Source organism: Equus quagga, chromosome 13, assembly GCF_021613505.1.
Source record: "Equus quagga isolate Etosha38 chromosome 13, UCLA_HA_Equagga_1.0, whole genome shotgun sequence".
NCBI classification, from domain to species: domain Eukaryota; kingdom Metazoa; phylum Chordata; class Mammalia; order Perissodactyla; family Equidae; genus Equus; species Equus quagga.
In genome coordinates, this window is record NC_060279.1 from 27,516,139 (window position 1) to 27,588,227 (window position 72,089).

Genomic DNA, 72,089 nt, shown 5'->3' on the forward strand with positions numbered 1-72,089 from the left:
TTGCCTTCTGCGGTACTCAGATCTCCCTCTGTCTGCCTCTTAGGAGGATACTTGTGATTGCTTTAGAGCCCCACCTGAATAATCCAGGATCATCTCTCCATCTAAGATCTCTTCTGTAAAAGATCTTCTGCCATAGAAGGTAAAGTTCACAGGTTCCAGGTATCAGGACTCAGATTTCTCTGGAGGATATTAGACAGCCAAACAACCACCAGCAGGATGTGGAACTAGAAATGCAGAACCCCACCTGAGACCTGCTGGATCAGAACCTGCATTTTAACAAGATCACCACGTGATTCACTTGCACACTATGGGATCCATCCCAAGGAATTCTCTAATTATTGACTCCCATGTCAAATACAAATTAAAGGTGTATTTTCTCTAGGAGCCTTTTTAGGTCACAGTGGATGATTATAGGTGACTGATCCTTTTCTCCAACATTATAAATAAGTGCTCATCCAAATGACAGTGGTCTCCAGAATTCTGAGTGAAGCCCCAAGCCCTAAGCACCAGGCTGTCAGAGCTCCTCTTTCTGATAGTTCAGCACGAGGCTTTCCACTGGGACATACAACACTTCAGTTCTTTAAAAGCTGCATAAGCAAGGTAAATTCTGTAAACCTAGGTGGCTTCTCCTGTTAACATCAGTTTTACCACCCCCATACAGGTTTTCTTGGGCTGGCAAGTCAGGAATATGGGTGGGTAACTCTCAATGTTATCTATGCTGTGGCAATTTGTTCACCTTCTCGTATGTAAGGGACAATAGCTGAAGGAATAGTTGAAGGAAATAGTGGAATAGTTGAAGGAAAAATAGCTTGTTGACCACAGTCTCCGATGTTACACTTCTCTCATATTTAAGCAATAAGAGACAGAGTTTTGCCGTTTTTAAAATGCTAATTTCACAGAAGGAAAGCAGAAAAGAGCTAGTTACTACTAGATCTAAAATGAAATTAAAAATGGCTCTGGGGGGCCAGCCCGATGGCGCAGCGGTTAAGTTCGCACATTCCACTTCTCGGCGGCCCGGGGTTTGCCGGTTCGCATGCCGGGTGTGGACATGGCACTGCTTGGCACACCATGCTGTGGTAGGCGCCCCACATATAAAGCAGAGGAAGATGGGCACGGGTTAGCTCAGGGCCAGGCTTCCTCAGCAAAAAGAGGAGGACTGGCAGTAGTTAGCTCAGGGCTAATCTTCCTCAGGAAAAAAAAAAAAAAGGCTCTGGGAATCAGAGCAATGACAAACTTCTGAATGACTAAGGAAGGGACTGTGAAGTGCCCGAATAGTCCACAGGAGGGCAGCAGAGCTATGTTTATACAGACCATTTTGGTGGAATATTTTCTGAATCAGACTGGAAATGATGAACCCAATGCAGCTTAGGAAAAAAAATCTGTGATCACTCAATTTCACATTGTTTCTGGAAGACAGCAGACTATATCAGATCCTGCTCTTGAGCACAAATATGCAAACTTTTTATATATGCAAAAAAATTCCATGATTACAATGCTGTCAGGCATCGCTAAAGTTTTAGAGTTGCCTATTTTCCTTAAACCTAGAATCTACTTTAACGATGCAAATTCCAATTCCGGCCTATCCCAGGTCTCTTCAACATTCTTTTATTGTTAGTCACCTTAAAAGCTCTCCCTATATATTTTATGCCAATTTAAAAACTATTCTATAGTCTCAAGTTAAGGCCAAATAAAATTTGATAATCTGCTGTATTTTTACTCAACCTTTCATACAGCCTTGATATTAGAAAGATTGCTTCTGTTTTTTAAACGACAGTTAGCCTTGTATGGTTATCCAGGCAACAAGACCTTAATTCAAGTCTTAGACATCTTCCGATTTCTTGAATGGGCTGAAATAGTAAAACTACAATTTTCTTTTGTAAATATAAGCCCTTATATCTGTCTTTATAAGTTTTTATGTAGAAACGGGCTGTGGGGCTAAGCAGAGGTTCTCAGTCTTAGCTGCACATGAGAATCACTTGGGAAACCTTAAAGACACCTTACACCCAGGCCACATCCCACATCAGTTACATGAGAAACCTCTGGGAGGCGGACACAGGCAGTAGTGAAGCTCCTCAGGGGATCCAATTGCAGCCATGCTTCAGAAACTGAGGCCTGGTCTCAGAGGTCTAGCTATTGGATTTAATTCAAGGCTGCAAAGACAACAGGAATTACTTTTTTTGCATGAACAAAAATTTTATTAGTCTGGAAATCAAATTTTATACTTTATTGTTGGGACTTGGATTTTTAATTACTTAGTCACACCCACGCATTAAAGTGATGTGGAAGGTATGTTTTCTACCACATACAAGCATATAGATACTTAAATGTGGTTAACTCAAGGTCAGGTAATAACAGAGGCTATGAGAGCTGGGCAGAAATCAGGAAGAGCTTCCCACAATGGGCCGTATTTGAGCTGAGCCGTGGAGGATGGCCAGGATCTGGATGGGAGCCTGGGCGCTTCAGGCAACAGTGAACTAGGAACACGGCCGAGAGCACAGGGCCGATGGTCTGGCTTGACTGAGAGCAGGTTATTTGAAGAAGTGGAGCAGAGAGAGAAGGCCTGGGAAGAAAAGCTGGGGTTGGATTATAGAAAGCCGTCAAGTATCAGGCTGGTTAACCTGGACTTCCTGCTGTGGGTAATGTGGCGTCACCGAACACCTCTGAGCAGGAGAGGTACCTGCGGGGCTGGAGCAGAGAAGCCCTGATGTACTGAAGGCTCTGAGATGCGAGGGGCAGGAGGGATGACAGTGGGAGTGGAAAGCTTGGTGATGGGCCCCAATTAAAAGCACACTCTGCTTTCAGATAAAACACACTGGAAATAAACGCACCATCACAAATGAAACTTCTCCAAACCTACATTTTATTTTATGCCAGATTTGAAGATCCAATTTTCAAAAAGTGAACAGTAAAGATCACTATACATGGGACTTTTCACTTCAGATACTTTCTTGCAGTTTTAATAAACTTTTCAGTACAAAAAGCTGCTTTCTCTGTCATTTAAACAAACTTTTCTAGAGAAAACTGGTTTCCCTATATATTTAAGTAATCGATAATTTGACAAACAACATAATTTATATTTGCACAAATATATCAATCTCACATATAAATATACCAAGTTGAAAACAGTAAATTTGAAGCAAAAGTATTATAAAAAGTCTATTTTTGGTTGATCTAATCTTTGGTTGAAAAGCGCCTCAGTTTGGCTTTAAAAAAGTAAATAGTACAGCCATGCCTTGCTTCTAAGCAAGTGCTACATTCTTGAAGAGCATGTGAAAATGGGCACAGTAAACCTCCAGCTTTATATTGAATTCAGAATTCCTGTTTCTTCTGCCCAAACTTATCTTCCTGAAGTGCCTCATCAGAGATGACAAAGGGAAGGAACACGTGCAGTGCGTTATTAACATGACTTTAGGAGTGAAACAATGTTCACTCCAGGCCACTGTTGAGTCCCCAACTCATATCCTTCTCGGCAACGTTTCTTCGGCCCAATTTGTGCTACTAAATATAACAGCGTGAAACCAAACTTTAGAAATGTAATCTGAATCAGCGTGGCGTCCCTCCTCTTCTCCCACTGGCTTGCTTGAGAGACGCTGCCAGTGAGGGCTCAGAAGAGGCGGGATCTACTTCACCTCAGTATAACGTGCTGCCTGAGCTGTTTCCTTTTTCAGTGTCTTCCTACAACAGACAGCAAATACACAATTAAGTTTTCTTTCCTGAAATAAACAGCTTCATTTTTACTCTGACTTTTGGCAGATGAGGTGAGATGCACAGAAAGACCAAGATTCTGATACAACTGAAGGTTATCTGATGAATTTATTCCCAATGAAACTGTCTACTTTTAGATGACATATTACAGTAAGACATCTCCTTATTCAAGGAGGGACAGAAAACCACCTATAGCCAGAATTTAGAGCGGATTCTAATTCTCTTAAAGATGGAATTCTCTTTAAGAAAACTACAAGACCGCAGCACTCACTCTGTACCACGAACCTGGTATCCTTGTTATGGGTGTTAGAGCTCCCTAACTTTTTACAGAAGTAGCAACTGATTCTAAATCCTTATCGATTCCCTAGACTGGTTTATTGACATGAAAAAAAGTGAAGGACAAATGCCATCCATAAACTTTATAGTTTCTTTAAATTACCAAGAGGTTAAAATAAGTTTTTAAAATGTGGAATTTTACTCTATGAACTTTAAGAGTATTTTCTGAAACTACTCTTAGGGAGGTCAAACTTGTTCAAAATCCCAATTTTCAGTGTTATTTTTAATGTTTAAGGTCTGAAGTAGTATACACATATTTGTAAAGACTTTTTACAATAAACTATATATAAAATCCATTTTAGCCTTGTTGAAGAGTTGGCATTTATCTTTCAACAAAAAAGATTTCAAAATCACTTTCCTTATGACTGACATGTAATTTCATTTTGAACTATATTTTCCTAACTTTGGAGATTTTATTTAAAAAAATCATTTCCTGGGGCTGGCCCCGTGGCCGAGTGGTTAAGTTCGCGCGCTCCGCTGCAGGCGGCCCAGTGTTTCGTTGGTTCGAATCCTGGGCGCGGACATGGCACTGCTCATCAGACCACGCTGAGGCAGCGTCCCACATGCCACAACTAGAAGGACCCACAACGAAGAATATACAACTATGTACCGGGGGGCTTTGGGGAGAAAAAGGAAAAAAATAAAATCTTTAAAAAAAAAAATCATTTCCTCATCTTCATACTACCAGGGATATTGTTTTGACTTGCTCTATAAATGCAAATGTTGTTTAAGGAAAAACAGGCAAGATGTTCATACCCAAATTCATACATGTTTCAAAGAAGCATCAAAGGATGGTGACTACATTCAAGTCATGTTAAAATGTTGTCATTATTTCTTAACAATTGCATTCGTGAGAGTGAGAGAAACTAGAGAATAACTTTTGTAAATCTTTTCTTCCTGTTTTATTGGTATAACTTTTGTAAATCTTTTCTTCCAGTTTTATTGATATAATTGACATATTCTATGAGTTTAAGCTGTACAGCATAAAGAGTTGGTATAGTTTACAAAATGGCTAATACAGTAAATTTAGTTAACATCCATTACCTCACATAGTTACAAAAATTTTTTTTCTTCCTTGTGATCACAACTTCTAAGATCTACTCTTTTAGCAACTTGCCAATATACAACACAGTCTTACTAATTATAGTCACCCTACTGTACATTACATCCCAGTGCTTGTTTATAACTGGAAGTTTGTACCTTTTGATCATCTTCACCCAATTCATAGTCCCCCCCCTACCCTTCCACTGCCTCTGGCAGCCACAAATCTAATTTCTTTTCCTATGAGTTTGGTTTTTAAAGATTCCACATATAAGTGAGGTCATACAGTATTTGTCTCTCTCTCTATGACTTGTTTCACTTAACATCATGCCCTCAGGATCCATCCATCTTGTCACAAATAGCAGGACTTCCTTCCTTTTTTATGGCTGAATATTTCACTGTGTATATACACACTGTATACACACACATACACACACACACACACAGAGACACACACATACCACATTGTCTTTATCCATTCATCCGTCAATGGACACTCGGGTTCTTTCTATGTCTGGTTACTGTAAATGCTGCTGCAATAAACAGAGAGGTGAAGGTACCTCTTCCACACAGTGATTTAGTTTCTTTTGGATAATACCCAGAAGTGGAATTGCTGGATCATATGGTAGTTCTGTTTTTAAGTTTTTGAGGAACCTTCATACTGTTTTCCATAGTGGCTATAGGAATTCAGTGTAGACCTTAACGTTTTAACAGAATCAAAATGTAAACTGAGGCACTGGTTTGTGGAAACCATTTAGTTCTCCTCTGGTCGCGTGGTTGACTTACTCTGGTAAGTGCTGTATGTAGCGCTAACCTCTGCTTTCCTACAAAGCAAGATAAACAGACACCATCACACACAAACACAATAGGTACAGAAATTCAGTTCCAGAAGTCCACTTAGAAAACAGAATTTTAAAAACCTGTATTTATAGTATCAAGAATTTCTGAACTAGGAAATTAATTCTTTTAAAGTAATTTTAAATATTCAACTTATCTCACTCTAGAAACATTTCTTCTGGCCATGTATTATTATATTTTTGACCCTCTCCAAAACAAGAAACAGAGCAGTCACATATGAAGTACATAGTAAATATTTCCTCATTTTAATTTAGGGCCATTGGGAAAGACTGTTTTCCTAATGTCACAATTTTAAGTTCCACTCTAAGATGAAACTTTTAAAAAGGTAATGATTCCCACAGTGTTCAAGTTCAATGACGCCTCATTTACCCCTGACTGTCAAGGAAATCCTGTGTTCCAGTAAGAGATTTTCCTAAATAACTGAAGTTTCCATCACACTTTTATTGTAACAATATATCTTTCTAAAATCTATTATTCTGGTCCAGTGCTGCCCAGAGAAATATAATGCAAATCACATAGGTAATTTTAAATTTTCTAGAAGCCACATTTAAAAAAGTATTTAAAAAAACAGGAAAAATTAATTTTAACATATGTCACCTAGGCCAGGATGGCCAAAATATTAACATTTTGCCGTTCATTTTACATTTTTTCATACTGTCTTTGAAATCTGGAGTGTATTTTGCACCTCCAGCACACCTTCCTCGGAACCGGCCACTTTTGAAGTCCTCAGTAGCCCCACGTGGCTATTGACTATTGCACTGGAAAATGCGGTTCTGGTCCCTGCCTTAGTAAATTGACTCTAATAGACTAAAACTAAATTTGGACCAGTCAGTTATGCTTGCCACAGCAGACACTTCAGGGATGCCTACCAATGTAAGAGCCAACCAGGTTACTTTCGGGTACTTTGTTTCTCTTTGGGGGGAGCCATCATTATGAACCACCACTGTCACAGCACTATTCTTGCAATATGGTGATTTTTAAGGAATACTGTGGTGAGTGACGTAATAATTAGGCGTATCAGTATTTCTCCAAGACCATATTTTTCTAGTTTTCAAAGTCAATATATTTTTTTTCTGTAGTAGTGGAATCCTTTTCTTTAAAACAGAAACCCAATATATGAGAAAGATAATTAAGCATTAATATAAACTTAAAGAAATATTTGATGAAACGAAGCTACTTGAAGATGGTAAAAATCTGAAACTGAATTACTAATTACAGTTATTTTATATTAACTTCAGCGTTCATTTAACTAACTTCAAATCTTTACAGACACCTTGAAGCTCATGACAGTGTGAAAACAACTTTCCTGTTTGGCTTTAGCCTGAAAGAAATGCAAAGAGCACAGGCAGACGCACAGGGCTGGGTGAGCCCAGACTGCCACTCTAGTTGGTATGTTCTGTCTTTCCCTTTGCTCCTGCGATCAAAGACACCACTTGGCTTTTACCAAGAAACTGCCCTTCCTGTTGGCCTTTGTAGAATCTGCTGTGAAACTCTTGATTGTAACCTGGGTAGCGCCTCACATTGTAAGTGGTGGGATACACATCTCGCTCTCTTCCCAGCTATGTAGACGTGCATTTTGGCACAAGTAGAGGAAGATTTCCAATTCATTTCATTCGAAGACAGAAGGCGGATGGGGTCAAAGGGTTTAGGGCAGTGCAATTCATAATTTTCAAAATCTGAGGATTTTTTTGTTGGTTTCTCTTTCATATGGTAAAAATATTCAGGTCAAGAGAAACAGATAAATGCCTTTACTGAGTTATTTACAAGTTGACATTGAATACATTTACAAAATTAAGTAAAATGTATTTTGGGTTCTGTAAAAGGAAATTTTTTCTCTCTCTACTTAAAATGAACAGATTCTGTGATTATTTCCCATTGGGCTAAAAAATTTCCTCACTTTTGGATTCACAGCTGCTGGAAGGTAGAGGAAGCTAGACAGTCCAATAAAGAGACAAGGGGACATTAATCTACTGGAGGCCTCACAAAAACTGTCAGGACGCTTCATGTTACATTTGGAACAGAAATGGTAGAAGAAAACAGTAACTGAGCAAAGGCACTGGGACTCTAGGTGTCCTCTGATGTTTCCTCCTAACATATTTTAGCTCAGGTGCTTGCTGTCTAAATATTCACTAAATATTTTTCAAAAGAAAGGACATCTCTGAAAAGAAACAGAACAGGAAGCAGATACCTTTCAACAATAAAAGCAAATCTCTCTCATCTCTTCTCAGAGAGAAATAAATTTCCTTCTCTGTGGCTCTCACCAATCAGATTTGTGCTGAACAGAGGAAGGGAAAGGGGCTGAATACAATAGTGACATCAAACCCAAAGGCAGCAAGAGTGGCCTAATAACTGGGGTCAAATCAATGACAGAGGAGAATGGAGGTAAACCCGATCATGAGGTTCATAGATTAAGAGTTCTCTGATTCTCACTTAGGAACTTGAAACAGGAAGTTTGCACAAGAAGCTACGTTAACTTGGGAGTCTTACAGATCATCCAGGAAATGAACAGATTCTCAATTTCTGTGCAATCTGTTTACCTCTGAAACCATTTAGCCTGAAGAGAATAATGTAAACTCTTTCTCACAGAAAACAGACTCTGTGAGGAGAAGGGGTCCTTATTTTGAGGGAATACACGGAGCATATATTAATCCATGTCATATTGTCTTGGACATCATTTTTATGACAAGTCATGTATTCTCAGCTGCATCTGGACTTCTGCAGCGAGTGCAGTTTCTTCCCAGGCACATTTGTTTTCATCCTGAGAAGATCCCTGTAAAACTTAGTATATGACCTCCCATTTCTCTGGGATGGATCCAAATTTGATAAACGTGCAATCCAAAGTAATTACAAAATATTTCTTATTTATTAATTTTCTTTCATATTTTTTGAAGAGTTTGTTGAATGCTCAAGAATCTGAGAGTCAAGTAGAAAAATGTTCAAGTTAATCTGATCCTTCCATTTTTTGCTCATATCATTACACTTGCCACTACCAGAACTGGCCACTAAATATATTAAATCCAGAAAACTTTTGTAACATTCATTTAAGAAGACAGCATAAAAATGACAAAGTTATTGAATTAGTCATTATTAATATAACATTAAAAATAAGTTTGTTATAAAAAATAATAATGTTAACGGAAAAAATAAGACCTATTTAAGTCACAGGTATTAAAATACATAAATTATGCAAATAATTCTAAAGAATTTAGCGAACTCTCACTTATCCAGGGATGATTTAACTGGAGTAAAGAAAATCATGCATTTATGGGGAAAAAAATAACTACGAACAAGTGAAAACATTAATGTAAACTAAAGGCATCTGTTTTCGGAATCACGTGGTCATGACATGCAGAACAGGACTCAAGAAACAGCAAAGGACGGGGAAGCGCTGTGGAGTCTAAGCCTGGAAAGTGTGGGAGAAACATAAGAAAGGACACTGGAAGAAGGGAAAGGAAGGAGCATGTAGATGGGCACGTTTCAGACCAATTGGGATCCTATTCCATTCTTAGCTGAAGAATAAGAAACAGAAAACTATGGCAGACTACTTTAATCTTGTGGCCATTTTTCATCAAGTAATTGAAATATGTTGAATGATCTTAAAAATGAATACTTATACTATTTTGGTACTGTGGTATGAAGGCTGTATCAGGGTAAGTGTGTTCCCAAATCATCATAAGTACAGTTCACATCAGCTCCATTTTGTATCAAATGTTAACAAGAATTTGGGATTATCTGTGCCTGGGACCCTGCTTCCAGAGGTACCCCAGAAATAGAGAAGGAATTGCACATATTCTGTTCTCTTGTAAAGGAGTTTCTCAGGCAACAGCAACCAATTTAGGGAGAAGATTATAGACATTAAATACTGCAAAGAATATAGTAAAAATCTGGACTTTTTTTAAAGAAAAGCAAAATAAAGCTAAGTATTACCCCATAATCTTTTTAAAAAACAGACACATAGATGAAGAGTCTTTAAAAAATCCAATGACCTCAAACAGGAGAAAAATTTGCCAATAAACATGATAGTGTTTCTTCAAATTTCAAGAATGTGGGCACATCAGTAACAGTTGACACCCAGGACACTTCAAGTGTCGTCCAGGCCCAGCAGCAGCAGCACTCGGAGCGCATTAGAAACGGAACCTCGGCTCACGGACGCTGCTGAGCCTTTAATCTGGGCTACAGAGCTCAGATCATTGCTCAGCTTTCAAGGATCCTTTAACTGGGAGCCAGAGAGTCTGATTAATACTTATTAAGGAAACTTTAAGGATTTTAACCCAGTGATGTTTTAAACAAAGAAGGAAAGTGAGGAGCAGAAAGCTATTTTGTTTTACTTTCTTGAGAAGTCATTTCTATGCAAACATTTGGACTTGTAAAAATATTTCACTGATAGTATTTCCTAGTCAGACTGCTGTGCATATGTAATTTTAAAAATATACTACTGATACAGAAATCAAATGTACATATCACAAATATAAGATTTAAATGAAGGCATCATGGGTATTTTAAAAAAACAATCAGGTAATATAAAAGGTTTGAGCTCTTTATGAGTGAGGAATGTACTTTTATTACATAGTCTAAACCCAATGATTAACATCAATGAAAATATACCATAAAACCATGAGTACCAAAGTCTCAACAATCTTAATTTGATTTCAAAGCTATTTCTAAAAGGACAGGAAAAAAATTTCACTAAAAATCTGAAATTCCGAAGCACCTAATCTTGGTCTGTGCTCCAGGATTTATTCTAAGTCTTTGATTAAATTGTAAATTATCTCATTAAAATTTAAGTTTGCTGTTTAAAAACCCTATTCTCCTTACAAGAATTGTATTTGTACATTTTTCTATTCTAAGCCCCTCCCCCCTTTTCAATTTTATAGATAAAAAGACAAAGTTAATGTGCCTTGTAAATCTTACCCCTCTCAGCAACTTTAACTTTAATAAACCCCTTCAGTTTTACTGCAACCTAGTAAATTAAGAGAACATGAGAGGGAAATCAAACAGTGTTGCTTTAACTCCCGTTTCACATGGATAAATAACAACTCTATGTGGAAAGAAATGAAATTGTGTATTTGAACAAGACAACTACAGAGCTCCTTACAACAACCTACGTTACACAGTCAAATGGAACTTTCCTCATGAAAATTCCCATGAATTCAACTCTCCAAGTCTCCACAGTGAGTTATTTTAGATTTAAGCTCGGCCACTACTCCAGTGTAGGAAATAGGCGATACCTAGGGTAGGGAAGGCCCCATAATGGTCCACGTTTTCGCTGTAAAGCTTAACCTCAAATCCCACAGAAATTTTTCTTACACACATAATAGCGGAAGCAACTCTGCACAGGTCACTCTTGTTATAATTATATTAAAAGCAGCTGAAAATATTTTTAGTCAGCAAAAGCAATTCACCCGGCACACTCACGCAGGCACATTTTTAAAAAGATGGCATGCAATACAGAGTACAAACAAAAGTTGCACAAAAGCATGTCAAGAATGAGACGAACCAGTAAGTTAGAAGCAGCATGCTTTAATTTACCGTTTCTTCCTGGTGTGTAGAAATTTGAACAGGCCGGCAGCAACTATTCCAGCACCAACAACTACAGGAAACAAGTGACATGTGAGTAAAAACTAATCACCAAGATTCAAAATCTAGCAGAAGAAAGAAATGTTGGTTACATTTCAGTGGTCAGAAAAGCTTATTGTATTCAAGCACATGAACGTTTCTGTTCCATCTGGACTCTGCACGATCTCAGCCCAGTCCCCTGGAATGACTTAGACCGTCCAGAGTAGGTCGGAGAAGAGCCCCTGCTTAACTGAGAAGGTGACCCAGAGCATATTTGGGAAGCAAACTCGTATGACCGATTATCTTGACAAAACGTGTTATTTAGGGTTTGTTACTAAGTGGACATCTAGAATATGAAAAAATATACAGTGACCAACACAAGGTAGTATATCACATAAAAGCTCACGTTTCTAGACTGGTTCACTTAATTTCAAGCTATAAAAATTATACAAAGTGAAAAACCGTTAAGAAAATAAAGCACTTCTTCACAGTAATATTTTAAGTATTACGAAAGACTGGGACACTTACGTGTAACAATAACAATCACGGCAATAATTCCTCCACCTGAGAAAAAATGAAGACAGTTTGAAGATAAGTGAGCACATCTGGGCCTCCAAATAGCAGGTGCATTTTCATTCTGGTCCCATCATCTAAAAACTACAGCAAAGGAAAAGTCTATCCATCTAGTTTTAGGGTGACTGCTGGAGCATCCAGGTCATTTTGATCACACAACCCTTCTAATCACATTCCAGGTTCAGGTCCAACTTGTGAGACTCGTCACAGGACCCTCACTTTTCGTTGTTTTGTGCTGTAGCCACCACACCAGGTTATTTAGTAAAGGTTACCAGAACAATCAGAATTCACTAGGTTAGAGGAAAATTGTTTTAAAACTATTTGGTCTAGTTCAGTATTCATGCTATCATTTCTTACGATTTTGTTAGAAAGTTAATTTATATTTTTTCCCCAAAAGTGAGTCTGTGGAATAAGTCATATATAAAGTTCCATGAATCGATCACACAGATGCTTTTGGCGCAGTCTTCACAAACAATACTTTATCTTATCATCGACCCCTCCTATTCTCCACCCTGACAAAAAGGTTAAGACATAGTGCAAATTAGCCAGGAAATTCTGAGAATGTAAATGAAACATCAGGCACAAGGATAAAAACTGTGCATAGAAACAAACATGCACTTAAGTGGCCATGTGCTAACTATGCAGAGAGCAATGAATAATACCACAAACCGTAACTCACAGCAATGTTTGTCAGGAGCACCACTGCTTCTCAACTGCCAGTACTTCTATTAAATTTCCATAAGTCAAAGCATAAAATGTCCTGTTTAACTCTGCGCTTTCCATTTCAGAAAACATGGTCAAGTGTTTCACATCTTAAGATGGCACTGGAGTTACTGGCACAATGACAGTTTGACCACAGTGTTCAGAGGGCAAATATAAGATGCCTACGGTGCATTTTATAAAAAGATTAACCTTACTAACCTCGTCTAATGTTAATAACTGTAATAAATATTTTTCTTCATGTACTTATCAAGACATCTTTGTATTTCATTTAACTCACAACTATATTTCATTATTTTCTTTAAAACAAATTGTGTGAACTATGTGAGCCTACAGGATGTGTGCTACACCAGCCTGTTACAGAAAAAAATCTCACCCAACTTATAGTGTTTTAAGGCTTGTGTATATAAGGTATGACTACGAAGAAAATCTATCTAAAATTTGCCATCACAAAATAAGACCATCACATGGAAAGCAAGTTACGTTTTATATATTTTAACCAACATATAACCATAGCATTTAAGAAAGTTATCTTGCCTTACTAGGAATGCTAATTTTAGGCACCTCTTAAGAAATGTATGATCTACGTGTGTCTACACATATAACCGCTTCCATTTGTCATGGTTCCGGCAGTATTAAAATAATTACAAATGTCTGTTATTACCAATTTGTGATACATTGTTTCTTCTCTAACTATAGAAAATCAAAATATGGTATTTCCATGTAGAACTGTAAGGTCTCATAAGGCAGGAGTATTAGTAACCAAAATAATACCTAAAGGTGCCACGTCTTCAGGTGGTTGTGATTCATCAGTGGTACCAGGATGTCCTAGAAAAAAAATGAAAATAAGTTAAATAAAAAGAAAAAAAAATATGAAGGTTAAAGACCACTAAATTTATAGGTTTGATTTTTTTGACTTTGTACAAAAACCCTGATAACCTCATTTTCCCTATATAAATTATATTAATGCTTCTCATTAAAAGTAGTATGACAGAGCATTTCACAAGTTGTTTTGTAATAACTTCTCTTTCACTAGGTCATTTTTATTACATTTAAAAATATTTTTCGAGGACAGTATCAAGATGGCAGTGTAGGAGGACTCTGAACTCACCTCCTCCCATGGACACAACAAATTTACGACTAGTCTTGGAACAATTACCCCTGAGAGAGAACTGAAAACTGGATAAAAAGAACCCCCACAACAAGCGACAGTGCTGACTGAAGTGGAAGAGGCAGAAATTCCCTTCTGGAGAGGAAAAAGCCACCCTCGCAAGCTGCGGCACTTCGTGGCCGGCCAGGAGGAATCTTAGGGTCCGCAGCCTTCCCTGGAGGAGTGTGGGATCTGAGCAGGACAGTGTTATCACTATAAGCAGCTTCCGGCCTCAGCACAACCAAGACAAGTGTCATAGTATCTGGCTTTGTTGGCTACTAACTACAACAGGGAATATCCCCAGAAAAGGTACTGGACATAAGGGGGAAAGAAAGCCTGCTCTTAAAGGGCCCATGCACAAATTCACCCATTTTAGAAAGCAACCTAAACTCACCCGAAAGGTACACAGTCCTCTGGTGAAAAGAGACTCACCTGATAGGCTCTGGGTGCATCTCAGTGAGAGGTGAGACCTCTCCAGGGACTGAGACACTGGCAGCAACCATTACTGTGACCTAGTACAGGTGTGCTGACACAGACTCTGGCAGATGCCAGTGGAGTTCTTCCTCTGGCCTGTTAGCCCAAGGGTCTGCCCCACACACTAGAGAACCATCTTAATCCAGCTCAGCCAGGGCAGGCAGCTCACCCTAGGGACTGGCCCAACCCAACAGCAAGCCCTCAGGCAACTTGTGGGCCCACAAAGGTGGGGTGCCTGGAACCTCTGCAGCTGGGAGAGTGGATCTGCGTGTGTGGGGCAGGGCATGTGTGAGGAGTCGGGCTGCACTGGTGGAGCATATGAGGCTTCTGCAGTGGGGTGACTGGGTTCACTTCAGTGGGTCAGGGTATGTGTACAGGGCAGCACTGTGTTGATGGGGTGGGTGGCTCTGCGGGCAGTGGGGCCTGTCAGCTGCAGCAGACTTGTGCTTCTCAAAGAGCCATATATGGGATCTTCCTCACCTTCCAAAGACTGAAACAAATAGGTGTTCCCATGCCTGTGGCCAGCCCCACTCAGCTGCAATCCTGAGAGAGTTGACAATAGCCTTGCAGGACAGGAGCCTACAGAAATTGTAAGCCCTGAGCCAAACAACCAGCCATGCTGGGGGACTACTCACTTAACAAAAAAATTCCAACAGGAATGTGCTATTAGACCTTGCAGCCAACTGTGCTGGGGCTCTCCTTGCCCAATAAAGTGACTGAAAGGACTGCAGCAACCACTCGCAGCTGACCACTACAACCAGCTGGCTAGGGGGACAGGCAAGTGCTCTCTGGGCATCTGCAGCAAGAGCAACCCTGCCACAGCAGAAGGAGACACACAGCCCACACAGGGGTCACTCCTGGAACATTTGGAACTGGTGATGAGAGGCAAGCATGCTGCTGGGGCTCATAAGGCATCTCTTACATAAACCCAGCTCTCCAAGATTGGGAGAGTAGCTGACCTACCTAATACAGAGCTATAAGCACAGAGCAACAGGCAAAATGAGGAGACAAAGGAATACGTTCCAAGTAAGGGAACAGGACAAAACCCCAGAAAAAGAACTAAAGAGAGATAAACAATCTACCTGACAAAAAGTACAAACTAATAGTCATAAGGATGCTCACTGATCTTGGGAGAAGAATGGATGAACTCAGTGAGAACTTGAACAAAGATCTGGAAAATATAAAAAAGAGGAATAGAATACTGGAAATGAACAATTTACTAGAGTGACTCAATAGCAGAGTAGATGATACACAAGAACAGATCAGCAAGCTCAAGGAAAGACTAGAGGAAATCACCCAAGCTGAAGAGGTAAAAGAAAAAAGAATTAAAAAGAATGAGGACAGTCTAAGGGACCTCTGGGACAGCATTAAGCGCACTAACATCTGTATTATAGGTGTCCCAGAAGGAGAAGAGAAAGACAAAGGGGCAGAGAATCTATTTGAAGAAATAATAGCCAAAAATTTTCCTAACCTAAGGAAGGAAACAGACATCCAGGTACAGGAAGCACAGAGAGCCCCAAACAAGATAAACCCAACGAGACCGACACCAAGACATTATAATTAAAATGTCCAGAGGTAAAGATAAAGAGAGAATCCTAAAAGCCACAAGAGGAAGGCAACAAGTTACACACAAAGGAAAACCCATATCCCTGACTTCTCAGCAGAAACCTTACAGGCTAGAAGGGAGCGGCATGATATATTTAAAGTGCTGAAAGGAAAAAACCTACAGCCAAGAATACTCTACATAGCAAGGTTATCATTCAGAATGGAAGGAGAGAGTCTTACAGACAAGCAAAAACTAGGAGAGTTTATCACCAAGAAACTAGCCTTATAAGAAATGCGAAAGGGTCTAATTTAAGTGGAAAAGAGAAGACCACAAATAAGAATAAGAAAATTATTAGAAAAAAAAAGCAAAAAACTCACTGGTAAAGGCAAATATCCAGTAAAGGTAGCAGATCCACCACCAATGAAGCTAATATGAAGGTCAACAGAGAAAAGTACTGATAGGAGGGTAATGGATACACATGCACAAAAAAGAGGTTAGATATGATATCAAAAACATAAAATGTGGGTGGAGGGGAGTAAAAGAATAGGGCTCTTAGAAAGAGGACAAACTAAAGAGACCATCAACTTTAGTTATTATATTTGAACCTCAAGCTAAACAAACTAGAAACCTATAATAAATACACAAAAAATTAAGAGAAAGGAACCAAACATAAGATTAAAGAAAGCCATCAAACCACAAGGGAAGAGAGCAAGAGAAGAAAGGAACAGAGAAGAACTATTAAAACACCCAGAAAAAAAGTAACATAATGGCAGTAGGTGCATTCTTATCAATAGCTGCTTCAAATGTCAACAGACTAAATGCTCCAATCAAAAGGCATAGGGTGGCCAACTGGATAAAAAAACAAGACCCATATATATGCTGCATGCAAGAGACACACTTCAGACCTAGAGACATGCACAAACTGAAAGTGAAGGGATGGAATAAGATACTCCATGCAAATGGCAATGAAAAGAAAGCTGGAGTAGCAATATTTATCCAAAGAACACCAAAACATGAATGCATAAAGATATATGCACCTCTATGCTCATTGCAGCATTATTCACCATAGCTAAGACTTGGAAGCAACCTAAGTGTTCAGCAAGGGATGAATGGATAAAGAAGATGTGGCATATATATATACACAATCGAATACTACTCAGACATAAAAAGGATGAAATCTGGCCATTTTTGAAGACATGGATCGAGCTTGAGGGTATTATGCTAAGTGAAATACGTCAGAGGCAGAGAGTTAAATACGATATGATCTCACTCATAAGTAGAAGATAAAAACAATGACAGGGGCTAGCCCCAGGGCCAAGTGGTTAAGTTCATGTGCTCCGCTACACTGGCTCAGAGTTTAACTGGTGCGGATCCTGGGCATGGACATGGCACTGCTTATCAAGCCATGCTGAGGTGGCATCCCAGATAGCACAATGAGAGGCACTCACAACTAGAATCTTTAACTATGTACTGGAGGGCTTTGGGGAGAAGACGAAAGAAAGAACAAAAATAAGATTGGCAACAGATGTTAGCTCAGGTGCCAATCTTTAAAAACAACAACAAGAAACACACAGAGACAGAGATTGGACTGGTGGTTACCAGAGGGGATGTGGGGAGGGAGGAGGGGGAAAGAAGTAAAACGACACGTGTCCAGTGATGGATGGTAAATTAGTCTTTGGTGGTGAACAAGATGTAATCTACACAGAAACCAAAATATGATGTACACCTGAAATTTATATAATGTTATAAACCAATGTTACTGCAATAAAAAAAAGTATCACAAAATATTATAAATTTATGTTTAGTGTCATCAGCATTCTTCTTGTCTAGTAATATTTCCTGTCACAATTCTGTGGTACAGCAAGCAAATTTATCATTAGTGCATTGTCAAAATTAGCCTATGGATTCAATGTGACTTTCCTTAAAATTAAAAGATATAGGAAAGCTTAATAAATGATTTAGAAGTTGACCCGCAATAGAAGGAAACTTCAACATAATAAAGCCCATTAATGAAAAACCCATAGCTAACACATAGTCAATGGTGACAGACTGTAAGTTTTTCCCTTAAGAGAAGGAAAAGCACAGGATGCCTGTGTTTGCCACTTCCATTCAACATAATATTGGAAGTTCTAGCCAGAACAATTAAGCAAGAAAAAGAAATAAAAAGCATCCAACATGGGAAGGAAGAAACAAACTGATCTCTGTCCTAGATAACATGTTCTTTTACATGGAAAATTCTAAAGATATAAACACATGAATGCACATGCATACAACACACAGAAACACAAACCTGTTAAAATAAATGAATTTGGCAAAGTTGCAGCCTACAAAATCAACATGGAAAAATCAGTTGCACTTCTATTCACTAACAATGAACAATCTAAGAAGGAAATTAAAAAAAAGAATTCCATTTATGATTGCATCAGAAAAACAAAAATACTTAGGAATAAACTTAACCAAGGAGGTGAAAGACTCGTATAATGAAAACTACAAAACATTGCTGAAAGAAACTGAAGACATACATAACTGAACAGACATCCTGTGCTCATGGATTGGAAGACTGGAAGACTGAATTTGAAGATGTTAATACTGCACACAAGCCATCTACAGATTAAATGCAATGCCCATCATCTTGAACATGCATTTTGCAGAAACAGAAAAATCCAACCTATAATTCATATAAAATCTCAAGGGACTAGGAAGAGTTGAGACAATCTTGTAAAAGAAGAGTGAAGTCGAGAGGACTTACACATCATGATTTTAAAACTTACTAAAAAGCTACAGTACTCAAAACAGAGTGGTACTGGCATAAGACAGACCAATGGAATAGAAGAGAGGGCCTAGAAATGAACCCTTGCATAGGTGGTCAAACGATTGTCCACAAGACTGCTGAGAACATTCCATGAGGAAAAGGCAGTCTTTTTATCAAATTGTTCTTGGAAAACTGCATATCTACATGCAAAAGAATGAAGTTAGACCCTTATCTTACACTATACACACAAATTAATTCAAAAGGGCTCAAAGAACTGAACTTAAAAGAGCTAAAACCATAAAACTCTTAGAGGAAAACTTAGAGGACAAGTCTCATGATGTTGGATGTGGCAATTTCTTGGCTTGGATGTGACACCAAAAGCAGAGGCAACAAAAGAAGAAATAGATAAACTGGACTTCTTCAAAATTAAAAAGCTTGTGCACCAATGGAAACTATCAATAGAGTGAAAAGACAATCCACAGAATGAGAGGAAACATCTGCAAATCATATACTTGATAAGGGATTAATATCCAAAATATATAATGACCTCCTAAAACTCCATAACAAAAGAACAAACCAATTCAAAAATGGGCAAAGGACTTGTCCAGACATTTCTCCAATCAAGACATACAAAAGACCAATAAGTGCATGAAAAGATAACCCCTAATCATTAGGGAAATGCAAAGAAAAACCACAATGAGATGTTACCTCACATATATTTGGATGGTTATTATCAAAAAAACAGAAAATAATAAGTGTTGGAAAAGAGGTGGAGAAATTGGAAACTTTGTGCATCACTGGTGGGAGGCGGGAATGTAAAGTGGTGCAGCCACTGTGCAAGACAGCACGGTTGTTCCTAAAAGAGTAAACGGAATTCCCATATAACCCAGCAATTATACTCCTACGTATATACCCCCTAAAATTGAAAACAAGGACTCATGTACTCAAATGTCAATATTCAGAGAGGTATTATTCAGAATAGCCAAAAGGTGGAAACAACCCAAGTGTTTATCAACAGATGAATGGATAAACTAAATGTAGTATACAAACAATGGATGATTATTCACACATAAAAAGGAATAAAGTTCTGATATATGCCACAAGATGGATGAAATTTAAAAACATTATGCTTAAGTGAAATAAGGCAGAACATATTATGTTAAGTGAAATAAGCCAGAAGTGATTCCACTTGTATGAGGTACCTATGACAGCGAAACTCATAGAGACGAAAGCAGAACAGTGGTTACCAGGGCTTGGGGAATGGAGCTATTGTTTAGTGGGTGTAACGGGTCAGTCTGAGATGAGGAAACTGTTTTGGAGATAGCAGCGATGGTTGCACAACAACGTGAATGTACTCAATGCCAGTGAAATGTACACTTAAAAGGGTTAAAATGCTAAAAAAAAAAAAAAAAGTCGATTTTGAAAAATTAACGTAGAAGACTAGCCTGAGCATTTCTGAAAAGGCACTGTTTTACTAGATATGAAAACATATCATAGAACTACAGAAAAACAGGTAGGTGCTGGCACAGGACTGGACAGAGTTCAAGGGAACAGAAAGATGACTAGAACACCTATGAATTTAGTGCATGATAAAAATTGGGACGTGACATGTGACTACAGTTAACAAGACTCTATTGTGACTTGAAATTTGCTTAGAGGGAGGATCTTAAGTGTTCTCACCACATACACACAAAAAAATAGTAACTGTGAGTTGATGGATATGTCAATTAGCTTGATTATGTCACAATATATACAACATTGTGATACAATGTATCAAGTGGTACAACTGAAATGGAAACAGCTTTTATTTGGAAATTATATCTTAATAAACCTGAAAAAATTTCTTTCATTTAATTACAAAAAAAACATTGGGACTTTAAAACAGTTGGACAGAAGACAACTTACTCGACAAATGGTGCACTTAGCCATTGGATGGGGGTGGGGAGAGTGGAGAGGAACCCTATCTCATTCCATGTACCATAATGACTTTCAGATGTACCAATGATTTAGATGCAAAGAATGCAATCAGAATGCACAGTTGAAATGTTCATATAACTTAGCATGGGGAAGACCTACAGCTTTTAATAAGAAAGACACAACACTCATAGCCTTTAGGGAAAAATCAGTACATCCAACTACTTATTAACGTGAAACTTCTACATATACAAATGACCACAGATGGGAGAATAGTTAAATGAAATATAATATATATTAAAGTCATCACTAAAAAGGATGGGAATATATCTACATACAACCCAAGTCATTAAGTTGAAAAAGTCCAAGTTTCAGAAAACTATGAACATCATGATGCCACTTTTGGTTAAGAAAAAAGAAAAAATGCCAAAATATGTATAACTACACATATAAGGATGTCGATGTACACAAATACATAAAAAGACACCTTGAACTATTTAGTGATTAACTCGGGTAAAGGACGAGAGAAAGAGAAGGAGAACTCATCTTTTGGTCTGTTTACTTTTGTAAAGTTTAAAATTTTACAAATCTATATTCATATACTTACATTATTAAAAGTTATAAAAAGCAATCCATATCTAATAGTATAAAAATCTTAAATAAAACTGACTAGTAAAAATAAGGCAAAGGAAAAAGAACTAGAAGAAAAGCTTCCTTCAAATTAAAGGGGATTTAAGTTATAGCGAGTTCTGACAAATCAACAAGAAAAATATTTTAGAAACTAAATAGAAAAATGAGCAAAGGACATGAACAAATAAACGTAGACCAAAAAAAGTTCCGCTTCCTTGATAAAGAAATGCAGATGAATATACGACATCATTTTTCAGCCATCATCTTATCAAGCTCTTAATGAGAGAAGTAGGAGAAAGTTACTGAACCTGGAGAACTCGACACCTGAGGTGGCTTGGTTGTAACGGCAGGTTTGGAACCTGGAAAAATAAATTTGATTCAATTCACCACCCTTATCGATACAAAATTAGGAATTTAATTTTTATTTTTGATTTTTTAAAGAGATTATTTCTCAAAATGGAAAATACACATACTTTCTAATATTGCAATTCTACTTCTGGGAATTTAACCTAAATATATATTGCCACAAGCACATAAGAATGTATGCATAATAATGTTCACTATAGCTTTGTATTTTATGATGGAAAGCCTACCAGTTAACTAATAATAAATCATAAAATTAATGCGTTCAGAGTAAACGTGTGTTTTTTAAAGAAATTCCCACCCAAGTAGTATCACACTAGTTAGTTTATAGCCTTTTCTTTTCCACTTAGCATTTCATGGACACTTTTTGATATCAGCACAATCAGATCTACCTAGTACTCCAGGGGGCTGCCAGGTACCAGGTTACGGGAATTATAAAAAGGTGTTCTAATTACCATATTGACATGCATAATTCCCCTCAATCCTATAAATATCAGGGCCATAGGAAATACACAAATTAGAATCCAGTACTTGAGATTTGTTTGAGTTCAACAGTCTTATTAAACAAGGGGCAACTCCAGCCCACAGAAATGGTGTTCCCTGAGTAAGCAGAGCCAGACTAGGAGCCTGAGCGAGATCTGCCCAGGCCACGGCTCCGCCCACTGCCCCTGCTGTCTCCTGCTTCTGCTGCAACCAAGGAGAAGCCAGAGACAGCAGCACTGCAGTCAGGAAGACGGCTGCTTCCACCACCTCAAAGTCATCTCTCAACTCTGAAGCACAGCAGTTGATCGGGAGTCCCTGCAAGAAAGCCTCCATTTCAATTCAACAAAAAAGGACTTTTCCTGCCTTTCAAGTGCTATGAAATTCAGTTTCTGTTGCCAAAGCAAACTGTCCAGTAAAGAGACAAAGAATAATTACATGGAGTGGGGAGGGGTGGGGGGTAGTATGGGGGAGCAAAATTTGCCACCCCAAAATGTGTCTCTTTGGCATGAGGATTATTTTAGGCTAATTAATTTAAGAAACAGAAGATGTGCGAAACTTTTCTTTTTACTTGCCCCTTAATTGCTTAAAAGAATTTAGACAGAGGGCCTGTTTCAGGAAGAGAGCTGTCACCAGAGATAACTCCAAAGAATGTGAGCTAGGTGTGGCAGACCGGGGGCACTGAGCAAGGCCTGCTTGTTCAAAGCCTTCCGTGTGTCCTTGAGTCTCTGCGTGGCACGGCAATCATTGGTTTGCAAGCATGTGCTCTTCCCATCTTCCTGTAAACTGTCCTCCTCCCTGGTGCAGTCCCAGTCCCCTACCCGCTTCTTCTTAGCTCAGGATGGCACATGAGCCTCAATTGCCTGACTGCCTGTGGGTCTCAATTCCTATGGGGCCCCCATACATATGTAATTAAATTTATTTTTCTCCTGTTAATCTGTCTTATGTTTATTTGATTATCAGACCAGCCAGAGAACCTAGAAGGGTATAAGCAAAATTATTCCTCCCCAACAGTCGGTGTAGTTGGCAGGAGATACCTCACTGGTGGGGCGATGCTCACTCCGGGGCTGCTGCAGCTGAGAGATCCTGGGACCCCTGACAAGCGATGGCGGAACGTAAGAATTCTTACCATGTCGGTCTCCCAGATCTCTACCTGCAGGGTCTGGTGCAAACAAGAGTGGTCAGTGCTTTTGCCTTTTCTTCATTTAGAGCGGCAGGAGAAAATAGTTTTGGAACTAGTTTCTTGGGTATAGCCACTCAGGTAAAGATTTGTTGTAAGTATTCTCAGTTTTTATTGATCCTTTTCCTCCCAGAGACAGTGACTATTTTTCTTTATCTCTGTCTGCTGTGGTGTTTGTCATAAGAACGGAAACGATAAGGCAGAACACAGGCATAGGTCCTATAAGCCTGCTGTTCCAGCCAGCCTCACAGACTGGTGAGTTCCCAGTTCTCCCCAGACTGGTGTCTATTTAGACAAACTTTGCTGTGGGTTAATGTGCATATGAAGTAAACGCTGTTGCTAAGGGATATCTTGGAAACATTAGTTTGACTTCAAGAAACCCAAGGCTTAGCTAAAGCTGTTAATGTGCATGTAAGATGAGGTTTTCCTTTCATCTTGTTCTATGTCTTGAGAGCTTGGCTTTCTGATCAGTGAGAATATTCTCTCTGGTCTCCACCCTGCGTAAGGTGCATGCACCAATGTGTATCTTGGTAGCTAGTCGAACAGAGGGCTTCCAAGATATGAAGTTACAAGCGGCACTCTCTGTGCCAGTTCTCAGGGGAGTCTGTCATAAGGGGTCCCATCCATAAGGGGTTTTGTTGTCTCAAACTTCATTCTTTTGTTAGTGCTGCAAAAAGTCTCACTCCAGTAGTGTCTGCCCAGTGTCACAGATCAGCAGGTCTGTGACTGTACGCGTCTCATATTTTCACGGGAAACCAGACACCATTTTCACTACACCATTCTTACTGCCTACTAACAACAAAGGCCTTTGCTGTCTTAAGCTACTTCTGAGAAGGAACTTTCTGGATCTTGTGAGGGCTGCATCTTTTCTACTCTAGTTTGGGACGCCTCTTGCATCCATGGTTAAGCCATAAAAGGCTTACTGGTTTTAGTTGCTATTGAGGTTAATAGATCCTATTCATCAACGGCCAGAAGATGAACCGTTTGAATTGGAAAAACTTCTACATTTAAAACAAAATTTTTTGAGAGAGCTCTCATCCTAAGCAATTGTCTTACTGGTACCTACACAAAGTCCAAATGGAAAGGTAGATACAAAGAAGTATCATGGCGAGCCTTAAGAACTCACTCAATAAGATGAAAGGCCAGAAATTAGACTTAGAAGAAAATTAAAGTCCCCACCCAACATAAATTCCCCTCCTTAAAATCTGGCCCCATCTCCTCAGCAAAATCTCTCAGCTCCCAAAACTCCTCCTCTCCCCAGAAAATTCTTTAAACACCCAGCTGCTTATTTTAGCTTCTCTTTTCATACAACATTTACAGAGAGCACTCTGGCTTCATCTCTAAGCCCAGAATATACAGGTTACACACGTACATACTAAAAGCCAGGAAATAAACTTAACAGAAGCACCAAGGACAGAAAATAAGGCTCAGACATAAGGCTCATCTTGCTGGGCTCTATAATTACGCTCTGCCAGCTTCAGGCCCTCCTATGCAATGTCCTTTTGCAGATATATCCGAGGTGGGGGTTCAAAATGGCGTAAAGGAAGAGCCCGAACTTATCTTTTCCCATGGGCACAAAACATAAACTACATATGGATCAATTCTACCTGAAAGAAACAGAGCTAGTGGAGCACCTGTTCCACAACACGGGAGAAACATGACCACATTGAGACGCCCAGGAGAGGCAGAGAAATGTTCCTGCCAAAACCCCTACCACGGTGTGGCCGCACAGAGAGTCCCAAACAAGATAAACCCAAAGAGATACAAACCAAGACACATTATAATTAAAATGTCAAAAGTTAAAGAAAGAATCTTAAAAGCAGCAAGAAAAAAAAAAACAACTAGTCAAGTACAAGGGAACCCCTAGAAGGCTATCAGGTGACTTTTCAGCAGAAACTTTACAGACCAGGAGTGGCTTGATATATTCAAAGTGTTGAAAGGTAAAAAAGCTTACAACCGAGAATACTCTACCCTGCAAGGTTACCATTCAGAATTAAAGGAGAGATAAAGAGTTTCCAAGACAAGCAAAAAATAAAGGAGTTCAATGCCACTAACCTGGCCTTATAAGAAATGTTAAACGGACTTCTTTAAACAAAGTACAAAAGGCCATAACTAGAAACAAGAAAAGATATGAAAGAAAAAACCAAACCGGTAAAGGCGACTATATAGAAAAGACAGTGGATGAACCACTTATAAAACTAGTATGAGGGTTAAAAGGCAAAAGTAGAAAAATCAACTGTAACTACAATAAGTAGTTAAGGGATATACAATATAAAAACATGTAAAATATGACGTCAAAAACATAAACCATGGGGTCAGCCTGGTGGCCTCGTTAAGTTGCGTGCACTCCAGTTCACAGCCCAGGTTTGGCTCCCGGGCACAGACCTACACTGCTGTGTTAGTGCCATGCTGTGCAGGTGGCCCACATACCAAAAAATAGAGGAAGAATGGCATGGATGTTAGCACAGGGCAAATCTTCCTCAGCAAAAAAGAAAAACAACAAAAAACCTACACCATGGGAACTTTTAGAATGTGTTCACACTTAAGCAACTTTCAACCTAAAATAAGCTGATATATATATATCTGAAAATCTGATATGTCCCAGTATAATGTTATCAGTCATAATTCCGGTTTTTATCTTAAAATGTTGTCTGCCACAGAAATAACCAAATTTCCTTGTCAATTCCCTGATAATGAACTCTCATCAGATCTTTAATAATGGGCATTCTTAAGTCTTTTGTCTTTTACAGAGGGTTATTGTTTTATTCTGATGCTTTTACAAAAGCATTCCTACAAAAGTGCTTTATCTTAAAGGAGAACTCGTGGAACGAACTTGGACAATACGGTTTCTGATAACTTCAAGATCATAAAACTGAACAGAGTAAGAATTTCCATAACTAGTAGAAAACCTGGATTCAATCATTACAAGAATTAATTTCATGGGACTAAATGAACTGACGAGGATGATTATAATTTTTTATAACTTTTTTCTCTGCAACACTGCTGATTTATTTTCAATGTTTTGGTTTTCCATATTTAAGGAAATGTTTTTCTCTTTTTCTCTTAAGCTACCTATAACTTAGAGCAATTTGGTAAAATAGATACCTTTTTGAACAAAGATGAAAGATTTATCTTTTTCTCCCTGGCTGATTCCTCCAGAATTTGGAAACTCTCCGTGAGTATTCTATTTTCATGGTAATACAGTTATTTGCATACGTTCTCTAAGAATCTGTTCTCCTTGTAACAGGACACAGAAGCATTGGTTATATTACCAAGGCTTTATTGGAATGTCATATTGGAGAGAGACATAGATAGACTCAAATATGACTAGACAGCTTTAAGGCAATATTGACTTTATGGAACCAACAAAGGCCCTTGGAAAAATCAGCCTGGTATCTTGCATACAGGGCTCCTGACAGCCTTACCAGGTGAGTAAGAAGGTCACTTCCTAGCAAACTCAGGAACCTCAGGATATTTTGGGGACCTCAAGAAGACAAGAATTAACCCAAAGCTACAGGTATCATAGGCAAAGTCTGATGGCAAGTCCTTGGCTTAGTTTCATAGCCCCGAGAGGATTTTAAAACTTCAATGTGAGATTCTTTATGAAAAGTTCTGGCAAGGTACACTTAAAAGAGCCTAGACAGTCAATCACTATTCTTGGTGACCTTGGGTAAATAATCAGGACAAGTTTACTGAGACTAGACTTATTCTATAAACAAATTAGTCTTACTGTGGGTATCTTTGATAAAAATTGGGCTGATGGTAGAGAAAAAAATTATGTTTCAGTAATACACCTTTGTTGATCTCAAATTCTAGTGCTGTTCACTGTTCGAAGTTTTTTCCTTGTAAACTGGACTAGATCCTGAATTTTTCTAGTTTCCTCATATCTGGCTACAATGTTCCAAACTAACGTCTTCACCCATTTTACTTCAAATCACTAAGGACAAAAGCTGCCTTTTTCCCTGAAGCACTGAAAACTGAATACGAATGACTTGATATAAAACGCAGAGAAATCACCCAAATAGCTCACATTTAGACAATCCTCTTCCTGCCTGTTGCTGTGTGGGCCACTCAGAAAGTTTATAGGTACACCCAGTACATCATCAGAGACATTCAAACTGCAAACCAGGAAAATCTGTTAGATTGCCACTGCCTGCCCTCACCATCTGAAGATGCTTTGAGCCTAGAAATTGTCTTGACTGCCTAGCCTCAGAACTCAGAAACTGGGATTATAGTCTGCTCTAATCATTAACCATTGTTCTTCTTTTGTTCTCATGGAAATGCCTCGTATTAAATACCTGACTGCTTGCACCATCGGCCTAACTTTGACAGCATACCTACATCAAAGCCTCCTGAAATAAGCTGACAAGAACTGACTTATTGTGAAGACGAGAGTAGCTGAATAACACGGAACAATCTGCCAACTCAATTTCTGGACTCTGAAACGTTTCAGGGAAGTTTCAAAGGCTGTAAGGGAGCAAAATTTGCCACCGCAAAATGTGTCTCTTTGGCAGGAGGATGATTTTAGGCTGATTATTTTTAAGAAACAAAAGATTCAGGAAGTTTTTCTTTTTGCCTAACCCTTAACTGCATAAAAGAAATTAGATTGAGGACCTTTTCCAGGAAGGGAGCTATGACCAGAGATAACTACCAAAAATATGAGCTAGGTGTGGCAGACTGGGGCACTTAGCAAGGCCCGCTTATTCAAAGTCCCCTCTATGTCCCTTTGTCTCTGCATGGCATGGCAAACATTTGTTTACCAAACCTTGACTCTACCCACCTTCCTGTAAATTGTCTTCCTCCTCTTTGAATTTTCAGAGCCCTACTCTTCTCCTTAGCTCAGGATGGCATGAACTAGCCTCACTGCCTGACTGCCTGTGGGATTCATATTCTTATAAGGCCCCCATATATAGGTAATTAAATGTGTTTTTCTCCTGCCAATTTGTCTTCTGTTAATATCATTATTAGACAAGCCAAAGAACTTAGAAGGAGAGAAGGAAAATTTTCCCTCCCCAACAGTAGAAATAAAGTTCTTTTTATGAAGACAGCAGAATTTCCCAGTTTAAATTGTACTACAGAAAAAGAACTACTCTGGTTGCAATCCAGGAAATGAAACATAATCCAGGATAAAGAAGATACCCTGTAAAGGTGTCGACAGATCACTTTTAAAATGAATAAAATAGCAAAGATGACGACATAGAAAGCATACATATTAAAAAACAGTGCCAGGGACCTTCCTCTTCACTAATATTAATTTGAATGATGCTGTAAGTCATATGAGCTACCTTTAAGGGCTTCCTATATGCCAGGCACTGCCTGTGCTAACTGCTTTAAACGCATTCCATTTACACTTTACTATCACCAAGTGAGGAAGGCATTACATCCTGTTAAATAGAAGGAAACACGTTGAACGTTTACATAACTTGCCCAAGTTTACATGTCTATTTATATCGGCGGACTATGGCAAATAATTTGAGAATCACAATAACTAAAATGGCTGGAAATATGTTCTTTTCATTACTAAAAATGATAAATGAGTGTAAATCACCAGATACTTAAAGGATCTTGAAAAAATCACAAGGAACTTAAAGGATTTTGACAAATAGAAGGAGGAAGTTACTAAACCTGAGGTACTGGAAACTGGAGGTGTTGTACTGGGAGGAGGTGACTCTAGAAAACAAAATAATGTAGTCTGAATCATATACTTGGGAGTTATTGCTGACATTTGCACCAGGAATTGAAAAGACCTGTGAAAAATACAACCAGGAAGTTACTCAACCTGAGACAGTGGAAACTGGAGATGTTGTACAGGGAAAAGTCAACGCTACAAAACAAAATAATGTAGATTATGTGGGGACGCATGGGAGTTATGGTGGCATTTCCACCAGGAATCGAAAAGACTTTTTGAAAATACAACCAGCAAGTTATTGAACCCAAATGATTCAAAATCGAACTTCTGGTACTGACAGCAATCAGCACTGGAAAACAAAATGATATCGACTGGATTAACCACTTGGGAATTATTGTTTTCTTTTCATTTATATGAATTATGCCTTTCATTCTTGACTTGTTTAGGTAAAAATTCCCATGCTTCAATTTTCTCAAAAATGGTTGCAATCCATTTTTACACATAAAAATAAGCTGAACGCTAGACACATATGCCTGTGTGAGGTTCATAACATGCTAAAACTCTAGGAAAACACGCAAAATCACAAAAGAATTCCTTGTGAATTGCACGTCATATATGTGTCATGGAAACGAATACAAGACAAGAGTTAAACAGCAAAATTACTTCTTTTCAGTTATTCTGTATCACTGATATTTACGATCAAAGAAATAAAATCTAAAAAAGAAAAACAAAAAGGAAGGAAAAAGATACCCTCGTACCTTTAATGCACTTCGGAATCGCAGGCTCCCAAGTACTGTTGGCGCCACAGACAATTGTGTTGTTGCCACTGAGGTAAAAACCCGGGACACATTCAAATACAACCATGGCTTTGTAGTAAAATTTTGATCCAAATCCTGATACTATTCTTCCATTTTCAAGTACTGGATATTCACATTTGACCACTGAAAAGTGGAAAAATTACAGAATTAATGGAAAGCTGCTTTAACAGAGCCCCAAAAAAACTAGGGCGAAGTAGTAAATTCCAGTGGGAGGAAATACAAGGAGTGGAAGGCACGATGTTAATTAAACAAAGGAACAAACAAAGACCTTATCTGTGCAGTGTAATTCCAGGAAAACAGATTTAGAGAAATCTAATAACTTTTTCCACTACGAATAGACTGCCATTATAATTTATTGGCTTTCCTACACTTTTTCCCAATGCAGAGATGTTTTGGGAAAGGTCTGGCTACCAGATACAAATTCCAGGTAAGTTCAAAATCAACTTTTGATGCTCTTTAGCTCTGGGGACTCTTTTTAAGGTCAGGCCCACACTGATCACAGTACGCTGCTTTCTGAGAACGGGAGGAAAGACTGTTTGAGAAGGTCATACTTGAGCTCAAATTTAAAAGTTGAAAAGAAGTGCAAAGATATGCAAAAAGAAAGATCTCAGAGCAATAACATACCCAAACTGGGATGTTCATGAAACAGAAAGGCCAATGGAGTTAGGGCAGTGTTTTCCGAACATTTTGGCCTCCAGCCCAGAGATCGAGAAACACACCTTACGTTGTAAACCAGTATCCAGGCCCACAGGCCTGAAATCAAGTTAGTACTCAGCCTCCATACCAGTGTACTCTGGTGTTTCCCCTTCCACTCTGCTTCTGAAGAAGCAAAATGCTGGTCAAGTCCCTCTAGATTGATTTCAGGATCCGTTAATGGGTTTGACAGAATTTGGAAAAAACAAAAACAAAAACACACTGGCGTGGGCACTGAGTACAAGAGAACATCGTGTGAGATCAACTCGGAGCAGCAGCCAAGGCCGCAGGATGCAGAGCCTCTCCAGCCAGAAGAGCGCTCTTCCCCTTTCCCCTGGATCCGAATTTCCAGCAGACATCATTTCCCATCAGCCCAAGCAACTTCCTTTAGCAATTCCTGTTGTGCAGGTTGACTAGTGACAACTGCTCTTAGCTCTTGTTTATCTGAAAATCTTTTTATTTATTTCACCTTCAGTTTTGAAGATGTCTCCTTGACAGAGAATTCTAGGTTAAAGGTTTTCTTTCTCTTTCAGCTCATTAGCAGATCCTGTCTTCTGGTGTCCACAGTTCCTTAAGGGAAGTTAGCTGTCATTCATACTTGGGTGGGTAGGCAAAGTAATGTTTTTTCCCTCTCACTGGCAGCTTTTTTGTTTATCTTTTGTTTCACTACTTTCACCATGATGTATTTAGTTTGGTGTGGGTTTCTTGGCAAACTAAAAATTTTTTTTATCCTGTTAGGTCACTGAATTTCCTGGAGCCGTAGGGTTATTGTTTTGTATCAAATCTGGTAACTTTTGGCCCACGTTTATTCAAAAAATTGTCTATACTGTTCTTTCTCTTCCCTTTCTGAAACTTCAATTACATCTAGGTTTGACGGCTTGCTACTCTCCCACAGCTGAAAGTCTCTCTCTCTCTCTCTAATATTTCTTTTCAAAGCATGTTGGATTTCTATTGTCCTGACTTCTGGTTCACTGATTTTCTCTCTGTTGTGCTAAACTGCTGTTAATTGCCTAAAGATTTTCAAGTTAGATTCACTAGATATAACTTACATACAGTAAAATTCACCCTTTTAAGTGTATAGCTGGATACGTTTTGACACAATGCAAAGAATCATGCAATTACTAGCACAGTAAAGATAGAAAAGTCCCATAAGCCCGAAACATTTCTTCATGCCGTTTGGTAATCAATCCTTCCCACCCTCCCAACCACCTGCCCCAATGAGGCAACCATTGATCTGTTTTCTCTCTCTATTGTGTTGCTTTTCCAGAATGTCATATTGGGATCACAGCCCATGAGTATGGCTCATTTCACTTAGCAGAATGCATGTGAGATTCACTCCTGTTGCTGCACGGATTAGAAGTTCATTCTGTTTTATTGCAGTCTTACTCCATTGTATGGATATATCATGTGTGCTCATCTAGTCACCACTTGAAAAACATGTGGGTTGTTTCCAGTGATGGGTGAGATTATGAGTAAGGTTGCTATGAATATTCTCATACACGTTTCTATGTGAACATGTGTTCATTTTACTTGGATTGCTGCATTGTATGTTAAGTGTATGTTTCACTTTCTAAGAAATTACCAAACTGTGTTCCAAAATGGTCATACCACTTTGCATTCTTACCAGCAATGTATGCGAGTTCCAGCTGCTCCATAACCTTGGCAGTACATGGTATTTTTACCTTTTTGTTTTGGTTTTTACTTTCTGCCATTCGAATAGGTGCATAGTAGTATCTCATTGTGGTTTTACATTACATTTCAGTGATTACTAATGCTGCTGAGCACTCTTACATGCATTTTTTTGTCATCCACACATCTTCTTTGGTGAACTGAGTGTACTCCAATTTTTGCCCATAATTAAAAAATCGAGATGTTTTCTTATTCTTGTGTTTTGAGAGTTCTCTATATATTATAGATATAAGTCCATTATCAGATGTGTGCTTTGCAAATATTTTCCCCCAGTCTATGACTCATTTGTTTCATTCTAGTAACAGTGTCTTCTGGGAGCAGAAGTTTTGAGCTTTTAAGTCCAATTAATTAATTTTTATTCTAAAGGATCACGCTTCTATGGTTGTATTGAAATCTTTGGCTAGGTCACAAACATGTTGTATGTTTTCTACAGAAAGTCTTATACTTTTAGATTTACATTTAACTCTACGATCTACTTTGAGCAAATGTACATGATGCTCACATGGTTGAGCTTCTCTTTTTTTTTTTTGCATATGGATGCTCAATTGTGCCTGTACTTTCACCATTTTTGTACCAAATTGTTTGTAAACCTGTGACAGAATCACCTGTACACATTTGAAAGGGTCTATTTCTGGGCTCTCTGTTCTGTTCCATTGTTCTGCATGGTCATCTTTCCACCAACAGCACAGTGTGTTGATGATATGCTTTACAGTTGTGTTTTATAATAAGTCTTGACACCAAGCAGAATGAGTCCTCTTAAGTTTTTTCAAAATTGTTTTGACTATTACACTTCTTTTGACTTTTCATATAAATTTTAGGAATAGCTTGTCAATTTCTACGAAAAGTTCTGCTGGGATTTTTTTTTTGGATTGTGCAGAATTTATAGATGAGTTAAGAAGGACACATTCATTACACTGAATCTTCCAATCCATGACCAATGAATTTCTATTTATTAAGATCCTCTTTAATTTCTTTTATAAGGGTTTAGTTGTGTTTACCATTCAAACCTTGCACACGTGTTAGCTCTATATGCAAGCACCTTGTGTATTTTGGAGCTGTTGTAAATACTACTTAAAAGAATTTCCATTTCTAATGTTTTTTTGCAATTCAGTTATGTATGTTGATATTGTGACTTGCAACCTGGCTAAAACTTCAGTCTTTCAAATTTTCTACAGAATCACATGCTAAGTCAATAAAGTCTATTTCATTTCTTCCTTTCTGAAATGATGTTTATTTCTATCTTTCAGCTTATTGTATTAGCTAGGATCTCCAATACAGTGCTGAATAGAGTGCAGAGAATACATGTCCTTGTCTTGTTCCTAACTTAGCCAGAAATAAATTAGTCTTTTACCATTAAATATGATGTTAGCTGTGGGATTTTTGTAGGTGCCTTTTATCAGTTTCAGACACTTCCCTTTTATTCCTAGTCTGCCGAGAAGTTTTATCAAGAAAGATGATGAATTCTGTTAAATGCTTTTTTTTCGCATCTATTAAACTGATCATGTGACTTTTTTTCTTTATACTGTCTTGATATGGTAAAATAATCAATTTCTGAATTTGAATCAACCTTGCATTCATGGATTAAATCCTGCTTGATTATGATGTATTTGTATTTTTATATATGACAGGATTTAATTTAAGAAGTTTTCGTTCTATATTCATTATGGATGTTGTTTACTATTTTCTTGCAATGATTTTGTCTGGTTTTGGTATCACGGCAATGCCATTCTATTGATAGGAGTTGAGAAGTGTTCCTGCCTCTTCTATTTTCTTGAAGAGTTTGTGTAGAGCTGCTCTTATTTTGTCCTTAAATGTTTGGCAGAACATCCCAGTGAGCACACGGGGCCTGCAGTTCTCTTTGTGAGAAGGTTTAAGCTGTCAAATTTAGAGGCACAAAGTTGCTTGTTTTATTCCTTTATTATCCTGTAAATGTCCGCAGGAAATTTAGTGATGTCCGTTTTCATTCTTGATATTGATATTTTATATCTTCTTTTTTGTGTGTCACACTGACTATGGGTCTATTCATATTGCTGATATACTCCAAGAAAAACATGTTGGTTTCATTGATTCTCTGTGTTTTTTCTCTTTCCCTAGCAGTAATTTCTGTTTTATTTATTTCATTCTGTGTCCTTATTTTGGGTTTAATTTGCTCCTCTCTTTTACTTTATGCTATATCCTTTATGCATTGCTTTTGCTGTACAAATTTTGATGTTTTGTTTTCATTTTTATACAATTCAAAACACTTTCTCATATCCCTTGTGACTTCTGTCTCAATTGTTGGTGAGTAGTGTCTTGCATAATTTTTATGTATGTGGGGATTTTACAGATATCTTTATTTGATTTCTACATCCATTCCATTGTGATCAGAGAATGTACTGTGAATGATTTCAACTTTTTAAAGTTTGTTAAAAATTATATTATTGCCTAGAATATGGTATTAGAGAATGCTCTGTGTGCACTTGAAAAGGGTAAATATTTTGTTGTTATTCAGTGGTTCCCTTCCTTCAAGAGTCCAATCCCCTCAGCGTCTCCCTGCTGTTGGTCACTCTCTAGTATCTTAAATATTCTTTTACTAATATGTGTTGTCACATTTATCAATCTTATCAGCAGGAGAGTCTGTAATTTACCTCACCACTTCCTACAGCAAGAATTCTCAGACTTCTGATAATACAAGATAAAACTTTCTTGTAATACAAGGCCAGTGTGTGTTGAGTTTTTTGATGCTTTCAAGGAAAAAGAAAATCCGAACTCATGCACACACGCAGTAGTTCACAAGGTAAAATTGGCATGCCAAGCACACGATGGGTAAGGGGTGGGGAACTCTACAGCTAGAACTATTTGTGACTCAATTTAACCTATATTAAATTAAATTAGAAGTCAATTTAACAGGAGGAGGACACACACATCACTGTTTTGTCTACCTTCAGGTAAAACGATTTATAAAGTGTTTCTATAGTATTTGCAATGAAGACGGATATAAATGGAACTATTTGTACCTTTACACTCAGGAGGCTTGCTACTCCATACGTCATTCCCAGAGCAGACAAGCTTGCTCTCTCCAACAAGTGAATATTCATCCGGTCCGTTTGCAGGATCACAACTGTAAGTTACTACGTCACCATATCTAAATTCCTCCTGGTCGGTTCTGCTGTATTTTCCATTTTGTATTTTTGGAGGTGGTCTACAACGCATCACTGAACAAGGGAAAAAAAGAGGGCGTGAAAGGCAAAAGGAAAGGTAAAAGAGTAAGATGGCATTAGTAAAGTACTAGGAACTGCTTCAACACGCTCATTAACGTATGATTTGTACAATCTAGCTGTGCATCCAACATCCATTTAGAAGAGGGATTCTATGAGAAATTGCATTACCCTAAATTCAAACCATTAACACAAAAATGGACTTACAAAATAAAATCTGTTTTCTTAAATATCTATATAAAATATATAAACGAACTATCTACACTTATGTATAAGGCCATGCTAAGTTTTGTTCTCATCATAAGAGATGCTGACAATTTTTTGAGAAAATATCTTGTGATCAAGAATAAAACTCAGTGCTACTTGACATAGCCTTTCTAATTTATAAATATATCCATTTGCTAAATCGGTGGTTTACAATACCAAGATACTATTGCCTTTTTTCACTTTCGTCCTTATGAGTGTATGGTGAAATTTTCCAGAGGGTATAAATTGGATGATAATGCAACAGATGGAAGCTAGATGTCATCTTTTAAGAAACATAGTGAAGAGATTTGCAATAATGTAAAACAATGCCAGTATTCTGTTTGTTTTGGAAAATTGATTTTTCACAAAAATATGGTGAATATGTTACCATGTATTGACCTTAATGTTCTTAAAAATAAACAAATAATTATTTTAAAAAGTCTCAGTTTTAATTCCAATATAACGAATGTCTAGATTATAAGTCACATAAAGGAAAGCCTGTTGGCGTCTTTTTTACTTTAAAAGGGTAAGGGGTTCTCAGAGCACAAAGTGTGAGAACTGCTGGTCAAAATTCTAAAGAGAGAATACAGTTAAGGTACCTTCACATAGTGGGGGATTGTCACTCCAATTCACCTTTTCTTCAACGAGTTCACAATACAGAATTTTAGTTCCAATTAAGTTATGACTAAAAGAAAAAGAAAAAGTTACAGTGTTCTTTACCAGTTAACAAGATGGAAATAGTAATTAAGAAAATGTTTTTATGGCTGTTTTTCTGCACTACCGCAGTTTGAGAAAAACTTTCTAAAATAACAAACTGCTAATAAAATCTGCAATTTAACTAAAGGGTTTCTGCATTTCAACATGCATTGGCCAGGAGGAAAATGTCTAAATAAATCTTTCATACCTGTCGGTCTGGCCTCTTTGCTACCTCTGGCAATCACATTACACGTGCATTTCTACGTCCTCACTTATGCCATTCTGCTCAGGAAGGACAGTGACTGAGGAGAGAGAACAGGCCCTGGAGCTTGCTGCCTGGATGCCAGTCCCAGCTCCACGAGCGACTTGTTATTGGAGCTTGGACAGACAAAGAAGAGAGGAGCCATTGCTGTAACATCTACCCACACTTTTGTAAGCTCCTTCCATGTTGGCTGAAGTGACTTTCAAGGGATTTAAAGATCCAGTGCCCTTTGCTGTCCCCTTCATTTTTCACTTTTTCCCCCTTCAGAAGCCAAGCATTAAAAATGAGAACATTCAAAAACAACTGCATACGTGGGGAAAATTAGAAAGTGAGTACACACAACCAGAGAAAGGATCAAAAAAGACCTGAGAAGAGCATCACACATCAGGCTGATACGCAGCACAGAGACACCCCACAACAATAAAAAAAATAACCCAAACAGCAATAACATAAAACATTGAGCTTTAGGAAAGGGGGATAATCTGATTTCCAGACTGACTACATTATTAGCTTCAAATGTCCAGTTCAACAAAAAAATCACAAGGCATACAAAGGAACAGGAAGTATGGCTCATTCACAGGAAAAAATAAATCAACAGAAACTGTCCCTGAAAAGACCTCCTGGTGTATTTACTAAACAAAGACTTTAAAGTAACTGTCTTGTGCATGTGCTCTTGGTGTGACATTGGTGGTTTCCACTACCACACTTTCTTTTTCTTCAATGAGCGTGTGAGCAGCAGATACAGAGAGGCACATCTTTAGGAAGACCTCACAGGCAAGACCATTGCTCTTGAGGTCGAGCCCAGTGACGCACCAGTGAGAATGTCAATTCCAAAATCCAAGACAAGAAGGGCATCCTAACTCACCAACAGTATCTGATTTTCACAGGCAAACAGCTAAAGGACAGGCACGGTCTCGAAGACTACAATATTCAGAGTCCACAGTGTACCTGGTGCTTGACCAGTGGGGGGACATCATCAAGCCTTCCCTCTGCCAGCTCACCCAAAAATACAACTGCTACACAATGATCTGCAAGTATTATGCTCGCCTATACCCCTGTGCTGTCCACTGTCACAATAAGTATGGCCACGACAACAACCCGTGCCTCAGAAAGAAGGTCAAATAAGGCCTTTCCATAGGCTTCTGCTTTGCATGCAGGATGGCCTCTTGATTTCAGCCCCACGGCCCTGGGGCCTCAGTAAAACCTGAGAGAAAACAGAAAAACTGTCTGAAAGCTGCTCAAAGAACCAACAGAAAAATGGAGAGAGTCAAGAAAACAATGTGTGAACAAAATGGACATATCATTAGGAGACAGAAAACCTAAAGGAAACCGAAAGTAAATTCTGGAGTTGAAAAGTACAATTACTGAAATCAAAAGTTCACTATAGGAATTAAAGCCAGATTTCAGGAAGGAGAAGAAGGAATTGTTGAACTTGCAGATAGGAGAATGGAAATTATTGCGTTTGAGGAACAGAAAGGACTGAAGCAAAGTAAAGAGAGCACAAGGAACATGTAGGACAACAACATGCACATCAACATAAACACTATGGGATGCTCAGGAGGAGAAAATAGAAAGAAAGGGGCAGAGAGAACAGTTGAAGAAATAATGGCTGACAACTCCGAAACTTTGCTGAAAGACATGAAGACAAATATCCAAAAAGCTCAACAAACTCCAAGTAAGATGAACTCAAAGAGACCCAAACTAGGCCCTAGAACAAGCAAACTTTTCCAATTCAAAGACAAAGAGACAATCTTGAAAGCTGCAACCAAAAAGTGAATCATCACATCCAAGGGATTTTCAATAACATCATCTGAAGGCTTCTCCTCAGAAACTCAGAACCCCTAAGACACTTGACCAATATACCTAAAGAGCTAAAAGAAAGAAAGCGTCACCCAAAGTCCTCTATCCAGCAAAAGTGTCCTTCCAAAGTAAAGGAGAAATGAAGGTATTCCCAGATACACAAAAGCTGAGGGAGTTCATGAGCACTAGCCCTCACCTGCAATACATGCTCAAGGGAGTCCTGCACGGTGAAACGAACGGACTCAACAGTAGCTCTAAGCCATTTGGATAAATAAAGATCTCGCTGATGGTAAATATATGGGCAATTAGGAAAGCTAGTATGATTGTGACCATGATCTGTAACTGCAATTTTTGTCTTCTATCTGATTTAAGAGACTAATATTTGTAAAGAAAATAAAGAGATTACTAGTGTAGAAGCCACTATTAAAATTTTTAGGTGTAGAGGCTAGTATCACATCAAAATCCAAAATGGGTGGGGACGGATCTGTAGAGGAGCAGTTCTTAGAATTTATTGAAGTTAAGTTGGTATAAACTCAAATTGGAGGCTTATAACTACAGGATGTGAAATGCAATCCTCATGGTAACCACCAAGACAACAGACACAGAATACACACCAAAGAAGATGAGAAAAGAATTTAAACATTTCACTAGAAAAATCAACTAAACACAAAAGAAAGCAGTGTGACAGGAAATGAGGGACCAAAAAAGCCATAAGGCACATAAAAAAGAAATAGCACAATGACAGAAGTCAGTCCCTCTTTGTCAGTCATGACATTGAATGTAAATGGACTGAACTCTCCAATCAAAAGACAGAGCTTGGCAGAACGGGTAAAAAAACACATGACTCAGCTATACGCAGTCTAGAAGAGACTCACTTGGGATCCAAAGACAAAAACAAGTTGTAAAGGAAAGGATGGAAACAGCTATTCTGTGAAGAGAGTAACCAGAGAAAGCAGAGGTGGCTATACTGAAATCAGACAAAATGGACTCTAAATCAAAAAAGGCTACAAGAGACAAAAAGTGACCTTATATATTAAGAAGGGTTCAAAACTGTAAGAAGATATAACAATTATAAACATTTATGCACCTAAGGACAGCCTATCAAAATACATGAAGCAAGAAGTGACAGAATTGAAGGGATAAATACACTTTTCTATTTAAAAGAGGCATTTCTACAAGAGTCGTTGGAGACTTCAACACCCCATTCACAGGAAGGAATAGAACCACGAGACAGAAGCTATGTGAGGAAACGGAGGACTTGAACAACACGATAAACCAACTAGATGTCACAGACACATATAGTGCAGTCAACCCAACACAAGAATATACAGTCTTGTCAAGTGCACATGTGACATTGTCCTAGATAGACCATATGTTAGGCCACAAATTAATAAAACAAATTAATGTTATTAATAATACAATTAATTACCTGATAAATAATACTAATAACATAATTACGTAGGCTACAAATTAATATTGTTAATCAATAGATTTAAAAATATAGATGTTGTACAAAGTAGCTTCTCTAACTACAATGGAATGAAGTCAGGAATTAATGTGAAAAAGAAAACTGGAAAATTGACAAAATCTTAGAAAATAACACACTTTTAAACGACCACTGGATCCAAGAAGAAGTCACAAGGAAAATTAGAAAATACTTTGAGATAAATGAAAATGAAAAAATAACATAGAAAAACTTACGGGATGCAGCAAAAGCAGTGCCAAGGGGGAAATGTATAGCTAAAAATGATTACATTAAAAAATTGAGAGATTTGAAGGGGCCAGGCTAGTGGCGCAGTAGTTAAGTTGACATGTTCTGCTTTAGTGGCCCGGGGTTCACAAGTTCAGATCCCAGGTGCGGGCATGACACTGCTTAGGAAGCCATGCTATGGCTGGCATCCCACATGAAAAAAAAAAAGTACTGTAAGACAGGCATGGATGTTAGCTCAGGGCCAGTCTTCCTCAAAAACAGGAGGATTGGCAGGAGATGTTAGCCCAGAGCTCGCCTACATCAAAAAAAAAAGAAGAAGAAGTAGTTGACAGATTTGAAGTCAACAACCTAACTGTACAACTTGAGGAACTGGAAAAAGAAGAACCAAACCGAAAGCTAGACAAACAAGCACATAATAAAGAGTAGAGCTGAGATGAACAAAACAGAGAACAAAAAATATTAGAGAAAATCAAGGAAACCAAAAGTTGGTTCTACGAAAAGTTCAACCAAACTGACAAGCCTGTAGGTAGATGGACTAAGAAAATAGAGAGAAATGACTGACATCATAATTTAAGTGGGCACATTACTACTGATTCTACAGAAATAAAAAATATTATGAGAGTACTATGACAAATTTTATGCCAACAAATTAGATAACCTAGATAAAATGGACAAATTCTTAAAAACACAAAACCTATCAAGAACAAATCTCAAAGAAATAGATAATCTGAACAGACCTATAACTACTAAGGGGATTGAATCAGTAATCAAAAATCTCCCAATAAAGAAAAGCCCTGGACTTCACAGTTACACTGCTGAATTTTCCCATACATGTAAAGAAAAACTAATACCAATCCTTGCCAAATTTTTCCAAAAATTCCAAGGAGGGAATTCTTCAAAACTCATTCTATAAGACCAGCATTACAATGATACCAAAGATAGACAAAGACACTACAAGAAAAGAAAGCTACGGACCAATATCCCTAATGAACATTAAGGTAAAAATCCTCAACAAAATACTAGCAAACAATCTTGCAGCATATTAAAAGGATTATACACCATGAGCAGGTGGGAGTTATTCCTGGAATGGAAGCATCCTCAACATATGAAAATCATTCAATTAACGCCACATCAACAAAATAGAGGGAAAAACACCCATATGATTACCTCAATTGCTGCAAAAAAAGCATTTGACAAGATTCAATATCCTGTCACGATAAAAATACTCAACAAATGAGGAACAGAAGGAACCTACTTCAAGATAATAAATGCCATCCATGAAAAACCCACAACAAACATCCTATTCAATGGTGAAAAGCTGAAATCTTTTCCTCTAAGATGAGGAACAAGGCAAGGATGCCTGCTTTGACCATTCCTAGTCAACATAGTACTGCAAGTTCTAGACAAAGCTGTCTGGAAAGAAAAAATAAATAAAAGGCAACCAAATGGGAAAGGAAGCAGTAAAATTATCATTGTTTGCAGATGATAGGTTCTCAGATGTAGAAAACTCTAAAGATTACATGCACCCACTAACACAAAAATATTAGAATAAATCAATTCAGCAAAGTAGTGTGATACAAAGTTGGTATTAAAAAATCAGTTGCATTTCTACAGTGTATTACATTTACCCTCTAAATGCACATGTTTCATAGATGCCCAGTATTCCCAATACATACTATTAAAAGAGCCCCATAGAACAAAGGCTATTATGAAGTGCTCAGGACCTCTGTTTGAAATGTTTCATTCCTCTGCAGCAGTCTCAAAGATAAGGTTTTCCAACTAAGACAGCTTGATCAACATGATGGTCCAGGCTGACCAGGTCAATGTTGGTCTGCTGGCCCCTTCCAGCGTTACCTCAGTCAGTGTAAGAGTCTCTTTGGATGGCAATTCTACCTCCCATTTCCAGAAGCCCTACTTCAACTCTGAGAGCCGGCTGTTTTAAATAGGGTGCACTCTGTTGGGATAGGCTTCTTAGTATAATAGAAGTATTCAATTTTGCTTTCCTTCAATTTAAATTTCTTCCTATTAATTACACATCTTTGCAGCCTCCATTAAAGCCCAAGAGTTGTTTGGCCACAGGTGCAACTTGTCACATACAAAGCAAAATGGAATCAACTTTATGGGCACGCTTAAGAAGAGAGGACAAAAATGGAATTCATAAGTTTTACCTTATTTCCTCTAAGGAGTAACTTACCCCTCATTACAAACATAGTGAACCTGTGAACCAAACTCCAAAGTCTCATTTACATGTTGCACTGCGCCATTTGCCGGCTCTACTGGAGGTGGACATAATTTTCCTAAAAGACAATTTTAAAATTTATTGTTTTATACGAATTTCAAAACAGATGTGCATCGAAATCAAAACTCTACATTGTTCTTTGGACTTTTTGGGAATATTATTTACTTTCTTTAACTATGGTAAAGCCAAACTTAAGACTCACATTGGAGCTGGCCCCGTGGCCGAGTGGTTAAGTTCACGCGCTCTGCTGCAGGCAGCCCAGTGTTTCGTCAGTTCGAATCCTGGGCGCGGACATGGCACTGCTCATCAAATCACGCTGAGGCAGTGTCCCACATGCCACAACTAGAAGGACCCACGACTAAGAATATACAACTATGTACCAGGGAGCTTTGGGGAGAAAAACAAAAAAAATAAAATCGTAAAAAAAAAAAATTAAAACAAAAAAGAAAAAAAAAAAAGACTCACATTTACCTAGGCAACCAGCTGCCAACAAAAAGATTCCCTAGAGATTTTCAAAGCCCTAAAAAATACCTTGCTATCTAAAACCTACATTCACATGAGACAACCATCATCTCAGTAGTGGAACATGTGCCGTACAATGTGTGAATATCTCCAGAGCAATTAAAAAAAAACCAAAAATGTTTTGTTGACTTACTTGTACAAGCCTCCTGGAGAGGTGTCCATGTGTTATCAGCCTGACAGATGGCAGAGGTGGGAAGAGGAGGTCTCTTGAGCTTGTAGCCTAGACGACACTCGTATTCTATTGTGGCCCCAGGGCTATAAGGGGGTTGAGCAACACCCTTCAGCTTCATGGATTGGTATCTTGGTGGATCACCACAGGCATCTAGAACAAAGAGAGTAAGAGCATGAAAATAAAGCATGTTACCTCGTTCATCAGACAGGGCCTGTGGCCTGGCAGCAGGTAAGTAGTACAGAATAAAGGAAAGTTTCTTGGCAAGATGTTAAATGACTGTCCATGCTTTTCCCCAGCTGGTGGTAGCTGTGGACAATGTGTCTTGGTTATTTTTAATAACATCCTGTTAGCTTTTGGTTTGTTGGGGAATGAGGTGAACTTTCAATCAACAGTAAATTGAAGAGACAATATCAATGTTTTGGGTTTTGAATTTTTTTTAAAGATTTTATTTTTCCTTTTTCTCCCAAAGATCCCTGGTACATAGTTGTGTTGTTTTTCATTTTTTGTTCTTTTGAGGAAGATTAGCCCTGCACTAACATCTGCAGCCAATCCTCCTCTTTTTGCTGAGGAAGACTGGCCCTGAGCTAATATCCGTGCCCATCTTCCTCTACTTTCTATGTGGGATGCCTACCACAGCATAGCCTGCCAAGTGGTGCCAAGTCCACATCTGGGATCCAAACCGTCGAACTCCGGACCACCAAAGCAGAACATGTGCACTTAACCGCTGCACCCCCAGGCCAGCCCCCATTGTTTTCGGTTTTAAAAATATATTTATAGGTATGCATCCTTCCCCACTTTTTTCTAAATTCATTCCAAAACTCACCTCTCCTTGAAGAAGTCTCTATAGAATATACCACTCTACTGAGACAACCCTCACAGGTTGAAGCACAAACTCATGATCACTTGTCACTGCACGCTCAGTCTCCTCTCGGAAGGCGAGTTCCTGGAGGTCAGGGATCACATGCCTTCTTTTTCTGCTACACTCTCTACCCAGCGGGTGCTCAAGAAATGCTACAGTAAGAGGCGGTGATTAAATAAGCATCGTGGATTCCACAGATCAAAATAAAGATGGACTGAACTACTTCAAAATAAAAGACATCATTTCATAGTTTTCATAACAGTGAACTGAGCATTTTGTAAGTGAATAGATGCCACTTAAATATCAAAATGAACTACTTTCAGTAGCCTTACATGAAAAAAACTTTGCTTTCTTGGACATTATTTTATATAATTTGATCTTCCTTTGCTGATCAATGGATCATGCAGTCCCCCAGAAGATCCCTGAGGTAGCTGTTTGAGCTGTTCATCCAACAGATCCCTACTACAGTAAAGCTACTATATTGCTATGCTTTTAGATAAAGTTTTTACTTCTGGGTATTTTTGGGAGGAGACGAGTTCTCCTTAGAATAATGTCTTTTCTACTTTAGCAATTCCTCACAGTGCAACTAGAAGAATATTGATATGACAGAGTGACCAATGCTCTTCCACGTCAGATGCCTGTCAATGGCTCCCCAATGCTCTCAAGATAATGTCTAAGCCCCTTCACATGGCTAACAGACTTTTAAAATCTGTCACTATCAGGACGCTGTTCACTCTTGCACACTATTCTCAAGCCATATTCAATTCTATGCAGTGCCCATTAAACTGTTAAATTACATTAGCACTGTAGGTTCCATGCATCATTTTGACCAGAGACCCTGCCACTCCTCCCACCCACTGATCCTTCAGTTTCATCTTAGATGCCACTTCTCCCTTGAAGCTCTTGACATCTCTCAATCAGAAAACCGGGTTAAGTGTCCTCCTGCTGCCCCAATTTGCTTCTTTCATAGCACTTTTCATATGCCAATTCTTTAGTGTTTATACTCCTTCCAAGACTGTCACCCCGAGGACCACGTCTCATTCATCAGGACTCTTCTAGGACCCAGCACGAGAGCTGAATGAGCACTGGTATCAATCACTTCTACACACTTAGATCCAAATTCAAATCTTTACTGTTCAGCCAACCTCTTCCAGAGGTATCTGCAAATCATAATTTTTTTCTTTGCTCTATTCACACCTATCTTCAATTTTATTTCATTGGTTTAGTGATAGACAAATCCCTTTATCACAGTTTTAAATTTCTTTCATGTCAAAATATTTGTGCTTTATTATTTTTTATGAACCCATACTTTATTATATGAAATGGCATTTTAACATTATCAAAGGTCAACTCTAAATATTGTGGGTTATAGTTTTTCCTAAAATATGGTAATGGAAGATTCCAGTAGTTCGTTCTGACAACAGTGATGATAGTAATAATTTTGGAAATAGCAAATGTAAGCACTAATTGTGCCAAACATTATTTTAAGTGCTTTTAAACTAACTTAATCTTCATGATCATCCTATGAGTTGAGATTACTTTTCCATAATAGTTCCACAGGTACTATTTGCCCCTCCTTAAGATGAGCAAACTGAGGCATAGTAAGGTGAAGCACTTTGCCCAAAAAACATTCCCAGTAGGCAGAAAGACCCAGGAGTGAAGCCAGGCAGCCTGGTTCCACTACGACCACCGCTTCCCATCACGGTCTCTCATCTGGAACCCTCGCGTGCTTACACCAACACACTGTGTCTGCAAGTTAGTCCCCAAGAAACAGTCTTCTACTGAGCCTGGGGAAATTAGAGCAACCCTAATGTAGATCTGCGTTGTGCCAAGTCAAACAGAACGGCTCAAGGTGCCCTAAAAGGACAGGTAACAACATAGAGTCTGAATTTTATGATGGTGACTATTCATTCCTGACTACCCTGTTGCTTTTCACAATTTTTCACTCTATGATCTAGTCCTCTCCTTGCTCTCGCCTCCTTTGCCCTACTGCTGCCTCACTGGGTAGCTTGGCAGTCCATGAATCCCCGAGCCACGTCACATCTCTGAGCCATTGTTCACACTGCTCCCTCTGCTGGGAAGACCCTTCCTACCTGCTCAGCAGCCACTCCTGCTCAACGCTTGTCTTCTAGACAAGGAGATAATCATCTTAAAGCTTTATGCACTGGAGAGAGAGCTGGCCACATAATTTCTTTTGTTGCCTATCTCCCAGGATTCTGGTAACCTAGCAACTGACCAGACAAGGACTGCTGTCTTTGCGTTGCAATATGCAGAATAAGGCCACTAAGTAACTAGGGTGTAAGCACTTAGTGATATTGGCTTTTCTTCTAGAAAGAAAGAAAAGACCTAAAATAGGCAGAAGAGACCACCCATTAAAGGACATTGTGGGTTTTGTCCGGAAAAAGCAGACTCCTTCTGGAGGAATGAGACTGGTCCCAAAATTCGACAAATGTTCCCTTCTGGGACCTCGTACCATTTGGCAACCACCTCTGAGATGACAAACCCCCCAGGCACAACAGTGTCTGCTCACAAAACCTTCTCCTCAGGAGCTGCTTCAAAAGTGAAATGTTTATTTTATTCACATTTTTCCGTTCCCAGCATAGTAAGTTCTCATTTTTACTTTCTCTAAGTTTCATACCTTTCCTGATTTTTTTACCTTTCCACCTTAACCTTGCTTCTCCTCCTCTTCATTTCTAGTTTTGTTACCTTCCAGAGACATCCTACTCATTTTAGTGATCTATTTTCCTCTATTTTAAATAGCTTTCTAAGTGTCCTTTATACTCTACCTTTAAGCCTATTCTAAGCAGTATTCTTTCTTTAAAAGTTCCTTTTGTTTTCTTTTTACTACCACTGTTCCCCGCCCCCCCCCCCCCCCCCCCCCCAACAGAAATGAACTTGTTAATGATCTGTAACAAGGAAGACTGCAATCCTGTGACCCTGGAGAGTCTACAAACAGGAAGACACAGCCTCCCGGACCCTCAGCTGTCCTGCCTTAGCGTTTTAGGCACCACAGAAATGCTATCGTAAGAATGGTGCTTTAAAGAACCTTCCTCCCGAGGCATTTTTTTCCTGAGCTCTAAGCTCCAGCTGAATAGTATGTTTAGTTTTCTGGAATTTAATAGTAATACAAGAGTATTGATATCGAGGCCAAAAAAACCACAACGGGCATTTGGAACAAGTGTGACAAGAGAGACAAGATCTCTGCATTCTAGCGGGGAGAAAAGAGAAGAGAGTATGGGAAGAGTGACTACAGGTCAAGGGGGATTTGAGATGGAGAGTGTGTGTGTGTCTACCTGAGACAGGGTGGGCGAAGAAGTTCTGGGGTGGGGGGTGGAGGGTAACATCTCAGCTGAGTTTGAAGAATAAGAAGGAGACCAGTATGCAAGAGGCAGGAGGACCATTTTCCAAGGCTTTGGGAATAGCAAGTGCAGAAGCCCCAAGTGGCAGAATTGGCCTGATGAGCAGAAAAGTCTTCCCCGCCTCCACTCATTTGCTAAATGCTGTCAGAGTCTCAGGCTCCTTTCCTCCAGAGCGCTTCTCTTGGGTTATAATGTATTCATTAGTATTATGTTTTTTCACTGTCTCCCAATAAATTTTAGCAAATATTTCTCGACTATCTAGTGTGTGCTTGGCACTGGGGATCTAACAGTCAGCAAATACAGTCTCTGCTTATATTCGGGTGTGTGTGCAAACAGACAAAGAAAGATCATGAAAACAGGAATGGTTTGTTATTGCTGAGCAGGGTACCCTCAGGACCAGCACAGGACCTGGCACAGGGAAGGCAAATCTTTGTGGAATGAACGTTGCTAAGGAAAGAATGCAGCATACAAACGGTATATGTTACAGGATCCTGAAAATAACTTGGGCAAAGGAACACACGTGCATATGAAGACAGAGGAAAAATACCAAAGTATTTAAAATGTTTGTCCTTTGTGCATGTTTTATGTAACTTGACTTTTTTACCACATATATTTTTAAAGTACTTATTTCCAGTCAATGAAACATGAAACAAACGTAGCAGATGGGCCTTAAGCCATAGTTTTTGAGCTGTAGAGGAAAGCCAGATTCACATTATTTATCGTTCATTTCTTAGGATAACCGTTTCTCACTAAGTTTGGCTACCAATGTGTTTTAGGTGACTTCGGATGTCCCCTCAAATATGATCCGACCCAATGAAAAGAAGGAAACAATGCCAAAAAGCCATTCGGTAACGGAACTGGATACTGTCTGTGCTACATGGGAACAGGAAGATAATTACATGACAAAAAAAAAAAGAAGAAGAAGAAGCAATAGGCTGCCAACCGATACGAATATGATCTTGGGCAAGAAGGAGCCTGAGAACGTCAGGTACAAAAGCGTGGCGCGCCCCTCCCAAACCCTCGGAACCCCAGGCACCCAGAGCCTGCTCTCACCCCAGCACTACAGGCACACCACGCGCTTCCCAGCCCCCTGACGAAGCGAGCAGCGGGCCTCCTCGCTCCACACTCGGCACCGCTGGGTGGCCACTTCCGTGGAACACACACCCGACAACACGCCCGCGGCTTCCCCAGCCCAGCCACGCGGGGCACAAATACCCCTCTCAACACGGCACCATCCGGCCCAGGGAAGCAGGGCAAACCCTCCCCACCGGCACAGCACGAGTCCCAGCAACTCCCCCACGCTCCTGGGCACTCAAGAGCAAGCCCTCACCGCAAGCACCGCGTCCGCGCTCCCATCCCGACTTGGCTCAGTGCCGGTAACAGCCTGCAAGCTTTCGCTAGGGACACAGCCTGGCCCGGTCAACACCGGCTCACCCACCCCGCCGCACCGCTCGGTGCCGACCACCAAGCCTTCACCTCCTGCGCTTCGTGGTCCTCACCGCCGGGATCCCTGCACAGCGCCACCCGGGGGGAAGGCTGGCCACGCACTACCCACTCCGCACGACCCGGGTCGACTCAGCCCCGCGCCACCTGCCCGACCCACCGAGCGAAGTTCCCCCGCCCTCGGCTCCGGTCGGCCTGCCCCCGACCCGCTCCCGTTCGCGCTGGAGCGCACGCCCTCTCCAGGCTCCTACCGGACGGGGATACGGGTAGCGGGAGCACTAGGGCCCCTAAAAGGATCCCAACGGAGCACCAAGAAGAGAAGTGGCTCTCGGGGCGACAGAGAGGTGCCCAGCGCCGCGCGCAAGACGCCGTCATTTTCGGGGAGATCCCCCGGATTCCCGAGAGCCGGGCGAGCGGCACTTCCTCAGCTTGGTCACCCGACGCAACAATCCCCAGACTACCAAAGGGTCTTGTGCGGTACGGCCCTTGGGCGTGGCCTGTATCTCGCCGGAGTCGGAAGTGAGCCGCTGTACCGAGGCCGGGCGGGGCCAATGAGGGGGGCGGGGGCTGCAGGGCGGGGGCTGCAGGGCGGGGCCTCGGAGCGGGGAATGCGCGTTAGGCCTGGAGAGGACGCCGCGGAACCTGGCTGTGACCTAAAGGATCCGAGTTGGCGGGCGGCTCCGGCTCCTCCCGCGTGAGCCTGACCGCTCTCTGGCCGCACCCTCTGCAGACCTGCCCGGGAGCCCCGAGGAGGCTTGCGGGAAACCGCTGGGTCACCGCCGCATTCGTACACGGTTAACACCCCACGCAGGAAGGGCGGAAAGGAAACGAGCTGGCGGATCGTTAGTGTTCCTTTTCCGGATCGCTGGGTCGAAGAATAAAGCGCCTCGACCTGAAAATAGAAACCGGGAGCCCAGGCAGCGGGTCACCGTGGGACCAGCCGCCTCCGGGCTTCAGTTGTCCTGGGACGCTCCGGGCTTCAGGACTACCTGGGCCCTCAGTATTCAGCATCAGTCAGGCACAATTAGGGACAATACCTGAGAGCCTTGGTTGAGCCTCTGCTACTGCATCCCGTGCAGGCCTGCTAGAGTTCAAAACCATGAAGACTTGGCCTCTGCACTCGCAACCCCTATCGTGAATTACTCTCCCCCACTGCCTTGAGAGCACGCCTGGGAAGGTCAATTATTAAGGGACACGGGGCCCTTAGACGCTGGGCCTCAGTTCTCTGGGGCCCTTGCCTTTGAGCAACTCAGTGTTTTTTGAAGAGGAAATATACGTGCATGAAAAAGGTAAGGACAAGGGTGTATGATGTCCAAATTCCTGGCAGCGATGAATGCTATTATTACTGAGATGGGTAGGAATTGATAACAGGGAGAAGTTTCTGGGAAACAATCTCTCAGTGCTGGAAAATTAAGAATGAGCAAGATTTATTTGTAGAGTTGTGAGTAAGCCTGTATGACCACAAAAGTAGGGAAAAAAAAAAAAGGTAACATAACTGGTATTAAAACAGACAAGAGAAGCTGACATTTTCTTCCTGTTAGTTGACAGAATGAAAACGTCAACCAATGTGAGTAAACATATTGGGAGCCCAGCACCCTCAAACTTTTAATTTTTAACACAACTTTTCCATATGTTAATACTTTTAAAAGGGACATGACTTTTAAACCACCGATTCCGTTTAGAGTTTATCCCAAAGAAATGATCACAGCTATGAGCAAAGACGTATAATTTAGGAAAAAATGTAAACTCTTAAGTGTCTAGCAAACATAGAAGGAATTTTTGATAGGTGGCTTTATGGGATCAAATTGTCTGCAGCCAGCAGTGTAAAAATATATCAGTGTGAGAAACTATGATATATTCGTAAGAGGGAAAGGCAGACTCCAAATCAGAGTGCCTTTTGATATTCCTTTTATTAAAAGTAATACATTGATACAAAGAGATTAATTGTGAATATACCAAAATTTAGCATAGTTGATAGGATCATGGGTATTTCATTTTCTTTGTGCTCTTCAGTTTTCTATTTTGACACTATGTTACGTTTGGAATCAGCTAAATAAAAAAAATTTAAAAATCTAACCTATTTATCAACTATTTTGTTGCTGTTTAGTTCATAGAATGGTGGGGATAGAGCCTGTATGGCACAGGGTTAAGGTATGAGAAGATGGTGAGGAAATGCAAGCTCTCCGTATAAACCTCAAAAGCCTCTTCTGGAATTATAAAATGTTATGTATATTTAAACAGTTCTATATCTGAGATGTACTAAAGACTTTCTGGGTTCAAAAAACCATGGAATTTCCTCTTCTTCCCAGACCAACGCAGTGTTTGAATTCTTGGTAGAGCACATAGACACAAACTGTGGATGTGAGGTATAAAGTAGACACCTTAGTATCTTGGATTATAAAAGCCAGACACTGCATGATGACACTTAATTGAAAGAGGCATAATTAAGGAGACTCACTGAGGGGGGATTCTCATTCCTGTTGATTCTTACAGTTGTAAAAGAGTGATATAACAAAAGTTCTGAGGCTCCATGTTGGCACTTATTTGTGAGAACAGAGAATCTAATTATGTTCTCTGCTACCATCGATACACAATGCTGTGTTAATTATATCCCAATAAAGAGAAAAAAATTTTATCATCTATTTCTAGACTTGAAGCTTTTTTTTCTCATGAGAAAATTTTAAAAAATAGGGGAAAAATATGGCTAGTGTTTGATTTCCTAGTTACAGGTGCTAAATTAGATTCGAGGATTAGAGTTTTACTGGAACTTTCTTTTTTTTTTTTCAAAGATCGACACCTGAGCTAACAAGTGTTGCCAATCTTCTCTTTTTTTTTTTTCTGCTTTATCTCCCCAAACCCCCCCGTACATAGCTGTATATCTTAATTGCAGGTCCTTCTAGTTGTGGGATGGAACTTTCAGTCTGTGAAATTTTTCTATCTGGGTTTCATCAAGCCGTTCTTAATATAATTGAAGACTTTTGCATCAATCTCTTTAACTTATTTTGATTTGACCCAACTGAGGCTCCATTTGAAAGGTCCTGAGCCTTGTTCCTTATTTTTCTAGACAAGCTCCATGAAGCAGAGATAGAGTGTTCTTGCTGTATCTCGAATGTGGAGACTGTGCTATGCCTGTAGTAGGTGCATATTAAATACCTGTTGTTAAAACCACAGGCCCAAAATGACATCACTCATGCCAAAAGCCCATGATACCAAACCTAGATTTAATGCCTGATCTCATTGCAATTTCACCCTCTCCCAGAAATGTCATCTTAAACTACCAGTCTGGAATTTTCTGGTCAAGTACCAGTTAAGTAATCTGGTGGGAATGAATATTGATGCCGTCAGAGGTGGGGATAGCAGCATGAATGGGCCTGTGAAGGTTCTCAGAAAAGGCTTTCTGCCATCATGGTGAATGACACATTAGGTATTTGCGAAAACCTGAAAGAGAAAGGCTAAACAGAGGATAGTTAAGCCCCTTTTTTGATGTTGGCCCTGGGAGCTGTGCCATCTCTGTTTGCACCTGGCAAGCACCTGCCAGCCTACTGACCTTCGTATTTAGCTGTTAAAGAGCATTAGTGTGGTATGCCACACCCCGAGCAAGGATTCTGAAACCAATCAAGTGCAGAAAGGAGGGCATTTCTCAGAAGGAACACATTTTATTTTCTTGTAGCTTTTGAAGGCTTTAAAAAGTAAATATAGTACAAACCATTTTCCATAAGTAGATTTACAAAGATAAAATCTTTTCTTTCTCGTTATGATGGTGAAGACACAAAGTTTCATTTAAATGTCAGACTTAAACTAACTTACATCTCCCCCTTAAGTGTACAAAAAGGAAAACAAAACAAAACAAAGTTAGAAGGTTGGCACTAGGAATAGCTTTGGAGACCAATTAGTCCAGCCCCTGCTTTTCAGATGAAAAATGTTAAGGCTGGAAGTTAAGAGAATTGCTAAGACTGAAAGTTAAGTTAGGCAAGATGGTATTTTACAGATAGTGAGCATAAACAGTATTTCCCATGGATAACTGGTGTAATAGAAAAAAAAACCTCATGGACTTATTATAATTAAAAAGTCACAGGCATCAGATATTTGTTAATCATATTGATCAGTGACCTACTCAATTCTGGAAAAAAAGACCCCTAATTTTTTCTTGTGATGGTGAAATTTAATTCTAAGAAGGGCCAATTCCCAGGCATTTAGGGATTAAATAATCACAATTTGGGGAGCACAGTTTCAGGTAGAAACCCAAATAAGTGTTCCAAATACTGGAGACAGGCTAAGGGTTTTTATGGAAAAAGAAAGACAGATGTGGTAAGCTGCATTAAAGAAGAGTTCATTGATCCTATATGGATAAGGCCTGGTTTGTACTTCATCGATAGGCTTGAGATTCAGTCATCAGGCAAAAGGCTAGATTTGTACTTCAGTGATTGGTTAGCTCTTTGGTCATCAGCAAAGTTCAACTTCATCAGTCCTCATAAACAAGATATTCTTGTCTTTACTGACTTCTTGGAATGTTGACAGTTTGGTCCAGTTCGGAAGATAAAGAAAACAAGATATGCAAAGCAACTCATTTGAAATGGCTGCTCTGGCTCTATTTTCCTATGGCTTCCCTGATCTCATCTTTCACAGTTACTTCCTTAGAACTCCAAGGAATAATAAGACATTTGCTAAAGTTTCAGCTCAGCAAAGCCATTGAGCATCTTCTCATATATTTGTGGGCTTCTTGTCATTCTTTTTTTGGTGACTGAGTCTATGTCCTTAGCTCATTTTGGGGGCGGTGGGAAGAAGGTTGGTCTTTAAATGTTTAACTCTCTAAATAAGCCAATTCTCCTCTGTTATGTAAGTTGAATTTTCTTCTCCCACTTTGTCAGTTGACTTTGCTTATGCTGTTCTTTTCCTATCTTGCATGATTTTAAATTGAAAGTCAAGTTGATATCCAGCTCACTCTTTATCAAGGTAAAGATGGCAGAATACACTCTAAAAGCAACTATTAAAATCCAGGATTACACAGAAGTTAGCAGTAGTCATAGACAAAGCTGTTGTTAAATATCCAGAAAGATTCTGGTATTTTCCAGCCATCATTAGCGTGGCTCATAATACTATACCAAATAAATTTTTGATCTATAAAGATGTGGACCCATTAAAGACTGTAGGGCCCTTTATTTACAAAGTGTCAATGTATGTTTATTAATTTTATAAATTCTTAAAAGTCATGCTTTCTTAGTTAAGTTGGTGTATTCTGAATCCATACAAAAGTAAGCTAGTTACTTTTATTATAAAATTATTCTTTCATTTAAATTTTAGTATTTTTTTCATACAGAGCATAGTACAAAGTGCTTTTGAAATAGAGCTTAGGAAATATCCAAAGCTTAATTTTTTTCCAGATATTTCTCTTGACCACTCTCCCCTATAATCATTAATGCCTTTTTAATAAGCAGAAATTACTTTTCTCCTATAGAAACTGAAAACTGGTATAGCATATATTTTACTCAAAATGTCTAAAAGGAGTGGGTTCTGCCCTCTAAAAGAAAAAGAAGCTATTTAAGAAAGAAAGACATCTCTGTGTATAAAGATACATATATGAAGAAGGATTAGCAGAAAGTGAATTAAAATATTAACAGTGGTTACCATTAGGTAGTCTAATTATATCCGACTTATTTGTTTTTCATATCTTCCTCCTGCATTTTCCAAATTCTCCTTAATGAGCACATCCCATATTATAAATATTTTAAAATAAGGGGAAACAAATCCCAAGCTTGTAAACAGAAATCCTAGGCAACACCTTCTTCCTTGAAGTAGTGGAGACTATTTATGTATCCTAAGTGCAGTCTTTTCCCCTGACTAGATAGTGTACACTTTCAGCACAAGGAAAGAGGGCGAAGGAGTGACAATAATCCAAACTAGGAGGAGGGAGCTTCACCAGATGCTAGCAGCGCTTCAGCATCTTCATGTGCACATATTTGCATCTGCGTGAAGTCACTTCAAAGATTTTATGAATCTCAGATCTTTTTTGTTGAAATGGATCAGCTCCTTTCCAACCAACATTTTAATTTGAGGTGTTCTCCAGCTTTGTAGTACACTGTCAAGGAAGGACACTGAAATAAGAGGATATTTTAATTTAGACAGCACGATTGACAACTAAAATACCCAGAATTTGTATGCTGATAATCATGCTAGCATTACACATAAATTACAACTTCAAAAGAAGTGTTTATTGCTCTCTATTCTGGTTGCTTTGTTGGGCCCAAGAAAGTATGGCATAAATTGGAACGTTGATGAGAAAGATTAATGAGTAACTTGACCTTTCCTCATTGCTTCTTTTGCCAAGGGAAAAGTGTTTTCTGAGTTGAGGAAGTAAGTGAAAGAGCCTCCTTCCAGAAAACCTACAAGTCCCTCGTAACACACAAAATATTTACTTGAGTCTCTTTTCTGAACCGTGGTTGCGACAGGGAAGGGAAACAGGAGCTGGTGGTTTGGAGGAGGGTCAGCTTCAGAGAGCATGTCCTACTCTCCTAAGCACCGTCAGGACGGAAAGAAGGATTGTACAGTCCAAGATATCCCAGTACTTCCTCGGCCATGCTGAAGCCTCCCTTCTTCCTTAAGGCCAGGGACTCTGTCCTTCCACCAATGGACAGACCCTGATGAGGCCATCAGCTCACCTGGCACCCCCAGTAGTTACTGCTACGTGATCCTCATCATTGTACTCTGTACCTCACAGGACTTCCCAACATCATCTGTGACCTGCATCATATTTGAACCTTGCCATGTCCTTCAGCACACAACTCTCTCTCTGGGGTCTGCCTCTTTACTTGTATCACCCTCTCTGCCCCTGTACTTGGCCTGGGCACACAGGTCTTAAGCTTGGTACAGATTCTAAGTCATTCCTTGTCTACCAAGGTCAAAATTCCAATCTTAGAAGAGAAATTTGAGACAAATTCATTAAGAACTTTCTCCTTTTGTTAAAAGGTGGTCAACAGAATATATACAAGATTTGAGATGCATCTCAATGTTTCCAAAAAGTTGAGGATACATAAAATTTTGATAAATTCATTATCAAAGGGGCTGGCCCTGTGGCCAAGTGGTTAAGTTTATGTGCTCTGCTTCCGTGGCCCAGGGTTTCACTGGTTTGGATCCTGGGCACCGACATGGCACCACTTGTCAGGCCATGCTGAGGCGGCGTCCCACATAGCGCAACCAGAGGCACTCACAACCAGGATACACAACTATGTGGGGTGTGCACTGGGGAGAAGAAGAAGAAGAAAAAAAAAGATTGGCAACAGATGTTAGTTAGCTTAGGTGCCAGTCTTAAGAAAAAAGAATTTATTATCAAATATTTACTGTATACTTCTTATTTGATGAAGTCTGTACTCAGAAATTTGGCAAAATTATGAAGGGGGAGCCAGCCCTGATGGCCTAGTGGTTAAAGTTACATGCTATCACCTCTTTAGTGGCCCAGGTTCAGTTCCAGGTCGCAGTACCACACCACTCATCTGTCAGTAGGTGTACTATGGCCGTGGCTCACGTAGAAGAACTAGAAGGACTTACAACTAGAAGTTGTAAGAAGAACTAGAATATACAACTATGTACTGGGGATTTGGAGAGGGAAAAAAGAGGGGGAAGCTTGGCAATAGATGTTAACTCAGGGTGAATCTTTCCCAGCAAAAAAAAAAAAAAACCCACAAATGTTACCTTCTTTCTGATGCCTTTAAAAAAAAAATTTTTAAGGGGTCATTACTCATAAGTTAATTTAGCATGGGAAAGAAAACACAGAAGCACAATGTTTAGTACATTATAAGTGACTAATCAGTGTTTGAAGAATGAATGAATGAGCCAGTGAATGAATGCCATGACGTTAATAGGCAGAAAACAACACATGAAATGAATATTATGGGATGCGTTTAGATATAGTTTTTAATGATAGAGGAGATGGTTGTCATTTGTTGAAATATAAACAGGATTTAATATCATCCAGACCCTATAATCTGAAGGTACAACCCTGCAAGTGTAAAGTGATACACAAAGCTTAAGAATACTAAGCACTGGGTGGAGGCTATTACAGGTAATTATAATATTCTTTATATTTTTCTGTATTTTCTGTTTTCAATAATGAGCACATATTACTCTTAAAGGAAAATAGTTTATTTAAAAACTAGTACAGATAGGAAGTGCTTTGAGTTCCAAAGAGACACCCATTTGAACAGGAGTTATTTGGGAGAGCTTCTTGGGTGAGTGAATTCTGAGCTGGGTTAATGCAACTAGGATTGGAAGAAATGTGGCAAAGTGTTTTAGGCAGGTAACCTGGCAGGAATGAGGTGAAATCCAGTGATATTTAAACACTCTTATGGAATATTTTTAGATGAACTTTTGTAAAGACAAGCATTGCTCTCACAGCCTGCTGTCGTTTTGTCTGTTTATATTTGGTGGCGGCACAGCTGGCTGTGAATCAGTTTTGCACAGCTCTTCCATCATGGTACCCCACTAATAAAGAGAAACAAATGCCAACATCATACTCAATGGATAAAAACTGAAACCCGTCCCTCTGAGAACAGGAACAAGACAAGGGTGCCGACTTTCACCACTCTTATTCAGCATAGTACTGGAGGTGTTGGCCAGAGCAATTCGGCAGGAAAAAGAAAGAAAAGGAATCCAAATAGGCAACGAAGAAGTAAAACTCTTGCTGTTTGCAGATGACATGATCTTATATATAGAAAACCCCAAAGAAACCATAGGAAAACTATTAGAAACAATTAACAGCTACAGCAAAGTTGCAGGGTATAAAATCAACATACATAAATCAGTAGCATTTCTATACGCTAACAATGAACTAACAGAAAAAGAACTCAAGAACTCAATCCCATTCACAATTGCAACAAAAAGAATAAAATACCTTGGGATAAATTAACCAAGGAAGTGAGAGATCTGTACAACGAAAACTACAAGACTTTCTTGAAAGAAATTGATGACAACATAAAGAGATGGAAAGACATTCCATGCACATGGACTGGAAGAATAAACATAGTTAAAATATCCATACTACCTAAAGCAATCTACAGCTTCAATGCTATCCCAATCAGAATCCCAAAGACATTCTTTACAGAAATTGAACAACAAATCGTAAAATTCATATGGGGCAACAAAAGACCCCGAATTGCTAAAGCAATCCTGAGAAAGAAGAACAAAGCCAGAGGCATCACAATCCCTGACTTCAAAGCATACTACAAAGCTTCAGTAATCAAAACAGCATGGTACTGGTACAAAAAGGCACACAGATCAATGGAACAGAATTGAAAGTCCAGAACTAAAACCACACATTTATGGACAGCTGATCTTCTACAAAGGAGCTGAGGGCCTACAATGGAGAAAAAAAGTCTCTTCAACAAATGGTGCTGGGAAAACTGGACAGCCACATGTAAAAGAATGAAAATTGACCATTCTTTTTCACCATTCACAAAAATAAACTCAAAATGGATCAAAGTCCTGAAGATTAGGCCTGAAACAATAAGTCTTCTAGAAGAGAATATAGGCAATACACTCTTTGACATCAGTTTCAAAAGAATCTTTTTGGACACCATAACGCCTCAGATGAGGGAAACAATAGAAAAAATAAACAAATGGGACTTCATCAGACTAAAGAGCTTCTTCAAGGCAAGGAAAAACAGGATTGAAACAAAAAAACACCCACTAATTGGGAAAAAATATTTACAAGTTATTTACCCAACAAAGGGTTAATCTCCATAATATGTAAAGAACTCACACAGCTCAACAACAAAAAATCAAACAACCTGATCAAAAACTGGGCAGGGGACATGAACAGACATTTCTCCAAAGAAGATATACAGATGGCCAATAGACACATGAAAAGATGCTCATCATCACTAATCATCAGGGAAATGTAAATCAAAACTACACTAAGGTATCACCTTACACCTGTTAGAATGGCAAAAATATCCAAAACCAAGAGTGACAAATGTTGGAGAGGCTGTGGAGAAAAAGGAACCCTCATACACTGTTGGTGAGAATGCAAACTGCTGCAGCCACTATGGAAAACAGTATGGAGATTTCTCAAAAAGTTAAAAATAGAAATACCTTATGACCCAGCCATTGCACTACTGGGTATCTATCCTAAGAACCTGAAATCAGCAATTCCCAAAGTCCCATGCTCCCCTATGTTCATCGCAGCATTATTCACAATAGCCAAGACATGGAACCAACCTAAGTGCCCAGCAACTGATGATTGGATAAAGAAGATATGGTATATATATATACAGTGGAATAGTACTCAGCCATAAAAAAGGACAAAGTCGTCCCATTCACCACAACATGGATGGACCTTGAGGGTATTATGTTGAGTGAAATAAGGCAGACAGAGAAAGACGAACTCCGTATGACTCCACTCATAGGTGGTACTTAACACATAGACAAAGAGAACTGATTGGTGGTTACCAGGGGAAAGGGGGGGTGGAGGGAGGGCACAAAGGGTGAAGTGGTGTACCTACAACATGACTAACAATAATGTACAACTGAAATTTCACAAGGTTGTTAACTATCATAATCTTAATTTAAAAAGAAGAAACAAATGTATCACCCCAAGAGCATTGGAGGCAGAATTTAAAGCATCCCTGGAAGCACAGTCTTCTCTGATTTTCTCTTGAAATCTCCTACATTTTTTGCCTTCTGTTCCCTTATATGTATTTGCGTTAATATAAAAATAATGCAGTTTTCCCTTCAACCTATTGGAATAACGTTAGGCAAAATATTCTTCTAGGAAGCCATGCCATTTGCACTCATGACTTCTATATCCCCTTAGTAAACTAGCCACACATCCCCAGGCATATGCAAATGCCCAGTTGAGAAGGATCAGGCTAGATGATCATTAAACCTTCAAAAAGTAAATTACCAATTCTGAGTTATTAAAAAGCAATACACACTTCATTTGCTTCCATAAATGTCATGTAAAACAAGCTGTTTGGCAGAAGCAAAGTGCGCAAAAGCCAGATAATCAACATAGGGCTTTGCAAATTCATTTCTTTTTAGGAGAAAGTAGGACATTATAGGTATTTTTGTTTGCTTGGAAAAATCTGAATTGCCTATATGTTGGTTAACTATACAATGCCTCTCCTGTCCCCTTACCTTTTCCTGTGGCCACTTTCACTGACTCTGTTGAATTTAGGATTTCTGATGTGTGTAGATATAAAATTGCTGGGGTCATATTAATGTTATCGATATGGGAAAGAGGACAGAAAAAAAGGAAATTTACTAAAAAATGTGGGGTTTTTAATTCTGCTTTCTGCAGGAGCAACCTAATGTCTTTCCAGGGCTTTTGAGCTCTTGTTTCTGACAGTGCCCTGAGGATCTCCTGAACAGGAAGCTTTAGGACTCCCTCATGTAGCCAGAGTAAGGAAGGACAGGTGAATTGCTCTGTAGGATAAAGGAAAATGGAGCTTTGAATTTACATGAAAACCAAGAGTGGAAATGAGGTACCCTGAGAACGCATTAAAGATCTGAACAAAAGGGACAAGTGTCTAACGTGAGAGAGGCCTGGGAAAAGGGTGGCCCGCCAGGCTTAAAGAGGGACCACCCGTGAGAAGATCCTCATGTTATGACAGGGTTCAGGGGTCAGTAGACTTTTTCTCTGAAGGGCCAGATAGTAAGTACTTTGGTTTTGTGCGCCATGCAGTCTCTGAGTCTCGGTGGCGTAGGGGAGGAAGACATTTCCTCTTCCCAAATGTGCGTTCATCTGGCCTGAGAACGAATTAAATTCACATGAGACAGAATAGCAAGAGAAAATTAAACAAAGCTTTATGAGGAACCATGGCCTGGGGCACAGAGTAGTTATATACCCCCAAACAGGGTGTTTCACGTATGATTAAAATGTCCCTCCCACAATAGTCACAAGATTGCCCTGTGGGCACAGCGCTTGATGGACACAGCAGGGAGTGGTCTGCTATCTCAGTGGGCATAGCAGTAGGCAAGTCTATTGTCTGGAGCTGGGTGGTCACAGGTGAGCACAGCAATCAGTTCCTAGCCTAAGGAAAGATGCTTAATCCTTAAGGAAATGCCAACATTGGGAGGGGGAGGGAAGTCAGTTACAGGAGGTTACCAGACAAGCACAATAAACAAATGCAGATTTAAGTCCTTGCCTTTGGTATTGATTAAGAGTTTTTGGAGAGAAGGTCATCTCCTTTCTTCTTCCTGGTACAGAGAGGGAGGCACCTTTTACAGATATTTACCTTACAAATGTAAATGTGTCCTAACAAAGGGCAAGTTCCAGAGCCTCCTTCCCTGTCCCAGTTTATCAAAAGCAATCAGCCTCAAATAATCCTGATGCCAAAGAGACGTATCTTGGAGTGGCCATTTCCAGACCCCTACAGTTGCGTCTACTCAACTCTGCTGTTGTGTGAAAGCAGCCATAGACAATAGGTAAATGAATGAGTGTGGCTCTGTCCAGTAAATCTTTATTTTCAAGAACAGTTCTTTTTAATGCAGTGATTTCTAATATTCAGTTCTATGTTGTGTGCCAGTTAGGGTTGAAGTACTATTTCCCTTTTCACCTGAAACCTTTAGCAAACGGCTAAACATTTACTGCACAACAGCTGTGGTTAGGCTGCTGTGAATAGGTGGAATGAAGGGGTAAGGAATTGGAACAAGTCCAAGTGGAGGAGGACAGAGAGGAGAAGCAGTCATAGGAGGCCAAGTGAGGTCGAGAATTCAGAGAAAGTCGGAAAGCAGGGGACGAGGTAAAGCGAAGGTCTCCACAGGATCCCTAGAGATGCCGCACATCTAAGAGAAGCCAGAGGACTTGGAGGCTCACCCCAGTGGCAAATGGTTGGGTTCCACCAGAAAAAGAAAAGCTTGCTACTTCTCAAGGGTTCACCGCATAAGTGCACAAAAACCTAGGAATGCTTTGAAAAGACCATGCCTGTGCACAGCACTGACAGAGTCATCACCCCAAATCACTGGAAACAACATAATCCAAGAAAAAATGACAACAGTAAAGGCGTTTCCAGCTCCTGAAGTACTTCCTAACTTCTTAGGTATCAGTGATCCAGCTAGTGCAATATCATAGTCAAATCCTGTTTCCATTTTCTCTATTCCAGTTGTTGAAAACATTGTGAATCCGGTATGTGTACTAGGTACTTGCTATTGTCCTGATTTGTTTGCAGTCTTTGAGAATGAACACAGCTGCCTTGTTGGGGATGTAAATGAATGATCACGTCTGTAGATTTTGCATCTGTATTGCAGGGGTCTGGAATTGGCCACCCCAACATACGTCTCTTTGGCATGATTATTTGTGGCTCCTTACTTTGCAGGCAGGAAAGCAACTGAAAAGTAGAACTTGCTTACTTTTTGTAAGAGACATTTACATTGTAAAGGAACTCTCCATCTGTAAAGATGTCTCTAGAAACTCTTAATCAATGGGGAAGGCAAGGACTTAAGCCTGCATTTGTTTATTGTGCTTGTCTGGTAACCTCCTGTAACTGACTTCCCTCCCCCTCCCAACGTTGGCATTCCCTTAAGGATTAAGCATCTTTCCTTAGGCTAGGAACTGATTGCTGTGCTCACCTGTGACCACCCAGCTCCAGACAATAGACTTGCCTACTGCTATGCCCACTGAGACAGCAGACCACTCCCTGCTGTGTCCATCAAGCGCTGTGCCCACAGGGCAATCTTGTGACTATTGTGGGAGGGACATTTCAATCATATGTGAAACACCCTGTTTGGGAGTATATAACCACTCTGTGTACCCCACTTCCTAGGTGCCCTTTCTTCCTTCGGGAAGAGAGGCCCCAGGCCATGGTTCCTCATAAAGCTTTAATTTTCTCTTGCTATTCTGTCTCATGTGAATTTAGTTCGTTCTTTGGCCAGACGAACCCACATTGGATAGAGGAATAGTCTTCCTCTCCTACAGTATTATCACTAATTGGTAGAGGAGAACAAATAGGAAAATAATTATGTAAGTTTCAATTTTGAAAGAAATTATTAGCTTTCATTTGCCTCACGTTTCTGAAATCTTTGCAAGATATCTAAAAGCAAAGACATAAGCAAATCGAACCTTTGAAGACTAAGTAAACACTTGGATTAGAAAATAATACTAAATACTAAGTAATACTATCTTACACATTGTGCCAGAAAGTCTAAATTGCTTATAGACAAGAGTCCATGCCTTAAAACAACACATTTCATTATTTCCAAAGTAATTTTGATTAGTAAATATTGTTTACCACAAGATTGTGACATTTCAGCCTCACAATATAAATAGCTTTCACTGCAGTCTTACACAAGACTTCCTTTTCCCCTTAGTGAAGATATAAGTTCTTTTTTCTGTGCAATTAAAACCTACAGTCACAGAAGCACTAGTTGTCATGAAGGCTTATGAGAACGGACATTAAAAGGAAGTAGTTACTTTTAAATGTCAGTAATAACAATCATGTGTAAATCACAATAGTTCGTATTTTTTGACATTCATCTTAAGCAAGGCACTGTGTACTGAAGTAGGAACTATTATCCCTATTTTACAGGCAAGGAAAAGGACGTTTAGAGAGGATCAGAATCTTGCCCAGGGTCTCAGAACTAGTGAGTGTGAGCGCAGGTCTTACTGATTGCAAAGCCCATGGTCTTACCTGGTCTGCTCCTCTGCTTCTGTGGGTGTTATTTGATACGCACTTCCTTTTACGTAAGTGAGATGATAAATAATAGAATACAACACCTTTAGATTTCAAGTTTGCATTGGTTTTAGGGATTTAAGAACGGAAACACAAAGAATTAACTCACTCCACCACTTAGCAGTACTTCCTCATTGCTCACTTACTCTTTACCCTCACAGATATTAGAATGACAGCACCCCTGGAGACGAAGAGGACGACTGTGAGTCAGGAACCAGTGTTCACAGGATGAGGAAGTGCAAACCTGAGAACCATGCATGCGGCAGAGTAGAGGGTTGTACAGCCAGGAGGCATGAGCTTCCAAGGAGCAGTGGCTAGAGGAGGAATGGCCTGAAAGAGGTCTTGGGTGATGAGTGTGTAGGGGAGGAAGACATTTCCTCTCCCCAAATGGGGGTTCATCTGGCTGGAGAACGAATTAAATTCACATGAGACAGAATAGCAAGAGAAAATTGAACAAAGCTTTATGAGGAACTATGGCCCGGGGCCTTTCTTCCCGAAGGAAGAAAGGGCACCCAAGAAGTGGGGGGCACATAGTGGTTATATACCCCCAAACAGGGTGTTTCACATGTGATTGAAATGTCCCTCCCACATTAGTCACAAGATTGCCCTGTCGGCACTTGATGGACACAGCAGGTAGTGGGTCTGCTATCTCGGTGGGCGTAGCAGGAGGCAAGTCTATTGTCTGGAGCTGGGTAGTCACAGGTGAGCGCAGCAATCAGTTCCTAGCCCAAAGAAGGTTGCTTAATCCTTAAAGAAACGCCAACTTTGGGAGGGGAAGGGAAGTTAGTTACAGGAGGTTACCAGACTAGCACAATAAAATGCAGATTTAAGTCCTTGCCTTTGATATTGATTAAGAGTTTCTAGAGAGAAGGTCATCTCCTTTCTTCTTCCTAGTACAGAGAGGGAGGCAAATTTTACAGATAGAGATTTACCTTACAAATGTAAATGTGTCCTAACAAAGGGCAAGTTCCATTCCTCAGAGCCTCCTTCCCTGTCCCAGTTTATCAAAAGCAATCAGCCTCAAATAATCCTGATGCCAAAGAGACATATCTTGGGGTGGCCAATTCCAGGTCCCCACAAGTGGTACAGGGGTGTGAGAGAATACCACCCTGGAGAGTGTGTGCTGAAGGCTCGGCTCTCCAGTTGGTTGACGGGGGTTAATGTGGACTCAGGGTAATGCAAGGAGGCTTTAGAGAGAGTGGACGTGTTAGTTTTATACCTCCAAGCATCATACCAGTGACGTCTTTAAAATTTTATCTATGAACAAGAAGGCTGTTTCGTATAGAAATGGGAATGGATGAGAGGGAGAAACAAGAGGCAAGGATAAATGGGCTCTGAATGGAGGAGTCCAACGGTATTATTCCTCAGTGATCAGTGCAGACTTATCTTGTTTAACATTTGTCATGAATTATTGATGTAGTAAATACATAGTGAGATATCAAATGTGCAGGTAACAGCATTTTTTTCACTACTGAATTGTCAAGCCAGAGAGGTTAAATTGCGGAAAGAACTTGCAAGTCTGTGTAAATGGACAGGAAAGTTTTCATTAAGCCCTAAAATGCAGAGGCCCTTACAGAAATATTGTAATTTTCTTATAGCCTAATTACTCAGAACAAAGTAAAAAAAGGAGAGATTGCATACTGTTCTATAGTAGGATTCTGCCTCAATATACTAGAGTAGAGGGAAGGGCCAGCCCCAGTGTCCTAGTTGTTAAGTTCGGTGTACCTAGCTTCAGCAGCCTGGGTTTGTTCCCAGGCGTGGACCCACACCAGTCTTCTCTCAGTGGCTGTGTTGTGATGGTGGCTCGCATACAGAATAGAGGAGGATTGGCGAGAGATGTTAGCTCAGGGCGAATCTTTGTCAACAACATCAATAAGAAATTGGAGGAAAAAAGGAATACTGAAATAAAAAATGAAATATTCCAGCTCTGTACTATATACCATTCAGGATACTACATTTCAGTGATGTAGAATCACATTCGGAAATGGACAACTAAAATTACCAACGGAGTAGCCAAATGGGTTTAAGATTTTGAGTCAAATAATTGCGACTAAAGCCCTAACTTTTAACAGCTTCTTTACTAATAAATTTGAAGCAACTCATTGAATTTCTCTGCACCTCAGAGTCCTCTCTGCTTTGGGCTAACCACATTATCGGGCCTACCTATCTCACAGAGTTGCTTTGAGGACCAAAGAAGTCAATAAATAGGAAAGCATCTTGTAAACAATTTAGCTCTTCCTGTTATTAATCTTGACTGCTGTATAAGTGGAGATCAAAAATCATTAAATTTCAGTGCCTACAGGTGGTCCCTGCTCACAAGGAGCTCATTGACTGGGGAGGGGGATGGTGAGGGGAGTAGTGGAAACCAGGAGGACGAGAGGTCATTTGATGGAGTGTGGGAAAGTTCACTGTGGGGGAGAGCGAGGAAATGTAAAGAGTAATTAGATATCCGGAATCTGGGAAAGGGGAGGATTGAGGAGGCATATGAAATCGGTAATGTGATATAAGTCTAAAACAGATTGGCTCACCAAGTTCAGTGTTAGTATAATAGAACAATGAGCATTCTTGAAACCTGGGGTAAGTTTAGGACAAGTTAAAGATGTACTATTTAACTTGGTAAAAAGTGTGACAGAATTCCCTGACAAGAAGAGTGGCAGTTATAGCCATGAAAATCCTTCAGTCTTGGGACATAACTCAACCCCTGGAAGATATCCCTAGTTGAGCACAACGCTGCTTTCTGCTGGATACTCAACACCACCTCAGCTGGGTGACTAGTATTTGTAGCTAGTGTTTCCCCTGCTAACATCACTTTCTGGCTACTTCCTTCCTGCTCCCCTCCCTAAACAGGGCACAAAACATTAATCTCCTCTTTTTTAAAAAAATAAGCAGTTTGAAAATTTCAGCAATTAAAATGAGACAAAAATAGGAAGAATACACATACATATAGAAATGATCTCACTTTAAAACCCTCCTCCCTGAGGCCCATACTAACCACTGCATTACAGATTCCCTCTCACTCACATCTGCATTCCCAAACTGTCTTCCTTTGCTCTATTTTCTCAAACCTTTTATCCCCTTTAATGTAATGAATGAGTAAATGAATGAATAAAGTGTCTTGATTCTAGTCTCTCTCCCTCCACTAGAATGCAGACCCCAGAAAGGCAGGGGTCTTTGTCTGTCTTCACTGCTGGATACATAACAAGCCTGAGAACTGTCCCTGGCACGGAGAGATGCTCAGGAAGTATTTGCTACATGAAGTGAGTGCTGAACACCACTCAAAAGTGTTAGCACAGATGAAACATCGGTAGTTTCTGAATTGTCTCCTGCATCAGAGGTGGACTTCAGCCTGCACCCTTCCAGGCCTGGTTTGATCCTGCGTCTCCCACAGAGCAGGCCATCTCCTTCTGCACTCTTCCATCTCTGTCAGTCTTTTTGGCTCTGAGGTAAACTGGTCTTCTGGCTAGATGACCACTAAGGTCCTCTCCCCTCTTATACTGCATGTCCCTCACATGGCTTCCTTTCTTTACTATGAGGACCTTTATGCCCTTCTCTTCCTGTGAGGACGGCTTGAGCTCCCGAGGAGACGACTCAGTCCTCCCTAGGGAGCTGCACCTGCTCAGCTGATCAGCTTCACCCACACAAGCAGGTATGACTATGTGATTAATCAGCCCAACTGCTTCCAGAGAAGGTGTAACCGAAAGTTCGGTCTCTGAACCCGATGCCAATCCAAACAACGAGAACAGAGTCTTGAGTGGAAGAGGAAAGGTTTTTACTATGCCAGGCACAGGGAGCAAAGCAAGGGCTCATGCCTCAAAAATTGCTAGCTCCCGGATGAGGAAGGGGTAGGGATTTTTATTTGGGGTTTTGGGGAGGGGAGGGGGAACACGTAGCTTGCACAGCTCGGTGCTTTCCCAGCAGCCTGCCTTTGGCCTTGAGAGGCTGCTTGCAGCCACGGAGGGGGGGTAGGGGGGGTGGGAGAGATAGGAGGATGGCAGGTGGGTGTCCTTCGTCTCGTCTTCTTGTTTGAGGCGGGTTCGAGCGCAGGGAGTCGAGGAGTTGAGGTCTGGGAAGCCTCCGCTCCTTGATACTCCTGAGACAGCGCTTTCCTGGCAAACTCAAGGATACATGATTAGCTAAACCTTAGTGTGCCTCCAACTCCAGGCACCTGGGCTTTTAACAATTTGTAACTCCCATTTAGTTGTAAAGCTCAAAGAGTCCAAGTTTAAAGAAACAGGTATGTACATGTGAGTGGAGCTAGAGAAGCAGGAAAGGGGGTGGTGGGTTTTAGTTTTAACCCCATATATGCTGGGTTCAATGTGGGGAACTGATATCAGGGCTGATGTTAAGAGCCTGTAACAAAGGGGCTTGTGCATTCTGATTATTTAAGCTTAGTGCCTCCTCCCCCTAATTTCCATCATGCATTATTTCTAACAAAAATACATGGCATTTTGTTATAGTAATCCACTTGTTATTCCAAAAAGTAAAAGAGGCCAAAAATAAAAGTTTAGAAAATGTTTTGAAATTTTCATGGATTACACACATATAATAGGTTTAATTGCGGCTTACTTAGATGATTGGGAGGTTTGTTCCCTGACCTTTAAGGTTAAAGAGGACCGTGATTTTTTCCTGCCTTGTCCTGGTTGCCACTGCTCAGCGAGAGAATGGTTGTGCCATAGACTTTACACTTTTAAAGACCGTGGAAAAAAGAGGAGGCAAGTTTTAAGACATAGAATGCATGGAGAAATGGTATGTGATCTGAGGTTGTTTAGATAAGGCAAGATAATCATGTCTGAGGAACTAATTTTTATGAAATGGCATTGAATCTTAGTTATGCCTGAGGGTGACTAATAAGAGGAATGATCTTAAATTACATGGGTGAAACGAATCAATAGTTAGTCTTGGGAATTTGATCCTCCAGTAGATTAACCAGGAATAGGCCGTCCGGGATGAGGAAGGAAGTAGTTGGAAAGCAGGAGGTGGAGGATCATCTTGACTATCTAAGAGGAAGAGAGAGTCATTTGCCCTGGGCGGTTTTAACAGGAGACCAGTACAGAAATAGAAAATTAGAAGCCCCAACTACTTTAATTTAACCTTAATTTTTTAAAAGCCTAAATTAAAAAAATTAACCCATAAATTATAGTGGTACTAAATGAGAAACTTTAAGGGAAAAGGCTATTGACTCAGGGACGTGTACTAATGTAAAATATCAGGCTACTTTCATTTTCTTTTTGTAAGGAAGAAAAGCAAAGTGTATTTACACGTCAAGCCACAGAATATAGAGACGTTAGTTAGGAAGGATAAAGATTTAACTTAAATTTACATCTCTCGTAATTATCTTATCATAGATTTGAGTTCCTGAGTAGATTGTAGGAAGATCTGCTGTGATATTCTGCTTTTCAAAAGTTTATGTTGGCATCCTCTGTGACACTTCCAAACTTCAATTTCTGTAAAGCTTATTGTAGGAGACTGCATTTGTTTAGAATGTTTCCTATAAGAAATCATTCGTGTAAAGATTTAGGCTTTTCTCAAGGGTATAAAATTTGCTCCTCAAACTTCTAACATTGATCTTATTCACTTTGATTTCACTGATTTTGTTCTAATTAAATCAGCCAGTACAGAATTGTATATGTTCTCTTCCCAGTTGATGTTTCTTTATTTAGATCCTAATCCTTGCAAGGTCTTTGCAAATTTGAAAAGTAAATGTTTTTTTATAACATATTTATTTTGTTAGTACCCAAAGCAAAGCTTCAGTTCTTCCACACTGGCAGCCTGTGATATGTGTGCCACTGGGACACATTACCTAACTTCCAGAGCCCTGACAGGGTCTGTGTATGGACACACATCTTTTCATGTGCCTATTAGCCATTGTCATATCTTCTTTGGTAAAATGTCTGTTCAGATCCTTTGCCCATGTTTTAATTTGGTTGTTTGTGGGGTTTTTTGTTGAGTTGTATGAGTTCTTTGTATATTGGAGATATATATGTATATGTATATATATATATATATATATATATATACACCTGAGATTAGCCTCTAGTTTTTATCTCATACGATGTAGGCTCAGGCAACCCTATTGACTTCCCTTTAGTATGTTTAATTAACCTTGTTTAAGGGGCAGATTGATATGCTCTCTTACAATCAGGCAGGAGAAATGTTCCCCAGTGAGACACAATGTCAATACCCACGGTACAATTTATAATACAATCAGGCAAAAAGAGGTGTAATCACTTAATTCCATCAATTCTTATACCTCTAATCATAGCTTTCACTGGGACTTTATCAATAGGTCTCAGTCTTATAATATTGAATAGGGGAAGCATTCCCAGTGAGACATAAGGTCCGCTTTCAAAACACTTTCAGGCAGAGTTGATATAACCTCTTTCCATAAAATTAGCTCAAACATTCCAACCTTTATAATCATATCAACATTTATACTTTTACTTTTTTTTCAGTTTAATTTTAGCCTGAGTCAGGATCTTAATGTTAGTCTTTTTTTTGTATTTCCTTTTAAATTTGGCCTTTTCATTGGTACCAATAAAACAATTACGATGAAAGCTCTTAAATTTTTTTTTTCCAATTTAGAAGTTTTACCAATTTAAATGATCCATTGTCTGGCCAAATTTACAAGTAGGATCTTAATAGCAACTCAAACCAATAAACTTATCCATGGACACAAGAGATGTCCCCAAAAGAGATGCAGGAAGTTTACTCCCAAAAATAGTCTAAGAAAGCAAAGGCTATCATTGCACAACAAGCAATGACGGTTGAGACAACAAAGGCCCCTTATGAAAGCAATTAGGACCTCTTAGGACAAACTCCCCCAAGAGCTGACACAGCTGGACAAAGAGAGTGTGTCTCAGAACCTCAGTCTATTTGACTGGCCACCAAGCTGTATGCTAGTACATGCATCCTGCAGATGGCGGAGACCAGAAAGGTCACAAAGCCAAGTTCTCAAGACGTAGAACAAGACAAAAGAAAAAAGCTGATCACATTAACAACTTTAGCTAAGCCTTGGGTCTCTTGGAGCCAGATTAATACCTAGGAGGGAGATGCCTCAGGGATGGGGAATGTGTCTGGCTTTACATAGTACCTAGTTCTTGCACGAACATATTCTTGAAGCTGGTGGGGGACCTGTGTCATCTTGCCCTTTCCGTGACCCAACTTATTCTATCAGGGGAGTTTTCTTGAGGTGGTGAGTGCCCTAATGGCTTCTAACTGCTTGACCCCTGCCCACCAAATCTGTGGCCTTTTGGCTTCTAAGATGCCCTTAGCAACAGCTTTCACCACATGTGCATATTCCCAGATAACAGGCTTATAGATGCCTGCCTCTTGCCCTATGGTTTTTCCTTTTTTATGAAAAATGACTCAAACGACAGAACAAGGGAAAATAGTGACCATCCCTGGGAGGAAAAGGATCAATAAACCAGTGAGTACTCAAAATTTCCTAGAGTTGCTGAGTCCAAGAAGCTAGCTTCACCAATATTTTCTCCTGCTAATCTAAACTTATAAAAAGAAACTAAACTCACCACTCTAGCTTCCTTGGACCCTGCAGGCAGAGATCCAGGAGATTGATGAAGTAATAACTCTTACCTCCTGCCGGCTCCTGTCAGGGGTCAAGGATCTCTCAGTTGCAGTAGTCCAGGAGTGAGCAGCATCCAGCCAGTGAAGTTTTATCCTGTCCAAGCCACCAAACTGTAGGGAAGGAAACAATTCCTCTATCCTTTAGATCCTTCTGACTGGCCTATGAATTAAGTTGATATGAGACAGAATAACAGGAGAAAATCAAATAAAGCATTATAACATGTATACATGGGAGAAACCCAGGAAAACTGAGCAACTCGCTGGAATGGCCGAGGTCGCCACCTTAAAAACCACTGTCAGCTAAATAGAAAGGAGGAGGATGTGAGTAGTTGTGTGGGGCTTGAAAGGGAAGGAAAGCAATTTACATGGAGATAGAAATGCAAATGTTTGTTAAACCAATGTTTGCTGCGCCATCTGTAGACAATGTTATCTTCTGGTATTAGCTCCTTCCTGGAACAGGCCTTCTATCTAAACTTCTTTTAGGCGATTAGGGGGTGAGATGAAAGTTTCTTTCCAAGTCTGTTATTCTTAAAAATAATCAAGCCATAGAGACACATTTTAAGGTGGCCAATTCTGATCCCCCACAGAGGTTACTCCTCAATGGTGGAACTAAAAAATAAATGAATAAATAAGTTTTGGTGTACTTTTATGTCATCTAGTTTCCTCCCACATATTCTGTACGAAATTCAACACTGGCTTTAAACTAGTGACTTACAGACTAGTAAGGTAAACACATGATATATTAAACCTACAAGGCCCCTTTGAAATTCTTCCAACAAAGAAGTATTTTATCAGTAATTTAGTTAAATAAGGATCCAGACAACAAGTGGCTCCACGAGGCAGAACACAGTGGAAAAAAATAAGGGGAACATGCAGTCTGCATAGTTGTTGTTCTGCTCATGCTCACACAGCGGAACACTGCTGCTCCAAAGGCTTTTCATTCCAACCAAGACACAATGACTACTAGAGCTGCCTTTTAATTGGAACCTAAAGAATAAGGAAACTGGCAGAGAGTTAGCCATTGATGATGTCAAATAAAAATGGCAAGTAATAGGATATTGGAATATATGAGGAAGCCATTTTGGTGTAAACCTAATTCGGCCTGACCTTGTCTTTCCAAAAGGGCCTGACCGAGGCCGTTGAGCATGCATTGTATATCTGCTTTAGATATACCCTATGGCAAGAACAAAAGGCCCTTGAGATAAAGGTGCAACTTCCCTCCCCCTCCCAACGTT

General features: G+C 39.7%; 2 protein-coding genes across 2 annotated transcripts in view; both read right to left on the reverse strand.

Annotated features, from left to right (window-relative positions):
- Positions 1-2,845: 2,845 nt before the first annotated feature.
- LOC124249706 (membrane cofactor protein-like) lies at positions 2,846-55,360 on the reverse strand. Its single transcript, XM_046680938.1, has 15 exons — positions 55,322-55,360; positions 49,319-49,505; positions 48,865-49,194; positions 42,914-43,102; positions 42,214-42,316; positions 36,150-36,235; positions 35,104-35,301; positions 29,666-29,848; positions 28,904-28,948; positions 21,564-21,614; positions 13,564-13,617; positions 12,025-12,060; positions 11,470-11,530; positions 5,869-5,906; positions 2,846-3,675 (listed from the first exon to the last, which is right to left on the reverse strand). Exons 1-15 carry the CDS (start codon positions 55,358-55,360, stop codon positions 3,665-3,667), a joined length of 1,611 nt encoding a protein of 536 aa, XP_046536894.1. The 3' UTR covers positions 2,846-3,664.
- Positions 55,361-71,321: 15,961 nt separating this feature from the next.
- The window catches only part of CR1L (complement C3b/C4b receptor 1 like), a 5,003-nt gene continuing 4,235 nt past the window's right edge, over positions 71,322-72,089 (reverse strand). The window contains 1 exon segment of the mRNA XM_046684474.1: positions 71,322-71,841. Within this exon segment, the coding sequence (XP_046540430.1) occupies positions 71,658-71,841 (184 nt within the window). The 3' untranslated portion in view covers positions 71,322-71,657.

Coding starts and splice junctions, on each gene's coding strand:
- LOC124249706 (XM_046680938.1), bottom strand. CDS start 55,360: ATGATGCAGGTCACAGATGATGTTGGGAAGTCCTGTGAG. Junction 49,506..55,321: donor ATGTTGGGAAGTCCTGTGAG/GTACAGAGTACA, acceptor TTCTATTTTCAG/GTCGAGGCGCTTTATTCTTC. Junction 21,615..28,903: donor TCCAGTTTCCAGTACCTCAG/GTTTAGTAACTT, acceptor TTATTTTTCCAG/GTTCCAAACCTGCCGTTACA.